The sequence below is a fragment of the Coffea arabica genome, chromosome 1c (genome assembly GCF_036785885.1).
Source record: "Coffea arabica cultivar ET-39 chromosome 1c, Coffea Arabica ET-39 HiFi, whole genome shotgun sequence".
NCBI classification, from domain to species: domain Eukaryota; kingdom Viridiplantae; phylum Streptophyta; class Magnoliopsida; order Gentianales; family Rubiaceae; genus Coffea; species Coffea arabica.
The window spans coordinates 49,235,161-49,306,301 of record NC_092310.1 but is presented as its reverse complement, the minus strand read 5'-3'; the positions used below and the strand labels follow the sequence as shown (position 1 = coordinate 49,306,301).

The window sequence follows — 71,141 nt, the reverse complement described above, 5'->3', positions numbered from 1 at the left end:
TCTTGAGTACATTTATCTGTTTGTCACAGGTGTTCTGCTTGATGATTTGCTTGTTGCTGAAGATCTAGCTGCTTCAGAAACAACAGCGGCAGCTTCACATGCCGCCGCTGCTGCAGCCGCATCTAATGTGCAGCCAGGCAGGTTGACAGGAAGGTATGTTGATGAAAGAATGAGACAGTCAGTTCCGGAAGCAGTTACTGATGGTGCTGTTGTGCTTGGAAATCCTGTTGCTCCGCCGGTGAATGGTGATATGTATACTGATATCAGTACTGAAAATGCAATGCTTCAAGGTTCTCGGTGAGTCTCCTGGTTAACATGTACTTCGATTCATACAATGTGCTTTTGCTGCTTCGTGTTGATGTTCCATATCAATTTAACTGTCCCAGGAGATTGAGTAAAGGTGTGGACTACTTGGTTGAAGCCTCTGCCGCTGAAGCTGAGGCAATTAGTGCTACATTAGCTGCTGCAAAAGCTCGATTCAATGGAGAAGTTGACAGACCTGATAGGGGGGACCGTGGGCCAGAGGCAACTCCGAGTGGGAAGCAAATATCTTCATTGATTAAACCTGATTCTGCTGCATCAAATAATTCTGCTCCTGCAGGGGTTCGGCTTCATCATCGTGCTGTCAGTATCAAGTTTTTGATTTTATGTTGAAAATTATTTCTGTTTTGCTGGTAATGAATTGTATCTTAAATTGATGGTTTTACTCTAAATGCATTTGCAGGTGGTTGTAGCTGCTGAAACAGGTGGAGCATTAGGGGGCATGGTTAGACAGCTTTCAATAGATCAATTTGAAAACGAGGGTAGACGTGTAAGTTATGGGACACCAGAAAGTGCTACAGCAGCAAGAAAACTTTTGGATCGGCAAATGTCTATCAACAGTGTGCCCAAAAAGGTACCTGATCTTTCCTTCATGTGGATAGCTGAAGTTGTCATATTTGGGAAGATAGGTGATGAATTAAAAGGATCAGAATCAATAGATTTCACTCAAGTTTTGGGTTTAAAATGGTGCAACATCTGTTTAGATGGAAGGATTTGCTTTCCTAGTAGGAATTGAGAGTACGAATTTGATTGCAGAGCAGTCATGGACTGCTTTGAAGAAAGTTGATTGGTAGAGGAACTTTTATACAAGGACAACAGGCGTCTATTGTTGGTTCATCCAAGTTGACTGTTTGCTTGATGATGTCTCTCTCTCTCTCTCTCTCTCTCTCTCTCTCTCTTGCAGGTGATTGCTCATCTATTGAAGCCTCGTGGTTGGAAGCCTCCTGTTAGACGTCAATTTTTCTTGGATTGCAATGAGATAGCTGACCTTTGTGATAGTGCTGAAAGAATATTCTCGAGTGAGCCAACTGTTTTACAACTCAAGGCTCCAATCAAGATATTTGGTGATTTACATGGACAATTCGGAGATCTTATGAGGCTCTTTGATGAGTATGGATCCCCTTCAACTGCTGGAGATATTGCGTAAGTGCATTAATGGTGTACGCTTCTTAGCATCCTGGGTATATTGTTTTATGGGGTAATATGTGGGTGATAGTTCTCATACAGCAAAATAGCATTCTTTAGCTTGCTATTTGCTGTTTTACTGATTGTATTGCACTACATGCCCACTTTTTGCCTGCAGTATAATTAACTGATTTTTCTTAATGGGTTCTCTTTTTGCCCACTTTCAACCTTCGCTTTTCAATTTTGGTGGATCCACTTAGATCTTGTTCTGAAGGCAAAGTAAAAGGTTGTGAACTGCATGCTCTCTGGCATATATTGAACATGTAAATTGCAAGGCTTAAAAAGTTAAAGTTCTCTAAAGTGCTCTTCACACAATTGTAGTCTGATACCCTGTTTCCCTCGTCCGTCATATTTAGCCATCGCTTAATAAACAAGTTGGACGTCCTTTTATAACAAGCAAAATTCATATACAAAAGAAGAATGTGTCATTGATTGCCAACACCTGCCTACTTGATGTGTGTCGGCAGTACAAATGATTGCTAAGGCTGTCACTAACAGGTTCTTTAAGGCCAAGTTTTTGTCCGAGAAATGTGAATTAGAACATGGGTTGGATGGTCTTTACTTGTTGAGAGCTGGAAGAGAGATTGTTGACTGTGTTTGGGCTAGCATCTCTTTTGCTTGATCCAACTGCTGTATGGTACAGGAGTTGAGTAGCAGTGAGTAACAAGTTTTGGTGCTGTATATTAAAGCATTATTCCATATGAGTCTGTCCTCATTAATGAAGTTGATACATACACATGCACATTTATAATAGCAGCCTCAATTACGATTTGTTAATTGGGTGCCTATGGAAGCTTGTGCATGACTCCCATTAAGATTAAAAGAGGCATTCTGTTCATTTTTCATGCATGCTTATTTAACTTGTGATCCTCATCACGGTATCTTAAATCACTGGCTCTCAACAGAAAAAATTTCGGAGTTATGTTTCTTATGTTTTGGTTAAATTTTCAACTAAGTGAATTACTGTTTTGCACTCGTAACTAACTTTATGTAAATGACTGTCAGATATATCGATTATCTCTTCTTAGGAGATTATGTTGACCGAGGCCAGCACAGCTTGGAAACCATAACTCTTCTCCTTGCTTTGAAGGTATGCAAACATGTTTGTGGATCTTATAGTTGCTTTTCAAATCATGTTTGTGAACTTGACTTTGCATGGTCTTATGTTCACTAATTGCTGTATAGGTTGAGTATCCCCACAATGTTCATTTAATTCGTGGAAATCATGAAGCTGCAGATATTAATGCACTTTTTGGCTTTCGAATCGAGTGCATTGAACGCATGGTAAGTATTGTGGGAGAGTAAAAATTGTGGTTTTTCTTCCTGAAGAGATTATCAACATTATGCTGTTTGGAGCAGGGTGAGAGAGATGGAATTTGGGCATGGCATCGGATAAACAGACTGTTCAACTGGCTTCCTCTAGCTGCATTGATTGAGAAAAAAATTATCTGTATGCATGGTGGTATTGGAAGATCAATAAATCATGTAGAACAAATTGAGAGTATTCAGCGACCAATTACAATGGAAGCAGGCTCAATTGTTCTGATGGATTTATTGTGGTTGGTGCATTTCCGTGCCGTGTGTTATATTTTGTTAACAATACCAATTTTGTAAAGTAATTACTTGATTTCCTGTTTATAGGTCCGATCCAACTGAAAATGATAGTGTAGAAGGGCTACGGCCTAATGCAAGGGGTCCTGGGCTGGTTACTTTTGGGGTCAGTGTTCTCCCTCTTTTTGTGAATTTATTTCAAGTTTATTGTCTTAGATTATCATAATCATGTTTTCTATTCCAATATCTTTTTGTTGAGCTGGAAGTGTACAAACTTGATGAAGGGACTTCCTATACTGTCGTGTTGGAATGACTTTCTCTAAGCTTCACTCTGCGCATTCTGAGGAGTGTGAAAGCCATCTATCCTGAAGAACTTGTTCAAGTATTAGGAAATAACTGAAACAGCAGCATGAAAAGTGGACTCGTGGCATTTCTAAAGCAATTTAGCATCGTACCATGGACAATAGGCAATTTATATAGTTGTGCAACTATTATAAGATGAAGGAACAAGAAGCATAGATCATATCTCAATGCTTGTTCTATTTTGGCACACTTCTTCTTGTTAAATGCTCTTGGGTGTTATGTCATTGGAACCAAATAAGGCTAATGCTATGTTCCGATATTCTAATATGAGAAATTTTATGGTTGTCATGTGCTTCATTGTAAGCAATATTTTGCTTGTTGGATTGGATAAATTAGGTTAAGAATAAGGTACCTGGCATTTATTGTTGGTCATTTCATTTCAATTCTTTTGTTTTTTTGGTTCTCCATTGAAGGGGGAACTAGATTCTTTATTAGTCTTTAGGTTGTCAATTTATGATTTTTGGCCAAATTTATCTTCTTGACAGCCTGATCGTGTGATGGAATTCTGCAATAACAATGATCTTCAACTGATAGTCAGAGCGCACGAGTGTGTGATGGATGGCTTTGAACGGTTTGCACAAGGACATTTAATTACTCTTTTCTCAGCCACAAACTACTGTGGTATGGCCTTTCTTCCTAATTGTACATTATTATGAGCGACCATATGTCACCATAGGCAGACATGCATAAATGAAAAAATAAAAGTAAACAGAGAAATGTTCTTTTAGCTCTATTGAATCATTGGAATTTGATCCTTTCAGGGACTGCAAATAATGCTGGTGCTATATTAGTTTTGGGCAGAGATCTTGTAGTCGTTCCCAAGCTGATTCATCCATTGCCACCGGCTATTACTTCACCTGAAACATCACCTGAACGTCATATAGAAGACACGTGGATGCAGGTACAATTGTTTTCTCATTTGTTTCAGATTTTGTGCTTTTACTTATGATTTTTTAGACCTATTCTAAAAGTGGTTCTCTCTGTGATCTTTCTCAATTAGGAGCTTAATGCTAACAGACCACCTACACCAACTAGAGGTCGTCCTCAAGTTGCCAGTGATCGAGGTTCTCTTGCTTGGATTTAGATATGTTGTCCCAGATTGTTTTCCTATATTCTTCCTGGCTCATGCTAACACCTGGGATTTCCAGAGATTTGTACATAGTATGATGCCATATGGAGACTGCCGCAGGATCTGTTTCCACTTGGATACGTGACGGCTTTGGAGCTTGCAAGGTATCAAACTTCCACAATATATATGGGCCTTCAGGCACGGAAATTTTGAGTCTCAAACCATGTAGCAGGCGGAGGATTGTTTCTCGAGTGACGATGATGAAAGCTGATAGGGGTTTTTTGAGAAGTTCCTCTGTACATTGATGAGTTGCGTGCTGGTAGAAGTTGACAGCGTTGGTTGGTTCTCCTGGGGTGGGAGTAGTGCTGGGTATTTTTCTTGTTAGTGCTATATATTTTTTGGTCACTGGTTTAGTTGTATTATTTTTATCACTTGCTAAAGAGGGGACTTTTAGGAGGTTCTCAAAATGTGATTGGTGAGATATACAAAATCTTGGGCGTTCATGTAACATAGAGGGTGTCGATTTGTAATTTGTGTTGCCTGTTTTGTACAATGTAACTTCTGTGTGATGATAAAAAAGCTCCTTTTTCTCCAGTTTCGACATGATGTGATGGAAGAAATAGCCCCTCGATGTTCGGTTCATTCTTATACCACCTAGTTACTTATCTCTTATTCCCCTAAACGTTTTTTTTTTTTTTTTTTATTTATTGACGATGTAAATTTTCCTTGTGTTTTTTCCCCCCTTATTTTTGGGTGAATCACTTAGTGATTGTTACAGTACGTTGCAACAAATAATACAATCTTGCAGGGGATATCGAAACCATGAACTAAGGCAGCTGTCTCGAGGAAAACACTGACTTGAGCGGCCAGTGTTAACCATTTTCCGGGTACTCTTGGAAGCAAGTACCGGACGGCTATTTTTCAACTGCAAATTAAGTTAGGAGTTATTTCATCTCAAGCTAATGGCAAACTCTCCACCATTTAAAGATAATAAACAAACAAATGCTGGAAGACCATTGAGGAAGCCCAAAAACAATTTTTTTTTTTACAGAAAACGTAAATAAATCTGCGACTTTCTCAAGAGTAACTTTTTTTTCAGTTAAACTAGATGGCTTAATTCATCCACAGTAATATAACAGATGGATTCTCCATATGCTACAACAGATTCTAGTTTCACCCAACATGCAGGAATTAGTTGCAGCAGAGTACTGCTTTCTACAGATGTGAGCTGATACAAGTCTCTCCCTAATCATCAAAAGGCTTCTCAACACCTGGGAACAATCATTAATGTGACCAAGCACATGGCGCCTAACCACGTTTAACTGGCCTTTGAACATAAGATTTGTTGGGGTCTTCTGTCTTGAGCTTTGGCGGCCGAATTTCTCCTTTCTTAACCTGCAGAGATAGACAAATAGATATCTTGATCAGTCACAAGACATAGTAACATCTCCACTTGAGAAAAGACGAGAAAAAGCAAGCTCGAAGTAAATGGTCATGCAGGAGGACATATTACCTTCTTTCCACCTTTCATAAAGTCTCTCCAACTGGAAACCTGATGGTACAAGGGAAATGACCGACATTCAAAACAATGAGAATGGATAACCAGTTCTTTTACACCTCACTAATTCTATAAGCACAAAATGGTAAGCATGAGGAAAATTAGGAGTGCCCATCAGATGGAAGACTATGCAACATACTTCTCATTACAAGGTTTAAGTAAAAGAATGAACTGAGACAGCAAAATTCATCCAAGACTGCAAAAATCTCATGCCACATTCAGGAGATAGCAGACAAGAGGAAAAACTAATATACAAATCCCCAAGATGATAAGAACCGTTGGTAACTAGTGGAATTATTAATACGTTCACCCCCAAAGAGAAGATAAATGTCATTCGTGCACACCCCTCAATCTTAATCATTTGCACAATCAATAAGAGGAAGGATACTAGGTAGAAAAACAGAAAAAAACTAACCCTCTGTTCCCTTGTCCCTTCCCACTGCTCCTCATGCTCACGCTTCCTTTTCCACATCTCTTTTGATTCCTCCTCGTCCTTCTTCAACCTTCCTTCCTCTTCTGATATCTAGATAATTAAAGCATACCAACTGAATTCAGTCAAACAGATTATGTAGCACTAAAGGAATGAATTGTACTGTAACATACGCGCATCTGCATTTTTCTCCTCCGCCATTCTTGCTCCGTTAATATCTCTTTAACCTTCAGTTTCAGCTCTTGCTGGAATTCTGGTGATTGTTCAAATTCTTGTTCATATTTTCCCTGTAGAAACATTTACGTTAGTATCTATTCTGATACATCACATACTTAACCACAGGAAAATGGACAACAACTAGTAGCTCCTGCTTTTCATGAGCCAACTGCTTTTAATGTTTCTTTATAAAACAATTAGCCACATATTTAATTTAATTTTGTCCAATACATAGAAACAAAGGAAAAAGAATTGAAGAGAGACACTCTGGAGACATAAACTGGTCCAGCAATATTCTAAATAAAGTTCCAGGTTGATCCTTGGTAGAGTCAGAACAAGTAGAAAAGAATAAGGATAACAAGACACTGTTGCTACTAAACTTACCTCATCAACTATTGACTTCAACTTAGAAGCAGTATCTTTTTTAAGTTGCTTCTTCCTCTTTGCTCTAAGTTCCTCTGCGTTGAATTAAAAAATTTTCAGTGTTACCAAAGCTTGACAAAGAACACAAGTAAAATAGGAACCTAGAATAACACCTAATCACTTTAAACACCATTTAAATCATTCAAAAAAGCTGGATTGTCCACTAAAGATCCAGAACAAAGCATAACTTGTATTTATTAAAGCATCTGTATATCACCTTGTGATGTAGAGAAATGGTCACAATCATGACATGATCTGGATTCAAGCAATAACAAAACAAAATAAAAACTAAAAAGTAGGGAGAAAATTACTTATTACAATGATCTAGTAGCACATTTCAAATTCCCCTTTTGAAAGATTAGAACCCCTTTTTCTTTGGGTTTTGGGACAAACAAATGAGTGCGAGCCATTTAGGCAATGGCTTTTTCATAAAATATCATAAAGGATAATACTGCAAGTACCTTTTGCTGCATTCACTTGGTTCAGAACATATTCCCTTTCTTGTGGCTCAAGCAGCAGCTGCTGGGCTTTTGCTAATGCTGCAGCAAATAAATTTTGTTAGTAAGCAATTCATTGGGCGAACCAAATTGCACAGCATAAAAGCAAACTCGAAAACAATTAATTTGAGCCTCCACTATATGATTGTAAAGAGAATGGAGGACTGAAGAAGATCAGTTCTCCATAAAAAAGGAGTTCTGTATTTCCACATACTAAATGCTACTCTATAAGAGGACACCAAAAGGATTAGAAAGGTGTTTGCACTGTTAACTTTCTCCAAAAGTACAATCTAGCATTATAGCAGACCAAGGTCTTAAAAAGTACTGATAATTGCATATTGCTTCAGATTAGAAAGAAAGATAAGAAGATTTCATTACCAGCGAATGCCTCCTTTGCTTGTGGATGTTTGCACTTGTCCGGGTGAACAAGTAAAGACAACTATAAGAAGGAAAAAGCATAAATCTATCAGTTCATTTCGAATACCAAGCTGTTCATATCAACAACACAAAACCCTTATTCAATCTACAAGTTATCAAGCTATCGGCAATATAAAAAAGCTTTACCTTGCGATATTGTTTTTTCACGTCATCCACAGATGAATCAAATGACAGGTTAAGATAATCAAATGGATTTAACTTGAAGCACGAAAGAATCCTGAAAAAACGTTGAAAATTGGAGATTATATATAAGCAAATAGGTCCAGGAGGGGAGAGAGAGAGAGAGAGAGAGAGAGTATAAATGACATAATATGAAATAATCTGCCTAAGAACATTGAAGAACTCATATGAAATATAATTGAGAAGGTACTATCAGCAAAAACCATCAGATTCCTTCCTTTGCTTTGATGTTTCAACTTTTTCTACTCTCTGATATTTCCACTTTCATCAACACAAACTTTTTCTTCCTCGCACCATTTTGTTCTCTAGTCGAAGAAAGAAACTTATGGATAAGCATTTAATCAACATGCATGCTAGCATTTAAATCTCTTACTCCATTATATGTACCCTGAATAAGACAGCCAAACTTGTTGTGATCAGACTTAGCTACTACACAAGGCTTTGAACCTACAAATTTGTGCAACAGTTTAACTTTACACAGTCTTACTCCTGTAGCCCAAAAAGAAAAAAAAGCATTCTTGACTCAACTCAAGTAAGCCTATTCTCACTTATAGGCTTTAGGGTTCAGCAACACGATACATGTTTTTTCCATCCAACTCATGATTCAGGCTTATGTAACACTGCAAGTTGCCATGCATTTCCTAATAGCTGATTTCAATCCCTTTATCATTCTTTCCTTTAATCTTTCTAATAACCCTACTGGAAATGGATTTTATATACATCAAAAAATCAACCCAATCAGTTATCTGCTGCTCAATAAACACCTGGGCACTTATATATTGTCGTCTCATACATCTCTTTTCTCACAATTTCAGCATCATATTTTACCAAAAATCCATATACCACACCCTTTTTTTCTTAGCAGATGTTTTAGATGGGAAAAAGAAGTGCTATCTACCGTTTAACAATCTCAACAATTATCATTTGTAGCAATACAAGAAAGAGGACTTTTCCCAAAACAAAAACCCTAAATTTATTCTCATGTTTCAAATTAAAAATTGGCCCAATTGAACAATTTAGTCATCAAAATAAATGGAAAGCCACGACATAATTTATCAAAAAACGAACTTCTAACACAACAGTTCGCATTGTTTTACACGTAATATTTTCACACAAAAAAAAACACAAATTTGCACCAAAAATTTTAACAAATTAGCAACGAAATTTACATAAATTGAAGAATAAACTTGCACTGGAAAAAAAATCACTCAAATACACATAAAAACGGAAAAAAGAAAGAAATGAACCTATTGACTTCGTTATCACGCTCAACCTCGCTAACCTCTGCGAAGAATTGCTTCAGCAGCAAATCGTCGAGGTTATTGGCGCTGTTGTCTCCCATCCCAGTAGCCCACGGATGAATGAATTTCTTACTCAACCAAACACGATCTTAAAGGTTTCCTTTGCCTTTGCTGCTAATCTTTCCTTTACAAATATGGAAATTAGTTCGGGCCACTTTTGGGCTCCAGCCCATCTGAACCAAAGTAGAAGATCATCAATCAGGTTGGGCCTCAGAATCCAATCAGTCCATGGTATTTGAGTGAATGGGCTAATGGTGTCCGATTGTTTATGTTGGCTATTGGGCCATCATAATTTTTGCTTTTATGGGATTCCGGACCTGTCCAATTCGTGCGCAGATCTACCTCATCTTTTTAAATCACACGTTTTCTCTCTTTTTTTTTTAAATACTTCAAATTATCATTTTCTTTTACCAACAATTGCCCAATTTGCTTTTTTTTTTTTGAGGAAAAAGCCCAATTTGCTTTGATACAAGCAAGACAAAAATAGGTACGTAATTTGATTGAATGCATCCTTCTGTTAATGCAGCGTAGGAGAAATTAATCGATATATTAAATTGCAATTAGACCATTAGTGGAGATATTGTAGTGTATATATTCACCGCCCACTTTCATTTCTGTGTACCACTTTTGAGGAAAAAAAATAACAAAAAAAGGACACATATTAGAGGATACTCATTTAAATCTCATAAGCACAAAGAATATTTCCAAATGTTTATATTTTCTTTTCTTCTATCCTTTTTTATTTGAAGAGAATCAAATGATTAGTATCTCTGCAAATATTACCAAAGAACAAAACGAAGCAATTTGAAAAAAAAAAAAAAAAAAGAGCCAAATGGATTTCAGTTTCAAAAGTACTAAAAGTTCATGTAGGCTATAAGAATTTCAAAAAAAAGATTGGAAAAGTTTTTAAAGTATTTTAAGGAGAGAGATGAAACTTTTACTTCTTAAATATCCATTATGCGTGTATATATGTTGTATTAGTAAAAGAATAAAAATAGCTAAAAGTTAGAAATAATTAATACACACATTTGACCGTTCAAAAAATTTGCATTTAATAAATTAGACAACACAAATGAGCAACAAAACTAAGCAAAACAGAGTAGTCATCTCTTTTAACATGATATTTGCTATGATTCTTGTGATTTTAATCAGAAAAATTTTTGAATTTTGACTTTTTTCCCCTTATTTCTCCTTTATTTTCATGAAATTATTTTACAATTGTCACAGTTTTAAGAGTTTTAAAGAAAATATTCTCATGAGCAACCTTCTTTTGGACTGTATTTTTTCTTCTACTAAAGCTCTTCTTCTCACATTGTGTGCAACTGATTTCTGGTCATTGTTAAATTTTATCAATCACAAAATAGTACCATTAGATATATCAATTGATGTATTTTTTTTAATTACAAGTCATCGTTCATCCATCAAAGAATTTTTTAACAAATATTTTCGTTAATTAGTGCTCGAATTACTTAATCGTTAGATATTAGTAAAGGAGAAAGGAGGGAAAAAGGCAAAATTTGAAAATTTATCTTTTCAAAATCAAATGAATTATACTAAACATCATGTCAAAAGAGATGACTAGTCTGTGTTGTTGAATCTTATGATCATTAGTGTAGTTTTGTTGCTTATTTGTGTTGTCTAATTTATTGAATGTGGACTTTTTGAGTGGTAAAATATGTGTATTAATTGTTTCTAACTTTTAATTATTTTCATTCTTTTACCAATACAACTTATATGCATGCATAAAGAGTATTTATGGGATAAAAGTTTCACCTCTCTTCTTAAAGTACTTTTCTAATGTTAATTTTTCTAATTGGAGTAATTTTGTTATCAAAACCTTAATCTCAAGAGAGGTTTGTATAATTTTACAAACTTCAAAAGAGGCTAATGTAATTGTCAAAAACCTTAGGAGAGGTTTCTAAAATGATCCCAAAATACTTTAACAAATGTGGAGATTGGAGACAGTAGACCTTACAAATGTGGAGAGAGTAAAAGCAGACATGTCTGCATCTGATTCTTGGTCCTAAATGAGTTGATAATTCCAAAAGAAAATTTATATAATTAATTTCCTAATTGATGTGAAAGTTCATTAAGATTGGTGTCAATTCTAGCTTTAAACTGGCATTTTCAATCCATCATATAATAAGTAATAATTAAGTAGAGAGAATTTCTAGACTTTTTGTTGTACCTTAAGTCATCTTATTCTGCTACAAAGTATCAAAATTAAAGCATATGCTTATTGTTTAAACTTTTTTAATTATTTTTTCTTTTTGCCTCTATCTCAATGCTATATATATATATATATATATATATATATATATATATATATATATATATATATATACACATACACACACACACATAACCGCGTCTTCGCTAGTTACTTATATATTCTTATGCTCCGACATCTTTTTCATAAAAGCTGTTAGAATTTTTGGGAATGGATAGCCGTCCTACTCATATTCCCTAAAGCATTTGCCAAAGTATATGTTGGAACTCGGACCTTGTGCTCTTTTTTTCTTTTTTTTTTAAAGAACTTCAAAATGACTTAAAAGTTAAAAGGGAGACTAAAAAAGGAAAAGAAAAAAACATGGCTATAAGTAACTTAATCGGAATTGAACATGATCAGTTTTATATTAGAGTTTCAAAAATTATATGAGGTGAAATAAATTGGTTATTTCTTGTTTGATTTGTCTTGTGAACTTTATTTTGCATCTACTCTTGGTTTAAGTTTTAATCTGGCTAGTTAGAAGATGGCAACGGGCTGTTTTGAAGCCGGAGAAGCTTCCCCCAACCCTCACCCTGAACTACCAAAGTTCTCCTTATCCCTGCCCTGTTTCCCACTCCCCCAACCCTCGTCCCTCCCTATTATTTCTGTGGGTGCACTCGTCCTACTCCACTATCATTATTATTATTTTTATTTTTATTTGATTTAATCTTTTCAATTTATATAAATCTAATAATATTTTTATTAATTATTCTTTTAAAATTTTAGTAAAAAAATTACATCGTTTTATTACAACAACATAATATGTTACTTATTTCATAAAATATATTTATATACCAACAATAACATAACATTTATTCCAAATTGTACATATATATACTATTTTAAAATAAAGGTGGGAGATGGGATGGACATGTGCTCTCGCGCCCCCACCCCAATCCCCACCCATTCCTAAGCTCGTGGTGCGAGCACTCGCCGTATTTAGGGTTGTCAACTGATCGGATCCAGGCCACCCCAATCCTCACCCATTCCTAAGCTCGTGGTGCGAGCACTCGCCGTATTTAGGGTTGTCAACTGATCGGATCCAGGCCGAAACTAATAAATTCGGACCTGGCATATTATACCAGTTCCGGATTCTGCTCGAATACCCGACGGGTGGAGCCTATCCGAAAAAGGGTCCATCAAAAAATCTATTTTGCAACAACACTTGTTTTTGGTGTGTTTGACTATTTGGATAATAGTCAGAGAAGTAAATTTAGGGTATTATATAAATAAATATATATATTTTAAATTATTAATCAATTTATATCCGAGTTCGGGTCAAATACGGATCAGAATACCATATTCCGTATCCGACTCATTTTTGTTTGACAAAACGGATCCGGATTCGGATCCAAGTAACGGAATTATATCCCTACCCGTATTCAGAATTATTTGACGGATCCGGTCCGGCTCTGGGTCTAGACCCAGGCAATTGACAGGCCTAGCCGTATTGCCATTCCTAGGGGATATTGAACTAACAGTAAGATCAATATCAAAGTCTCGCAACAAAAAGTTCAATGGAAAGCTAACACCGGTCATTTGTCAATTAAGTCATGTCTAAGACTATATAGCTCGTCTTTTATCAAGTCTGTTTCCAAATTCCGACCACAAGTTGTCAAAAATCAGTTGAAAGATTTGTTGCTAGACAGGCATCCGGTTGATGATCAGCCACCTTTGTGAACTTTCTGCATTTGATGTATGAATTGAACCCATAAAATCATTTTCTTTGAGTTAAATTTATAAGACTCGAGTTTCAAACCAAACAAACCGCGTCGAAATATGAGTGTCCCATACGAAGTTATGATATTAAAAACATATTCAGTTGATACATATTAATCACCAACGTAATTTCACAAGAAACTGAGAGAAATATTTGTAATCATGCGTGAACTTGGGAAAAATTCACCCATTCACTACCCATATAATCCAGCTATCTATGTGTCTTTCGCTAATATAAGTTGACTTAATTGGTAAAAATGGATTATTTTTTCACAAAAGATTGTATGTTATGCTGATACGATGATTGTGTTGATGGGCAATATATACGAATCTCGACCTATGGTTCCGAGGGCATGTTCTAACTCGTTGTGATCTTAAACTTTTTATTACATGAAAAAAAAATCTATGTGCTAGTTTGTCGACTTTTTTGTTTTACTAATTATGTGAAACAACATGTGTGGCATTATATTGAGCCCTGCTCGTATTTAAAAAAATAAAAGAAAGAAAAGATATTTATCGTCAATGTAATCTCCCCATGAAAAGACTGCTTATTGTTGGTGAAACACATAATTAAGCCAGCATGAACTGTACGGATTTCTGCTGTAATCCATTTGCCGGAAGAATAAGAATCCCCAGTCTTAATCGAAGCTAACGCTTGTACAAAATAGTGAGGCGAACGTAGGAACATATACACTATACTGCATGAATACAATTGACTTTATGAATCTAATTCCTAGCCAAAATCTCATTGGACGAGCCTTAAGTTGATTATATTCAGAAAATCTAGACTAGAAAACTTGCAGGAGCACAACAGAGGAAGAAGTGAACATGATGTACCCAAAATTAACTTCCAAAAGGACCGGATATGACCCATGCTGCAATCCCATTGGCTACAGTTGCAAAAGCTGATGTAAAAGAAGGTTATTCCATTATGATGCAGAGACAGACAAGACACACCACCAAGTCAAAGATAGTGGTAAGATTTTGTTAGATAACAGAGTAGTAGTACTACTGCGACTAAAAAAGTGTACGGGAGTAATAAAAATTTATGTAGTACTCTCACATTTTTCTTCCATAAATCCTCTAAATCCAAACAAGTAATTTCTCCCCCTTTTTCCAATAGTTTATTTTACTACACATAACTCTTTCTCAGAGTAAAAAGTACTACTAATACAAAGAAGAGGGACAAGTAGCAGATAACATTTTACGTAGAGGAATTATATAAAAAAATTAAAAAAAAAGTGGTTGATGAAGCACTGTGGTATCGATATGTGGTTGTGGATCATGAGGAGGTAGCAATGCAATTAGGCTCACAAAGTAATAGAGATCTTGCTCTTGATTCTTTGCATCCTCTGAACAAAGGAACCAAGTATTCTGCCTTGTTTCCTCTCATGAGCACAAGATTTTGCTGCTCATATCCCTTCAAGCTGCCATGACTGGCTAGAATTACCTTGTTCTGGTTGCTTTTGGGAGGCTGGCATTGTTCAGCTGTGGACATTGGCTTGATGATGCTTGCCATTGTGGGCTTCTCTTTCCAGAAGTATTCATAAGCATTGAAAGATGCAGCTGCTGTGGTTGCCGGTGGGGCTGAGATCAGTCGAGCCACCCGCGGTGGTGGTGGAACTGGAAGTGACTGAGGAAGTGGTGGAGTAGCAAACGCGTCCTCCAACTCCACCTCCACCTCCCCCAAGTTGACTGCTTTGTTGAACCTTGGAGCCCATGCTAGATTCTTTTTGTCTAGTCCCATTAGCTTTTTCATCATCAATGTTGGTTTGTGCACATCCATCAATCCACCTGGCAATCTTGAGTTTTGCTCCATCACAATCTCCACTTCTCTTCTTCCTTTTTCTTTCTCAAAAACTTTCTCATCATCATCATCATCTTCTTCTTCTACTAATACTACTACTTCCTCCTCTTCTTCTTCATCTTCTTCATGGCCTTTATCACTTGGATCATCAAATTTGGACCCCTCATTTTCTTCAATTTCTTCAAAATTGTCAAACACTTGCTCGAATTCTTGAACATCATCCTCCATTGCTTCTTCTTGTGAGGAAGGAGTACTGATGAAAGTGAGGCGAAGGCGGCCATCTTCGCGTTGAGCCTGGAAATAGTTTTGTGGAGGGACAGAAACAGCTTCAAGAACTAACCTACCATTTTCTCTGTGAGACTGCATGTGAACTGAGGCTCTATCTTCGCGAGCCAATGAAGGAAGAGGAGGAGGGAAGGACCGAGGCCCTGATTTCCTACTGGAAATAGAGTAATGATACTTTGCAATTCGCATGTCCTCGTAGGACTGCGATAGTTGTGGTTGTGGTTGTTGTTGGTCGTTATCTTTTTCCTCATCTACATCGCCTACTTCAGAAGGCGGGTACGAGGAAAAGCCATCAGAGCCAGTCTCAGAGCCAAGACTTTCTGTGCAAATTTCGAGGCTTTTTTCACTCAAAGAGCTAGCAGATCTTTTTACTAAAGGATGAACATAAGGGGGTGGAAGTTTGGATGAGTCCTCATTCTTTTGGGAAAGAATTGAGCCCCAACTCCACACATCTGGCTGCTGCTTTTTCTCTTTATTTGACTGAATTGACATCCATACGTCATCTTGTGCAGGCCTTTCTTTATTACCTTTATAATACTCCTCTTCTCCTTCTGAAGAAGAAGAAGAAGATGATGACGAATGATGATGATCAGCGGCTGAAAGTGCTAGTTTCTCAGATGATGCAATCTTCTTCATGGGGCTAGAGCTGGTGAAGCCATTTTGAGCTAACCATTTCTTTGAGGACATATCAGCTGAAAGAGTTCTTCTCAAAGAAGCTGCTGCTTTGGTTGTTTCAGAGTCTGATCCAAGAATGGACACTATACCTTGCTTCTCAATGGTGACTCTTGGTGCCTCTTCTTCAACTTTTATAGAAGATAGTAGTTGAAGGCTGCTCTTGCTGCTTACACAAGTGGACATCTTCACCGTCTGATGATGCACTACAGACTAGAGAAGATCAAAACAATTTCTTCCCTCTGCACAAAGTTGATGAAATTTCATCAGAAAAAAAGAAAAAGACAGTTCACTGCCACAAGTAGAATATCAATACTATCTAACAAATTCTCAAGTTACAAAGCAAAGCTTTCCAAAATTCTATGTTACATGCATGCATGTAGTAACAAAAGTAACAAACTAACAATAGCAATTATTGAATGAGATTATAATTAAGCTGTGTATTTGTGCGTGTCGTGAGTTTTATGGGATAAAATTAGCTACAAATTCGATATGAAATTTACCTCTCAAGCAAACAACAGCATCCAACAGAGGTCTGCTACAGGCAGAGACCACTGGGCTGCCAGTTGCAAGCCAAGGAGGAGTAAAAAGGATTATGAAGGTGATGTTTGAGGATGCTGTGGATTGGCTTTGGCTGATGGCAATTACAGGGGGTGGGGAGTGTCAGCTATTTGTAGGAGCCCAAAATGCCTTTTGGACCGTGTCATGGGTCCTACACTATGACACCATGAAAAGGCCTTTCACTTGTTTCCAATTTTTTTTTTTTTTTTTTTATCATGAATGATGAGGTAATAAAAAGAAGTTAAGAAAGCATATAGCACTTGTTACTCTTTAAGTTAACAGTAATTATGGTGATTCTCTACCAAACTTTAAGAGCTGTTCTCTTTCCATTCTGACCTCAGTTTCAAGTTTAAAGTTTAAACCGTATTTCAGCCTGAATCTTTGAAATACATGAATTCTTAAAAAGCAAAGCAGGGGCAATCGTCAAAGTGTTTCTATATGCAGAATTTCAAAAATAAGGGTACTCATGAGCATGCTGTATTGGTTTATAACATGCCATGAAATTTGAAGGAAACTGACCAGACATAAACTTAGAATCTAGAAGAGGGGGGGGGGGGGTAAGGAAGTTGTTTTCATTATCATAAACTTTTGGTTAGGCCAAATGCAATCAACCCCAGAAATCTTGGACGCCAAGAGGCAATAATAGGCTCGTTTTCACTATTGTAAGAGCTTTCTCTTTCAAACTGTTCCCCTCAGATATGTCATCCCGGAAAATTCCCCCCCCCCCCCCTCCCTACTCTTTTGGTAATAAGTTTACAGAGAATATGAAAATGATTGGAAAGTTAGGGTATTTCATGACACGTTACCTAGCAGAAAATGCACAGTTACTTCTTTTAGAGCGTAGTATGGTTTGCAAAAGATGATGACTTGTTCTATATCCATATGAACTAATAAAGACAAGATTTCTCAGTTGAAATTAAAAACTTTATGATCAGAAATAAAGTTGATGAGAGAAACTGCTTGTTTTGGAGTGAGACTAGAAAAAAATCAAGGAGTATATCCTAGAATAACATGAATATATACTTGATCAAGGCAAGAAAGAAGTCCACAAGTATGTAACATGTTGTCCTTTTTCTACAAGATAGCAAATTAAGGTCCTTTTCTGTGTGATAGTACTTAAATCCGTGGTGTTCAAGCATTTCGAATTAATAATGCTTAATTGGTTTTAATTTTGCAATTGCTGTGATATGATTCATGAAGGGCCTGGATAAAATTAATCAGCTAACAACTCATTCAAGTAGTAGCAGCAGTAAAAAAGTAATATAACCACATGGGTCAAAGGTGAAAATAATGATAATGTTTGTTATCAGAAGAGAACTAGTACTGAAAAACTTTATCAGAGCTGCTGGAGCTGGTTCACAGAAGTGGCAGTAGCAGGAGGGACAAGATATTACAACCTGTTTTTGTGGAGGAACATAATCCATAGGATTCTTCTGACACGTTTCTATGATGTGGATGGCAGAAGTACCTCAGCCATATACAACATGAGAGCTTTGGGCCAAAACAATTGAACATTTAGCAGCTCAATTCTAGATATTTATACCTAACCTTAAAAGAAAAGTGTCTCTCAACTCAAAATGGACATAAAAATAAAAAATCTAGGAAGAAAAAAATTATAGTCCACGTTCATGTTAAGAGAATTTAGGCTTCTTGAGTGCGAGATAATGGAAAATTTTACTTTACAGGGTGGCTAGGAAACCAAAAATAAATCCCTAGTGTAAAAGAACAAATCAGCAAAATTCTGAATGCATATGAAACTTTTTATTACATATAGCAGAAAAAGATTTTCCATGCATGAATAGGGCGACTTGGAAAATTTTCTGGCCATATGGGGCAGCTATGAGCAGAACACATCATTCTAGAAAATGTAAAATTAGGTAAAGCTGGGAAAGAACGATGATTGGTGGAAAATGGCTTAAGAGGGAAGCAAAGGTATCACTTTGAGAGGCCACCATGATTGGGCGGCTAGAAACCCATCATCCACAACTTCATGACAGAATCATCACCTATTTTATTTTATTAATGTATTGTACATTAATAAAATAAAATACAATAAAAACAGACACACTTTTTTCATATACAATATGGAATAATTAACGTGGAAGCATGAGATGGAGTCGCGTCTTATTATGGGGCCTTCACAGGCTCTCGTCTTCTCCCTGAAATTTTTGTCTGCCAAATACTGCTGATGATTTATACGTAGTCAGTTTTTTGGGTTACAATGAAGCCACAAGGGACTGATCATACGCTTAATTAATTCTTCCCAATTAAAAAAGGTTGGGATGTTGATAAATACAATCCAATGAAAATGTATATTTATTTATAGAAATAATAATGTTGAATGTACGTGTGCATGTATTTAGTATAGAAGACGAAGGAGAGTCCACTTGGTTGCTTTGCTACAAAATGAGGAAGGCCAAGAGAAAGCTGCAGGATGCCCCTTCACACCTGTCTGCCTACAAAGCAATGCCATCCAATCCCTCCAGTCTTATCTATTACCCTATCTACATCCAAGTTTTTCCTTTCCTTTTTTCTTTTTAAGCAAATTGGTGTTGTTAATAGAAGAGGGATGCTTAAATAAGTTGAATACAATTGTTTGGATAACTCTCTTGTATCTTTCTTGGTAGGACAGTAAATTAAGAAGGATTAGATGATTGCTTCAATGAAAATAGTCTACCAAATTTTCCTTCCCCACACCCTTCTTACCTCCAACTATGAAACCCAGAATTCGAATATTAAATCGGATAATGGAGAAAATTCTAAGAACCCTCCCTGATCGTTGTGTGAACACCAATGGTTAAATGACAACAGTCTACCTAATCATCATTAATTCATTTTTGCTATATTATAGGAGTCTCGATCCTATGATATCATATGCTGCCTGTTTTGTCTCTTTGTTTCAATAGAGTGCACTGATTGTGGTCTAGAGAAGTTGAAAAGATGAATTCTAAGTTTCTTTTATTAGAAATATTTCACTTGCCAAGATATAGAGGAAGAAGAATTTTAAGCTTGATTAGAAGCATCATAGAGTCCAATGACACATGTTGGTCTCTACTAGATGTCCCTAGCAATATACCAATGTCATACATAACTAAAGAGGAAAAGGCAAAAGCATGGCATCATTAATTCGTTAAGTAACACAAATAATGGATTAGCTTATGATAATGACAAAGATAGAATCCTAGTATGCGGAAGTCAAATAACTCTATAACTTGAGCTTTAAAAGGGGTGGAGGAGTTCCAAAGAATGTAAACTTTGATATTAAACAACTTGGAAAATGTTTAGGAATATGAGAGTATGTTCCGGTTGTCAACTTCCATGCAAAAAATTACTCACATACTTTTCCTCTTAAGTCAACTCACTTAGTGATGGGCTGAGGTTGCTTAAGACTACATAGTAAATTACTCAGCTTAAGAATAAATCATATACAAATACAGCTTTAAAGAGAAATTAAAGAAATTCTTTATCTTCCTTTTATTGATTCCATATTGACTCTTTCATCTTACAATAAGGAGCCATTATCCATGGAACAATGCATCGTTTTAGCAATCTAATTAATCTATTCTTAAGAATAAAGATGTCATTAACGTTGCATCCTATGCATCTCAAGTACTTACTTTCTTGAGGCCTAAACCTTTTGCATTAGGGATTATAAAATCGGTCGGTCATCCATAGTGCTTTGATATTTAATGTCCACTAAAAATTGTTAATAATTGTTGCACCAAAGTCAACAATTTATGACTAATGAGGCTATTCAATTAATTTGATGCAATAGTTAGTAAAATCTTCGGGGTCCGATCCTCTTTGTTGAATGCTTGATTCGCAACGGATCTTCTGTCCCACACTCTGTGCCACTCTCTGTCCCATTCTTTATTATATTGCTATCTCTCCTTCACAAATATCATGTTTTAATTCTTTTTTATTTCCTTAGTATCCAATAACTATTAATTGAGTAAAAAATAAATACAACAACTTCAAAAAACTAATATATAATAGAAAATTAATAAGGTTCAAGCACTTTTGAAATAAGGTTCAGGGTTTCGTATCCTACTTTAGTGAGACGAGGAATGAAAAAAGGTTGAACCCTTTCATATTTAAAGTTTTGGAGTACAAAATAAAAATACTAATATATAAATTCAACGTCTAAAGTGGAATTAGTCCATATAGTTATGAAAATTACATTTTGCTAGCTAGTCATGGTGGTTTTAACTTTAAGCTTGCCGGATATGAGATGCGAAGAAAAAACGGAAGGGAAAATTTTTTTGACCGTTAAATTACATCATATATTTCATTGAAGAATCTAACCAAAACCTTTTTGTCTTTGCTTGTTTACTCAAATTAATACTTTCTTCAATTTTATCTTAAAAAGTGTCTCCCGAAAGTTACCAAAAAAATGAATATCATTTTTTTAATTATTTTTCCTAAGTCAGATCATAAAGTTTGCTTCTATAGTAAAAAATTAGCTCTTCCTTCAAAAAATAAAAAATAAAAATAAAAATTAGTTCTTAAAAAATGAAAAGACAGAGTTTTTTTTTTTTTAAATTTCCTAAGAATTCTTAATGTTGGTACACAACCACGCATGAAGAGCCAAGTTTAGCAAATTGTTACGAATAAAAAAGACCCTTTGGATTTCAGCCATGGCTTCTTTTCACTTGACTGTTTTTTTTTTCTTGGTCTCTAGCTTGTTTACTTTAGATTTCAGCCATGCATCTAGTGCTTATTTTTTCCTGGATTGTTTTTACCTTTAATTATCTAGTTGACAAAGCTAAAAAGAGGCTAAAAATGATAATACTTAATCAGCGCCCTCCGGGGTGGTTAAGGTTACTGAAGATGGAACTTTAGGTCCCTGGTTCGAACCTTATTGCCAAACAAGTTGTGGAGGGTGGGTAACATCTTGTACTAATTAATTATGGTCTAACCATCTAATTAGGTAATTCAAAAGGGCATTTTTGGAGTATAATATATGTGGTCTAACTACGTCACGACAACATTTTTGGAATACTTGGAATATTCCACAAAGTAACTATCCCTACAATAGGCTTTAAACAGGTCAATATTTTTTTCCCCTCACATTGAAGGGAAAGATCTTTTTTTTTTTTTCTCACTAGCGACACATCTAGTCTAGCCTAGCCTATTCCTACTCCTAAGAGGGGGGGGGGACTTACTTTTTAAGGGAAGCGACTCTAGGGAGTGGGTCAACTGAATCGAGGGGAACCTGACGGGAATTTAACCACCATCTGACCAGACGGGTGCATCACTCACCCGCATGGATTTAGAACACTCCTCATATTGAGGCACATTGATGGGAGGCAAGGCTTGAGCCCTTGACCTCCCACCCCACTATATACAGTAGTGGCCAACTCTGATGTACCCGAATTTCATGACTTCTTTTTTTGGAAAAGCCTTTCCACAAAAAAAAAAAAAAAAAAAACTCTATTCCACCAATTCTATGGGGTAAACCACATACTTTTTAGTTCTGGTTATTTGATTTTAACCCTTGGGAGGAATCTCCACGGACAGAAATGATTATGTCACAGCCAAGAATTTCTTCTTACCATAAAATATGTAGCAGAAAAATGAGACCAAAGGTTATGGAAAGAAAGAGCATATGGTTCTGTCCACTACCACCTTTAATTTCACAACCCTTCGACACTTGCTCCGGCTGTGATTCCCACTTGCACTTAGTGAGAAATGGTATGGACTATAGCCATTCCTATCTAGGACTACTAAAGAAAGCCTAGATATGTGCTCTTTTTATTTTTATTTTTTCCTTCTAATAAAGGGTCCGTTTAATTAACGGGCATTTAGTAGACACTCGTTAAAATGAGTTTCGAGTGTTAATGTTTTAAAAAAGAAAAGTTAAATAAGATAAATATTCAGATATAGAGAGACAATAAATGTAAAATTATGCATGCATATACTAAGTTAGGTATAAATTAAATATATTAATCAGTATTTAATGGGCACCGGTTTTTTTAAAAAAGCTCCAATCAAACAGAGTGTACGTGTGTTATTATTTAATTGTTTCTGCTTTTGGTAGTTTATATGTATTTCTATAAAAAGAAACTTCATGCACAAGCTCACAAATAGGCATGTTTGCTTTGGGTTGACGAACTTTGACGACCATGACATTTTTGGACTACACTAGATAGCTAGCTATATATATATATATTTTTTTTTCTCATGTCTTTGGCTCTTTTGCAGAGCCAGAATCTTCTTCTTTTTTTTCCCTTCTTATTAAAACAATTTCTCGAAAAGGGGGAGGGCTTAGAAATTAAGAAGAAGAAAATATTGAAATAAGAAGCTTTTTATTGCGTATGATTATGCTCCAAAATTTTAAAAAATTAAGGAAATTCGCATGGACTCGATCAATTCAAATTGTTGATCATATGATACCATTTTAGCAATTATATTTCATGGTCTTTGCACAAACCCTGTTGTCTGCAACAAAGGTCCTTCTTCATTTTAATATATACAGCTTGTTAGCTCCTTTGCAGTTGGAACCTAGCGTCAGCAGAAGTCCATTTCATTTCTTTTTGAGATTGAGGACCACCAAGAAGTAGGTCGTCTCACAACAGCATGGTGTATGTTGATCCTAATTAAACGGTTTGATTTAACTTGTTTAATGCTTTCTCTTTTGATGCAAATACATTTTTTAAAGAAAGATTTCCCACTCATTAGTCCCTTTTCAGAACAAGAACAAGAACCAACAAAGGCAGGTCTGGGTTGCTTCCCCCCCCCCCCCCCCCAACTATTCATCAATCTGACCTATTTTTGTTTTCTTTAGTCTAATAATTTGGAAAAGAACCCTTTAGCATGAAGGAAGACATGTTCAAAACAAGCCAATCGTTTTATGCTGCTTTATTTGAGTCTATCCAAATAGAACTTTGTTATGTATACTTGTTATATATGCCATCATTTTCTCTTATATGGACTTCCTCAGCACTAAGAGATTGCTGGTTGATTTTCTCTACTTTGTTCTATTTTTGCTTCACAACATGCAGCATTGGAAGTTAAGCAATTTATAGGGTATGTCCAATATATATGGCTCCGTTTGGCAAGTGAGTTTTTTGAGTGTTTGTCTAAAATTTTACTGTAACTTACTATAGAAGTTTTTTAAAAAATTTTTGAAGTGTATTTTTTTTTTCGAATATTTTGAAGCGTATAATTTAAAAATTTAAAATTTTTTTTGAAATTACTGTAATTAAAATTTTTAAAAAACTTGTAGCAGATAAATTTGACAAAAAACTTGTCTGCTAAACAAGGCAAAAAACTTATCTGCTAAACAAGGCCTTTATATGGCTAGGAAAACTGAATGATAGTACATGCATATTCATACAAGAACTTTCTTTGGTTTGAAAATATAGAGAAAATTCATTGAATATATTCCAACCAAAAAAATCCATTCATTATTGCAAGAATTAATCCTTCTCCTTTTTCTTGGGTGGTGGGAATGCATAACGTTGGCCAATAGCTGCCGGAAAATATCAGATAATCACAGATAAGCACACGAACGATTACAACTGTGTGGTTCATTGGGATCACAAAAAAGAATCTACGTATCCATTAGTTCTACTTTCCCATGACCAACATATTTTATGATTGATCTGGAAGGCCTTTCTTTTTTCTTTTCTTTTCTTTTCTTTTCACACAAGCTTTAACAAAAGATTACTAATTATCATTTACATGATCCTTGAAGTTCCTTAAGAATAACAAGATAGAAGTCCCTTTTCCTAGAAATGAAGAAAAAGTGTAGAACCAAGGCCCATTTGATGTCAAATGAATGAAATATTTTGTTAATGGAAGTAGCAACAGTAGAAAAAAGAAAAGTTTGCACATCATTCAATACAAAAAGTCCCACATCATACAGATTGTGTTGAAGGCTTTTGACCAACTATTCATATTCTAACACTTAGCTTGGAAACAAAAATATCTCTGTCATCAAGCATTTTTTTGGGCCTTTGCATATTTAAATCATGTATTAAAGGAATTTCAGATAGCCATATATTATTTATTTAAGTAGTACAGTATCTTTTTCTGGGGAAAGTCATCTAGTCATATACTGTATGGATTTCAGCTGGAGACTACGCTTGAAACTTGGATGAAAATTCCAGGACGGTAGAAGGTGAGGGACAATACTTTGGCACTATGAATTTGATTCCCTTTGAGGACGACTTGAATGGCTGCATTTAGTTCCAGTGCCAGGCATGTACACAAAACGCTTTTGCTTCATCTGATAGTGGCTTGGCAAAATATTTTTAGCCAAAAATTGACACATTCATTTTGATCCCGGATTTAGTTACACACAAGAAAAGAAGTGCGTACGATGAGTTCAACTACTGCATGCTTTCGAGTGGAATGGACAAAGATTTCTGTTCGGATTGGTTATTTTTTTAAAAATAAAATTTTCAAATACAATACTACAGTAACACACGTAACTCAAAAAACAGTTAATCCAAACGGTATTTGAAAATTATCTTGGATTGATTCCTACCCTTTTTTATTAGGAAAATCTAAAATTTTTTTAATCTTTTTATCTCGCATGTATACTTAACTGAAAAGGTGTGAGACGGTAACATTTCTAGCTTTTCCTGTAACACAATGCAAGTGAAACTTTAAAGGGCTACTTATATCCTGTGGGATCGATGCTGGAAGATGTAGAAATCTCTAAAGCAACATGCAACTGCGCACATGTAATTAATTCATACACATCTTCACTGTTTGAGATTCCAATCCAAGGACGTCATCATGCAGCATAAAGAACACTTCTCCCTTAAGAAAAAATTTCTGATTTGGGCAAAATCTAATTAAAAAGAGGATGATGTTTCATAAAAGGAAAATTAATACAGAGGTGGGAAAACAAAGCAAAAGGGGAAGATATTCCTCCCCGACAATGATTACTTTATGAAACTTTTGAAGAAGGCTTTGGCACCACCTTTATTATTCCCATCGAATATGTAGAAGAAGATCTTACTATTATTACACTGATTGGATGATCTGGAGTGGCACAGAAAGAGAGAAAGTGATTGACAAAAACGTCAGAATATGTGAAGAAAAAATTCCTTTTCTCAGTTTTCTTTTACAAGATTGAGAGACCCATCTCTCGGATTGCGAATGAAATTGTCCCACGTTGCAAAATTTAGAGGATGACACGTTATCTAGTAAAGTGTCTTCCAAGAAAATTTTCTTCATGGGGGTCATGGTGAGGGAAAAAATTATTTTAAGTGCAATCAATACATTCAATTAAATTTTATGGTGTAGAAAATTAAACAAATTATACTTTAATTTATCTTTAATCCCCTTAATTTTTTTAAACATAGTGAGAGTTAATTTTAAATTAAATTTTTTGCAAGAAAAAAAAATGGTTTTTTTGGGTGTAATTTGACGTGATGCAACTAATAAATTGAATAATTTGTCAAAGGTGATGGGGTTGGATTTGTTTGTTTATCGTGGTCCAATGTCTTCAACCCTATCATCCATATTGATGGTGAGACCAGCGGTGGCTAAGAGGTTTGCCTTTTTAATCATGAGGGGTGAACCCCAATCCTGTATTGGTAACCAGCCTAGCAGAATCTTAGTATATTCTAAGCTGGTTTGATTACGTGCCTTTCTCTTACGAGCTATGTATTTCTTCCAAGCTTTTCAAGGGCCCTTCTAAGCCTTTCTTTTTAGGGTTTGAATGATCCTGTCTAAAAATTTAGATATTCGAAGCCAAATTATTCTCAAAACCTTTGGTGCATAGTGTACCAAAGACAACTTTTTCAATCATGATTCATAGTTCTTGAGGCATGCCTAACTGTGTTTGGATTGCTATTTTTAATATTATTTGTAGGAAAATATACTGTAACAATTTGATATATGTGAGATAAAAGGTAATTAGAAAACGTGTTTACAGAAAATGTAAAAAATTTTTGCCAGAAAATCACAATCCAAACAAGGCTGTGTAAGCACCCATTCTAATATATGATTTCTTTGAAATGTAACTGCTAAATCCAACCTTCTAATTTTACTTTTAGATACATGAATTGTATAACTTTTAATATAATTATGGAACAGGTCTGCAATGCAAATTCCCATCGAACTTGTGCATTTAAACACTCTCATGTGATATTTTATGGTTCATTACATAAATATTTAATGATGTGCTTTCTTTCCCCAAGAGATTCTATATGCAGCGTGTCTTAAAAATCTTGAATTTTATCCTTAGCTGTAGTTTTTGGTGTCCAGGAAGATGGCACCCTCATGGTATTATCCTTAATGGATTCTGGGAATTACTAATAAATATCAATTACCAAATTGAGTGGGGAAAAAATGTGCAAAAGCAAAAATCCACTAGTATGAATGCTATTTGAGGAACAATATATGTGTGCCAAGGAAAAAGCATAAAGCTAGAATTGATTGTGCGATACTCCCATGATAAGACTCAATGAGGATAAGGTGAAAATGGAAGAAAGATTCATTTCTATTTATCATTTTGAGGATTCAGGTCCTCCTATTCAACTCCTTCGTATGTTACAATAGATTCCATCTGCTTAGTTTATAAATCTATTTCTTCATTGGTTCGTATGTGTATAAATTAGTAGTAGTAGTAGTAGTACTATAAGTGATTTTTAAACAAGTTTTTGTGCTGTGATCCCAAAAAAGAGAAGGGTATCTGTACATTTGATTCAATATAAGCATACTTCGTTTCTTCTGTCAAAGGGAAAAACGCTATTTCATTAATGGGTTTATTTAGTATATATCAATAGTTTTATACATTAATTAGTATCGTTTTCCTTAGGTGCATGTCATATGTGTAAAAATTAAGGTTTAAATTCAAATTTATTAAATAACATGTATTCGATGGTATTAATGTATACATTATCAGTATATGCAACTTCTATTATATTAATCTATATCAGGGAAGGGTTCGATTCGATCGAGTAAAAGTTAGAGCAAGAGCCACAATTCAGGGATAGACACGTTTGCTAAAGTACTATTATTGGATTTTTAACCAGAAAATTTTATAAGAGGCTTATTTCCTTGCTGGCAAATATATAAGCCAAGAAAAAGTGGCCAGTACTTTTATGTATTTAGCCTTTCTAAGAAATGAAGATTAATATGAAGGGACGAAGAGAAAATGAAGATATATATATATATAGTGTGAATTCGTGTTCCAATTCTTCCTTCTTGTTATCGTCAATTTTTGTTGCTTCAGCAAGAAATTCTTGAAAAATTTGTTTGAAAAAAAGTCGAAGTATTCTTCATTCCTAAAATTGTAAAAAATCGAGAGTTGCTATAGAAAGCACTTCGACAGACAGTAATCAATTTATTTTGGAGTAAAACAAGTGAAAAGTAAGAAATTAAAAGTAAACAAAAAAACCTCAAAACAACTATAAATTGAACAAAACTTAAGATTCACTTTAAGTGTTCTTTTAATCAAACTCACTTTAAGTTAGAAAAAGAAAAAGAACAAATGCGACAAGACTGAAAAAGGAAGATGCTTAACCACTCGTGAAAAATGCTTGGATCATATTTGCCCAGTAACATAATTATGGGTAAATCAATTAGAGCAATTTCCCGATCAAGAACCTTCTCTGGTGTGCTGTCTTGATCGTTGGATTCCAATACGCAAATATATGCCAAAGATGGAGTGAATCTTGTGATTTGTGCGTTTTCATAGACTTCAAGTCACTGTTTTGTTACCCAAAAGAGAGGGAAAAAGAAAACAACCAAAGTTGTTTTTGTCCCCTCAATACCCAATCCATCCTTGAGGCGGAACAGCAAAGAAAGCAACACTTAGATAAATGTAGTTACTTTAATTTGGTGGGTAAAAACACAGAGAAAAACCACTTAGGAGAAAGAATTTGTGAATATTTATCTCACACACACACACACACACAGAAAACAAAAACAAAAACAAAACACAAAAAAAAAAGAGAGGAGAGGGTTTTTGAGTATCTCGACAATGCGGGATTTGTGGGCTTGGCACAATTGTATGTGGTACACCAAGCATCCCACTGTCGCAAAGTTACTGATCAACTCTCTGCTATGAGATCATCTTCATGATGATGAGTATCCAAATGAGGAGAAGACGAATACTTCATATATTTACTGATTGTTGACTGGTGTAGAATCATTGAAGGCAAGAAGAATGTGTGGCTTTTCTGACATGTTTCTTTCTTTCTTTTTCTTCTTTTGCTTTTATACCAGCAGACTACAGCGTCTGTTTGTAGAGGTTTTGGCATGGGAGCCTTATTATTAGTTTTAAAATAAATGGTACAAAGACTGTGACTTAAAGTCTTACTAGTCACTCAGAAGGAAAAAAAAAAGTTATACATAATGCTTGCATGCTATCGACATCTAGGAATCAGAAGTTCAGCATTCAAATTTCCTTACCCTCGCCTCGCTTCTTAAGTTCCGTCCTTCTCCTGTTAAAAATTTATATAAAAAAGAAAAAGAAAAAAAAGAGAACCGTTGATTAAAATCAGTATTAGTAAACAGTGCGAATGAAAGTTGGAGTTTATTGAATTTCAGGGCTATGATATTTATAAAGGAGGGAGAGAAAAAAAATGGAAACAAGAAGTAGACGATTATTTTATCACGTCATCAATTTACACTTTAGTCGCGTAGTCGTGTTTGGTACAATTTATCATTTTTCTGTAGATTTGAGATATCAAATCATTAACCATAAGATCTATGTTCAAATCTTTTTCGTAAATGGTATTCAACATTTCAACTGTGTCTTAAACTGGGATTGACTAATGCTGTGGTTGAAATGAACTCAACAGAATTAGTTCTCAATGGTGTCACCTCATAATCTAATAATCTACAACATGCGTCGGTTAGGTTGGGTCAAAATCACTCTTACGAACTGTCGAACTTCGCTCTTGATAGTTTAGCATTACGTATGATTATATACTATGCATGTTACGTTGCTGTATATATATCTGAAACCAAATTTTGCATATATATGTATATTATGTATCAAACCGTGATAGTGAATACACTGTCAGTGTATATAAGATTTACTCTTTATTTTATACTGTTTTTATTATAATTTTTGGATGATAAATTGGGAGGGTTTAATCCCATCAATTAACCATTTTAACGTAGATTCTTTCTTGAAAGTCCTCTGATTAAAATGTATATTACTTCAAGTAAACAATTTTAACATACAAAAATCACACCCTAAGGTGTTAACCTGTTTGCAACAGCATTTGATTTGCCAAAAGAGTGCCAATAAAGTAAGATCTTCCATTTCTGAAGTAGTCATTTTGAAAAGATCATATATTTCCGACTGAGTCTTACATACTCAATGTTGCAGACATCAGACAGCACTTTGAAGCCATTTTCAACGCCTAGCCTGATTCATAATCCTTCAAGACCCCAAGGGTCAATATTTGGTGTCCCCTTGTCTATTATAAAAGAAAAAGGTATTGCTGAAAAAATTGAAGCACTCGACCGAGTTATATGTACCAAAATTTTACCCTACTTGTTGATCTTTTATTCTTCAGCCTTTAGTAATGAATAATGATTTTTAACCATAGTAAAAATTCCTTTTCTTTATTGTTCGTTAACCAATCTCTCTTCCCCCTCCCCCCCCCCCGCCTTATGCCTTTCTGTAGGGTATTCATGACAATCAAGAGTAGTATTTGAATCGATTGTAAGACTTTTAATGGTGATGAGAAGCATTATTGTCTATTAAACAAATGTTTATTTAGGTTCTGCAGTGCCTATTTTCAATTCTTCACATATAAATAAAAGTACACTTTCTTTCTGCTCTATTTTAGCTATTACATTGGTCTCCCGGGAAGGAGAATGAATGTTTTGTAATCGGAAGTGAACAAATACAAAAGCCAACTAGAATTCTGAAGTACTTGAACCAAGGCATATAGTACATATAGAAGGATGGAACAAAATAAAATTTTGTTTCTATAGCTTCAATCTCTTTATTCTTTTCATTCCAATTAATAGCCATCAATTTTTTTCCCATAATTTATATAAAAATGCTTTTTATATGACATTAAGTTTTCGGAATGTTCTTCACCCGATCGAATTCTTGTTGATATTGCAAATTGCATTTGTAATCAAGTTCAAACCATGCTCAGAACTTCTATCACATGAACTGGAAGGTAGATTAATGGAAATGGCAAGAATCAAACTGTTGCTTCCTTGACAAAGAACAGAAATCCTTAAGCATTGTGTTATTCAATTCCAGTCCTGTACGTATAATTTGTTCATTTAAGGTAAGCTTCTCTTGGAGGGGAAAAGAAGGAAAAAAGATTATACTGAGACAAGTTTTTCTTTGGAAAAACAACTTCGCCTATAACACATTTTGTATTAATTGCAGTATTATTCTATCTCAATGTAAACATAACGCACAATCTGTTTGGATTGTAAGTTATTTGGGATTATTTGAGATATTTTTACTGTAGCACTTTTTGTAATGTGATGTATGTGACATAAAAAGATATTGGGAAGATAAAAAGGTATATTGGAAATTGTAAAGATGATGCGAGCAAATAAAATTGAGAAAATATGAAACAATCCAAACAAAATTCCGGGTACTAGCTAGTAGTATATGATTTCATTTCCTCTTAAATAGTGGCAATAATCACGGCAAAGTTGTAAATGGCCAACAATTATCAAGTGTTTTGCCTGCGTAGCAGACAAGGTACCAAGGGACAAGGCTAAAGTTTTGGAGTGTTAGGTGTAGCACATAAGGGACAATGACCTAACATGGTTTGATATTTGTCCAATTACTCAAAAACCATAATCAAATCCCAGCACCAATTTGCAGTACGTATCCTCCATTTTCATGAAAAAAAATTTGCATGGGATGAGACACCACTAACTTTTGACTTGTTGGGACCTTGGTTTGTTGCACCATGAGTATGTTGATTGCATGTTCACAATTTCTTGTCTTCCTGCTTTCTTTTTCTTCTGTACCAGGCTACAAAGTTCTATTGGGCTGTCAGCGTAGCTAGATATAATTATGGGACTAAAGGCATGAGATCTTCTTAGGGTTGCAAATTGCAACATTGAGATTGTTGTCCACATATTTCTTAGACAGAATCTTTGAGAATGATATGAGAGATGATGGACGAATTGGAAGGATTCCAAAGGGATAAATAAGGAATTATACCATTTGAAGTGGAGGACCGAAAAAAAAAAATAAAAGGACGTCAGTCAATCGGGACTAGTTAACACAGCTAATATTCATTCAACCTTCCATAAATATATACGTACTAACAATATTATTATCCTCTCTTGCATTTATGTACTTTTCTTATTTAATCTTACTTACCATCTCTTGTATTTATTTACTTTTTTTAATTAATTTTACATTTTAAAAAATATGATATCTAAAGTATATCTTAACGAATGCCCCCATAGATCACTCATTAGATAGACCCAAAAACAAATAATAATGAACTATCCGATTTTAACATCATAAATATATATACCATTTGAACTTGTTAGATTGCATAAATAAGGAATTGTTTCAATTGCTCTATCTCGTTGAACAATTCTTTTTTTTTTTTCTAAGAAAACAAAACATGTTTTCAAGCTTACAAATCTTTAGTGTGATGCCAAACAAATCTTTGGTAATCAATTTTACATAACTTAAATGTATTTCGAAAGATGTATACGAGTTCTAGATCCACTTTCTGAGCCTACGAGCCTAGTTTACATGCAATAGTAATTATATTTGTATTATATTGCATGACAATAATAATTATATATTAAGTTAGACGCACGAATGAGTTATAGATTGCAAGTGAACACGGCTGATAGGATATATATTTCAATTTAATTCTACATTCTCTAATCCCCTTCATATCTTTCTTAAAAATGATTAATTATGATATCACTATATGGTATTATATATTTACCCATGCTCAAACAACTAGGATTAGTGGTGTAAATTAAATTCTATACTTGGTACTTTGTCAAGTTAAAGCTAGATTTGAATTGAATGTGGTGAGATTGTTTCAACCAACTATCTGATTAACAAGTCCTTCTCGGCATCAAAAAGACGTCAATTGAGTTAAAAATTAGGCCATTGAATCTTATGGTCAAGGTAATAAAAATGCATACTAGAAAGCATAAAGCAGTACTTTATTATCATGATTGTTCAGAGAAATAATCTTATATATATTGACATTATATATACTATTGCGATTGAGTGCATGATACATTATTAAAATTTGGAATTCAAATTCAAATTTTGCATATTTGTTATATATTCAACGATGATAATGTATATAATAACAGTGTATATCAGATTAATCCTTGTTATAAACCAGAGTGATTATTTTTTTCTTGAACTTAAATTGGTTTCTTAAGACATGTAAGATTCTAAAATTACCAAATCGAGGCGGTTTTCTATTCAGAGTGATCTAAAAAAAGGTAAATTAAGCTGAACTTCGATAAAATTTGTAATTTTTACAAATATCCGTCTAGCTTGTTAAATATATACCATGGATCTCCCTCGAGATGTATTTTCTAATCGGTTCAGTATGCTTTTCAACTCCTTTACAGATCTTATAATTTCTTAGACTATTCCAAATATCACAATGGCAAAAGCACTCGTGTATATATATAATCATTTTGTGTGTCATCAAGCACGTAATCTTTGTCGAGGAGGCCTTAGTTTAGTCGCTAAGGTTGAGATATCAAAACGTAGAGATCCCAAATTCAAATCCTTTTCTTCCTTTTTACTTCTTAAATGCCACCTCTTTACTACCCGAAAAATTTAAAGGAAAAAAAAAAAAGCACTTAACCTTCAAATATAGCTCCAGGTAGTTTGACATTTCTGATTGATAATTTGGTTGCTTTTTTTTTTTGTTTTATTTTGCAATTTTCAAAAGTTTGAAATTAAATATTTGTTAATTGTTCATGAAACCAACAATTAACTGGCAAAATTCTACAATTTTGAAGATCATGTGACAGTCCAAAAGATAGATAAATATTTTTAACACTCGTGAGTGTAACTGGACAGCCTTCAAAAAATTGTGAGTCGTACTGCATACAGCCCAAAAGACAGACTTATAAGCCCGGGCTGACATTCAAGACAAAAGCAACACTAGGCCATATCGAGCTTCGAAAAAGTGATTCAACTGATACTGGGCTAAGTTGATACTGAGCTAAGTTATGATCATGTAATAGTGAGGACCCCAAGAATATGATTAAAAATATATATATATACAACTATTTTCTTTCATGGTTAAATCTAAATTTTATGATATCTATATTGCCTGCAAAACTATAAGACCAAAAAGATCAATCATTTTGGATAGAACAATATTCATTAACAAAGAATAAAAAGTATGTTTAATCCATAGATAAGAATTTTGTGTTTATGTTTGTGACGATGTCAATGTTATTGGTGAGGCCTTCTTTTAATTTAATTTTTGAAAGAAAACCTAAACAAAATTGTTCTAGAAAAACTGTAAGCTAACTTCACCAACTAAATACAAAATGGAAAAAATTTTCTCACCCTCAAAATTTTATGTTGCTTAAAGATTTCAATTCAATCAAAAACACGAGCGATGCATGTCTCACAAGAATTTGAGTCTGACGACTTTGGTGATCAAGCAGGATTGATATGTGTGGATACCTCGGCCGCTCTAGTCTAGAAGATACCTCGGCCGGTTCGGACTTTATAAGAATTCATTTCGGCGTAGCTTTCTTCTCCGGGGTTATCAACAAACCTTGAATCACTAGTGATAGATATGATTGATGTGACAATCAATCGCCTTATTGTTGAGCCCTATCATTGACAATAATGTCGTCATGTTTTATTTTATGAAATCAGACTATCAATAGATCTTATCATTGCGTTTCCAAACTCTTTTACTATAGATATGAGTCCTTTGCCCACTTGAGAGGTATTTGTCTCAATCCATCTAATATAACTCTTGACTCAAGCATGGACTTAACGCCAGACATTTCTGATTTTGCAGGTGAGCTCATTTTGCATTTAACCTCAGCTCGGCTAGCTTGACCTAGCCTACACAGTAAGATGAAAGCTCAATTCATCCTGCGTATGTGAAATGACAACGTGAATCTCCTTAAATCTAGAGATCTTAGGTTTGATAAAGGGGTTGTTACTTCCATTCTAGATCGCCAATCTATGACCTGCCGTTAACACAACAGGGCTATGCCTTATTGCACTGCAAGGTAGCGCCTATGGGGAAAAAAAAAAAAAAAAGATTAGCTAACGCATGAATACCAATCAAAATCACCAAGCAATGTGGTTGGTCACTTCGATGTCTACCAAACAAGGAATGGTCTATCAACATTATCAAGCAATAAATAATTAGTATTAATACACTATGCGACATGTCACGTGATACATTACGGGTGTGCATGATACTTTTTTTTTTTTTTTTTTATTGAGGAGTGTCCGGATCAATTCTTACGGGGCCTGACTAATTCTCTACGATTCGGGTTCGGCGCCTCAACCCGACCCAAACACGTTAAGTGCGCGGAGCCCGGCGCCTTAACCCGGCCCGAACACGTTAAGTGCGCGAAGGAATCCAACGGAGCGGAGACTCGAACTTGTGACCTCAAGATTCACTAATGAGAGACGCTGCCGCTGGATCATTCACGTGGGAGCGGGTGTGCGTGACACACCGAATACCTTTTTAGGTGTATGGTACAAGCGTGACCGTACCAACCCATCTACACAAAACATGACTATGTTGACTTTGAAATTTCTCATGTTGAAACGACTCAAATGACAACAAGGATAATGGATTTCCATGCAATTGTAAAGATGTCCTCGACAGTTTTTGACGGCTTAAAATGAGAAATTTTTAACCAATTGTGTGCCTAATTAAACCAAGATCCGCCACTGCTACACAGTGCTGCATATGCTGTGCACCAACCAAATGTTTCCAGGGCATTGAACACGCGGGATCTTCAATGTCATTTTTTCAGTGATAATTCAGTATCACTTCTATATTTATGTCAAGTATTCTATTTATTTAATTTATCATGTACTAATTATTTAAATTTCTTCTACCACCATATGATAAGTGGGATTGGTACTGAATTTGGCATCGAGTACTAGTAGTGATGCAGAGGATCCCAACTGGGGCATTGAATCCCTTGTCTAACTACACGCAAGTGGCATCACATATATTTTTAAATTGGCATAAATCTTGCACTATTGTTATTTGACGTATTAGTGCATTGGGATGGCAAATCCTAAGAAAAATCTCACAAGTTAATCGTGGGGAAAAATAAAATAAAATTCCATGGGGAGAGAGAGCCAAAGGCCTCTTTTTTCTTGGGTAATTTTTTTTTTTTTTTTTTTTAAGTTTACAGTAAGAGGGAAGATGAAGGGATGGAATAGTTAGCAACCATGACATTTTATCTAGGAGGTAAAACGTGAAATTGCAAAATACTCATTTATTAAATTACTAATGATTTATACCTTTCAACCAAATTAAATACATGGAACTGCACATAACACAAAAGTACAAAATCTTGTAATCTTGTCATTTATATATATACATATATATGTATGTATATATGTATGTATGTATATATATATATATATGTATGTATGTATAACATAAACAACAAGGACAAAACAATTGACACTCTATAGTATATGTCTTCAGGAGTTGCACATGTACGTAATTCAGTCATGCTATTGAATTCATAATATATCACACTTATGAAAATGCTCAAAATGGAGGAACCAAGACCTCCACAAAATAATGTACTATATTACTAATTAAACTAAGAGATGTCATTATGTCAATGTAGATTTGAAAATTATCAGCCGGGGGGGAGCCATAATAACCATAAAACCCAAGGTTATTGTAGTTTTATTAAAAATATATAATTAGCACGCATTAACTTGTTTAGCAATTTCCAAGATTATATGGTAAAACAAAGGTGGTAGCAATTTAATTTGTATAAAATTCAAAGTTATGATATTTTCACACCCGACAATAATTTTTTTGGTCAAATAATAATGTTTAATAGGTAAAATACGTTATAGAAATGTGAAAGAACGTATTTGGGGAGCATAAATTTGAAATTTATGTGCATGATCAATTGTCTAATGCAAAGGGTGGAGCCAATCATTACCATTAATTTCTCACTTTTTTTTTTATTTCAATAAGTTTAGAATAATTTTTTTTTAAATGATTCCATATACAATAACTTCACAAGTTTATAATAACTCTTACTTTCTTCTTTTCTAATTTTTTACCAAAATAAAAAATTTAGCCATAGTTAGCTAATAGCTAAATTGGAGTTAAAAGACGACTTATTTATTGTATAGTGCTGAAATAAGGTAGTTATCACAACATTATCAACACAATTATATTTTAAATCGTTGCTATTTTGCAGCTCTTTTTCCATTTATAACAAAAAAAAAAAAGAAAAAAGAAATGCCTATTACTATTTTTTATACACATATGCCTATTCCATATGTTTCTTCATACACTTTTCAAAACAACACTAAATTCTATCAGTATGTTGGAATTTATTAAACAAAAAGAAAAGAAAATTAAGAAAAGGAAAAGTCTAAGCTTTTTATATTCCAACAAGGAAAAACGAAATACCACCCAAGTAATTTTTGTTATTTGTTAAAAAAAAAGCGAAAAATAGTGAAAAAAAAAACACTTGGGTAGTTATGGAAATAGAACTATCTTTTGGGTAAAGGGGGAGATTTTTTTTTTTTCCTTCTAATTTTATCTACGATTTTATCGTGAGATTAAAATTCCAACCAAACCCTTTGGGACTGGCCTGCTCTAGTGTGGCTGTTTAAAAGAGACAAGAAATCAAAAAAACCATTTCTTGTTGATTTTCTCACATACAACACACACTATAAATATTAAATAATAATTAAAAAAAAAACACCTATGAGGAGGCCAGGCGGAGGAGGAGGAGGAGGGGGGCACAACTACGGCGGTGGTGATTCATCAGCTGCCTATGCAGCTGCGGGAATGGCGCCACCGCCTCACATGCATCATCATCAGCAGCAGAGCAGCAAGTCTGAGCGTCATAGTAGTAATCACAATCAATGGAGATTGGAAAGAGATGGGGCCAGACTATCCAACCCTATGTCACCCCACATGTTCCACAATGAAGGCAAGATTCCATTTTTAGCTTAATTTTTTTTTTTCAATTAGTTGTCCCATTTATTCTTTATGCTTTTTCTGACGTGGGTTTCAATTTTTTTTTTGACTCATTTGGATGAATTGGCTATTGATTCAGGTAAGATTTATGCTGCACTCGCTGGCTGTGATTTCTTTCTGGGCTTTGTGTATCTTCTGTACTTTTAATTTTGTAATTGACCTGATAGCGTTCGTTAATAAATGTTTCAGCTTTCGATAAAAATTTGTGTGTTAGTGGAAAACGTCGAAATGATGCTGTTAAAGCATTGTGGCATTGGAAGGTTATTGTCCTTTGTGATCTAGGGGCATTAGTTTTACCTGCATTAGTGAGGAGTAATTCTGAATTGTATCCTTTAGTTGGTTTAAAGACTGCATATGGTGCTAAGTTCATGCGAAAATTAGTTTATATGTTTCTTTAGCGGTGTAAAATCTATGATGCCATCTCATTTTGCAACCGAGATATCCGTTTAGTAAGTACTGATAACCACTTGTTTTGATTTAATGCCCTGGAACTGGTTGAGATAGGTTTTGGTATTGAATGTTGGTTTTGTCCCTTTTATTCAAATGCTGGTATGTTCGGGTTCCACTTCTAGATTAAGAATCGAATTAAAACAGATTATAGATAATATGAAGTGTTTAGTATCTGTGTTTTAGACAGTCTTTGACAAGGTAGTCTTTTCAGATGGCTTTGTAATCTAGCCATCTAGATGTTTCAAAGTGTATGGTGACACAAACTAGCATAGGTGTGACTGTTGGGAAACAGCAAATCTTTCAGGAATTGCTGCTCCCTGACAAAGTCTGTACCTTTAAGATCTTGGGATGGGATGATTAGTGGTCTTTGTCAATTTGAACTGTGTTTCAAAATTTAACTTGGTAAAGGGGGCCTTTTCTGCAGTACAATAGTTTTCTGTGCCCCTGAAAGGAAAATTGTTCTGGAGATATATATTTCCATAATTGGGAGCATAAATTTGCTATTTTATTGGCTTGTATGAACGAATCTGGGGCTGTTCAATTATGTGCAAGATTATGCTTTCCATTTTTTTCGAACCTTATTGATATTTTGATTGGGGATGCATCTCTGTGGGCGACTTAATTCATTATATAAAGAGTCAAACATGCATTACCAAAGATCGCTCTGAAAGTTTATAGCAACTAGGCATTGAATTATTGAAATGTCTTATTGATAAAGGTTCCTCAGTTTTAGTCAGTGAAACTACTATGCAAGGATAAATTGGTAATGCTTGAATTAGAAAGATCTCGTATGCGTGTTGTATCATATTTTGGCAGTTTTCATGCAACCCTCTCTCTCTCTCTCTCGTGCAATAGAGCTCCACAGTCACATGTTATCAAGCATTGCCTGCTATTGAGTTAACCAATGCTAAATCCTTCTTTCTGAACAAAGTGACGATTGATTGATTCAAAATGTTTAAAAGGTTAATAGGAAGGACTAGCTAGAAGGTAGCTCGATTGTTTCTACCCTAAGTGCATTACTGTTGTCGACAAATAAATGCAGCAGTTAAGTATGTGCAGATTGGATTGGGTTTTGGCATGATTTTTTTTTTCAACCAATAGGAAACGTTAAGTTGCTGATCATGTTCTGTTCAAAAGGCATGCATGTTTACATATAATGAGATGTTTGTTCCACATTGGCCGTAATCTTTACTTTTCTATTTGACCTTTGTTGAGAGTTCACGAAACTAAAGTGTATTTCTTCAGTTGGGAAAAGGCATGTTTTTATCTTTAAAGAGTCAAAGTTGAACTGGAACCTTCCAGGATCTTTGTGCAACCAACTTCTTATGTTTTGCAGACTTACCTATACATTTGCTTCATTCTACTAGTGGGATGACAAAATTTATGTGCCCTTCTGTGCTTGGATCTGATATGAATTTCTTTTACAGGTCAAGGGAACGAAGCACCTAGGTCTTACTACCAAGCCCAAAGGCCAGAGCCAAGGATGGCACCGGAGAGGCAAGGCAGCCATGATTCAAGGTCTCAACCTCGCGGAGAAGATATGAATATGGGGTATGAAGAGAATTTCATGACGCAGACTTTTGAAGGACTTGAGGAGAAATTCCTCGATGATCTCATGAAACTGAGCAAGGAGCAAATTGATGCGGAGGACGCGGAAATTGCTAGGCATCGGGAGGTTAGTTCAACTTAAAGTGTATCCTTACACCCTGTATTTGTTAAATTAAAAGATCTCCTTTGCTTTTTGATCTAAAAAGTCATTAGCCACTGAAGTTTAATTTTTATCTTATTTTCATATTTGACATTTGAAAGCACGAGCATATTGAATCCACTTCCAGAAATGAAATCCATGCATTGTTGCTATGTTCCCATGGCTTCTTTCCCTTTGCTTAGCCAATCTTTTTTCTGACCAAAACAAGCTGTATCCGTTGTTTCCAGAGAATAAATATGATCAATGCACAATATCAAGAACAGCTTGTTGCACTTCGAGCTCAACATGCCAGTCGGAGAGATGAGTTTCTTCGACGAGAATCTCATTCCAGACAACAACAATACCAGCAGGCTTCAATGGACCACTATCCTAGCAGTGGCCATGGTGATCCTCAAGGGTACAGTACGGGGACTCCTCCAGCTAGAGATCCACAGCGACTTTACAATGCTGATAATTATGATTCTCATAGAGAGCGTGCACGATTTCTTGGTAGTGGCAGGAACGATGATTTTGAGCATAGAGGTCAGTACCCTGGTGGCCGGCTATATGATACTGGTTCACGTTATTATTGAAGTGTAGCAGCTCATGATTTCTGAATCAGTGGATAGAGATGTAAGTGCAAAGCTGATGTTGCCTTGTCATCTGGTCATCTATTTCTCTAGTTGTGTGGTTTCCAGCCATTTGTATCAAGGCCAAGTGTTAATTTTTCATGCTTGTGAGACCATTTCCCAACATAGAGAAGAGAGTGCAAAGCTGATGCGGCCTTATCATTTAGCCATCTATTTCTCTAATTGTGTGGTTTCTAACTATTTGTATCAAGGCCAAATGTTAATTTTTGATGCTTGTGAGACCATTTCCCAATACACTAACCACTCTTGCTCTATAAAATGCTAGTATTTGACATATTCTTTGATGGAGTTTCCTAACCAGAATATAAGTACTAATGTGAGTAATGTTTATGAATATGATGCTTCCTAATTAGGATTGAGGTTATACTTTGATACAGCCAAATCAAGAAAACTTGCCAAAATTTCAGCCAAAAACAAAAAGAGAAAAAATGGAACTGCAAATCTTGATTATAATATTGATTATATAACGATTAAACAATTCAACTCACTAAAAGTCCTTTTTAATTGGTTATGCTCTCCAAAATGGAAAAGCATCATCATGGTGCAGGATCAAGTAATGTTTTTGAATGTTTGCATAGACAATAACATTAAATAAAATTCAACTTATTATGTGATGTTCCTCTCTTGGAAACAAAAAGGAAGAAAAAATGTAAGGTCAAAGTAACATAAATAGATTAATAGCGCAATGAGGATATTGAGGATCCATATTTAGATTGTTCTGGGACTTCATAAATAAATAAATAAATATATATATATATATATATATATATATATATATTTGCACTAAACAAATTTTTTTTATTGTCCTGCACTCTCACATTATTGGGGCAGCAGAGCATTATAAAAACATGAATGACATCCTTTACTAGCTTCTTGCTTGCTCTAGCTAGCATCCAGTATTTCCATAAAAAGTAAGAGAGAAAAAAATAATGGATAAAAAAAGTAGTTTTAAAATGGATAAAATAATTTTATTTTAAAAATTGGAGTATTATATCGACACAACCCTAGCACTGAATTACCCTTAAAATGTTGCATGCTTTTTTCAGACCGTTTTATTTTCCCACTTGAAAGAGTAAAAAGCTGTTATACACTACAGAAAAAGTTAAATACAATTGATAAGAAAGATACGTTTTTTCAACCAAATACGCCATGTAAAATACATAGACATTGTTTTATGTGTGGATGTGTGTATATATATACACACACACATAAATAGACGTCTGTGTAATATACATTACAAAGGAGTCAGGTAGATTTTATTCTATAACAAGATGAGATGTGTGGATGTGCGATATAGGAACACATAAATAGACTTATGTATAATACACACTATAGACAAGAAAGATAGATTTCATTCTGATAAGAAAATGTTAAATACAAGTAATAAGAAAAATATATAAAATACACAAAAATTATTTGTGTGTATATATATGCACACACATACGTAAAGAGACATACGTATAATATATAATATACACTACGAAGGACTAAGGTAGATTTTATTCCATAATAAGATGAGATGCCAAACCTAGTTGGGAAGTTTTCTAGTCTACAGTTGAGTAATTTACACAATCATATAGATGGATAACTTCGCTTTCAATTGTCTACTAATGATTCAATTCCTTGATTAGAAAGTATTTTTTTTTTCTTTCTCCAAAAAGCTGTATTTCACCTCCTGGTTAATGATTCATTTCCTTGATTAGAAAGCATATTTTTCTTTCTCAAAAGAGCTGTAACTTACCTTGTGCCTATCCCCATTTTTGGATACTAGGCTCAAAATGAATAAATAAAAAAAGAGGTGTTTTTATCTTATGCCCCTATCTATACGCGTTAATACTTAGTAGGGCGCAACGAATCTTCTGTCCCATATTCTGTGCCACTCTTTGTCACACTTTTTATTATATTGTTATTTCTCCTACGTAAATATCACGTTTTAGTTTTTTTTTATTTTCTTAAGATCCAATAACTATTAATTGAGTAAAATATAAATACAGTAGCTTAAAAAAAGCAATATATAATAGAAAATTAAAAAATACAGCAGAAAATTCATAAAAAATCTCATTTTTTATGCATTTTAGTTTTTTGAGTTTGTTAAAGTTTGTGTATTACTCAATTAATAGTTATTGGATCTTGAAAAAACAAAAAAGAACTAAAACGTGATGTTTATGTAGGAGAAATAGCAATATAATAAAAAATGGGACAGAGAGCGGCACAGAGTATGAGACAAAAGATCCGTTGCGTAGATAGGGATGTAATATTCAACAATAAAAAAGTTAAAATTTATCAAAAATCCTCTAAATTGCATATAATTTTCATCGGGTGGAACCAATCAAAAAATGTAGTAGAATGAACTCTGAAATTCCTTTCCATATCCTGAATATAGGTTTTCTTTCTTCATAGTATTAATGAAGTAATTCTTTTTCTTACCAGTCCTATTCTTTTCATCTACACCATGGAGTAATAAAGTATTAATGAAGTAATTCTTTTCCTCCATTTGTCATCTACACCATGCAAACCTTTCAAAATGGAAAACTCCTAGAGTTATGAATGGTCTCATATGATTACACCTTGCAATTGTTGGGTATTTCTCTTCACCTAAGGTTGCCTGCCAGGCAAACAATACTTTGTGTGTTCTTGACACTGAGTATCAAAATGTGCAAAATTAGTACTTTCTAAGAGCACAATCCTCGGTGAGTTGTTCACGTGATGCGTAAATAAGTGCTGATTAATTTTTGATACTCTCGAATTTGGCACTATATATAAAGCCTATTAGTGATAAACATGATTATAGGGAGGAAATACTGCTGAGTTAGTTGCATTACTATGCCGTCTATAGTCACTAATATTTTTATGCTTTTACTAATTACTACTAATTACTGCTACCATCCTTTTGAGTCCTCTTCACAGAAAAAAGCTCCACTTGTTTCTCTGCAAATCCGCCCTTCTCTCTCTTTTTGTCTATTCGTCTGAAGTGAAGGGGGAAAAAAACAAGAACGATGGCCATTTTGCCTGCAAATCCCATCCGCCATTTCTGACCCCGTGTTTTGCTCTCTCTTTCATCAATCCATACATTGATTGATTACATACCAGATAGACGCATTGGATTTTTTTCCTCTTTCTTTAACCAGAAAGCAGAATGGAGAGTAGTAGTAGTATCATTAATAGCTCCGATGAATCCTTGGATTGTTCTTCGCATTCTCAACAACAGCAGCAAAATCAAGAGCCGCATGAACAGCTAGAAGAACAATCCATTTCTGGACATGGTGACCAGCGAGTTTATTTAGTCCCCCTCAGGTATTTCGCACGCTCACCCACTGCTCTATTTTAATTAGATGTCCCCATCCTTTGGATCAATTCTTGAGTCTCTTGTTTGATTTTTGTTGTTTGAGAGGAACCTTTTATAGAAAATAGGTGAGAAACGTTTATGTGACGTGGGTTTCTGTTTAATGCTTGATTGGCAATGTAGTCTTGGTGGAATTGAGGTGAAGAATGAGAGGTTTATCCTAGGAAATGGAAAAAAATCAAACCTAGCAACTTGGGAGGATTTGATCAGGAACTTTGGGGCGTGTTGAATTCTAATACTAAATCAGAAAAAGGGTGCTTTACTTTCTGGTGTATTTGACTTGATTTGGTTTTGAAATTTTTTTTAATGTTGTTGATTGATTGGAGTTTTGGATTATTAAAGGTAATGTGGGAGGTTTCGTGCTCTTTTACGCATTCAAACATTTTGTTATCTATAATAGAATGTGGGGGCAGATGCTGGCAGCAAATCAACAAGCAAAGCACAAAAATTTCTTTTACCACTTTTTTTGATTTTTTTGTTTGTCTGTTTATTTGTGGCTGGTTAGTTTAGCATTTGTTAGGTTAGGGTGTTTCTTCCCATCAGGAAAGGGAAAGGAAAAAAAGAATTGTGACTGTAGATGGTGAGTAATTGGCTTAGTTTGTAAATCCTAATCAGTGGTGAGTGATTGACTGAGTTTGCAAACCCTAGAACCAATGAGGTATTAAAGTACTATTTTGGGGTTGAACTGCTCTATATGTGTGTCTATATTGTTAGGTAGTTAGTGGTAGTAATGCTTTCATGTTCTGGTTCTGTGTTTAAGTGATTGAGTGTGGTTGCATGTTATAGGTGGTGGAAGGAAACGCGTGACTCTTCATTGTCGAATGAAAAGAAGGGAATCTTGTACACTGCATCGCCTATGCCATCATATGGAGGGCCAATGAAGCTATTCAACAATTTTTTCAGTTCTGATCTTTCATTTAACCTGAGAAAAGAGGATCATTCATTGTCACATAATCGTGGGAATGATGAAGTTGGGGTATCAGGTCGTGATTATGCTTTGGTCTCCAGTGAAATGTGGCTTCAGGCACTCAAATGGTTGGTATTGTTTCTATGTTAGTCTTACTTTATGTTCTTTTAACTCTCCAATTGTTTTCCAACATGTTGGGGGCTGAGGCACAGTTTGCATACCTTGGCATACACTTGTGAAACGAAAGCAAATATAACATCGTTAATTGTTGGCTGAGCCCACCATTGTTTACATCATTCTATGTTAGTGGTGAGCTAAGAGAGTGATGGATGATTCTGCTTACTCGAGTTCTTTAACATGCCTGTGGCCATTGAACCGTTTCTTAGATTTTGGCATACTGCTTGAGGGATATATCTGATGTTGCCAAGCTGAAACTTTTGCTTCATGTCATGCATCAACTGCGTTAATCATAATGTTCTGACTAGCTTTACTTATCCTCTTCTGCCTTACTTTTTTGGGACACTTAGATTATATGACAGATCCCCAACTTGTAATGAAGTTTGGTTACTCTTACTACTTAATTCTTAAAACTTTTTGTTGAGTTCCATCTTTGTTTTCATGGCCTTTTGAATGTAATATGTCAAATTTAGTTCGTGTGGTATTCCTTATGCGCTGTGAATGAGAATCTTTTATTTAAAGAATAAGCATTTACCTTGAGATTGTGCTTACCAGATATTTGTGTTGGTTCTCAATTTTGTACATGTTTGAATACCATGCAGTTTTCAGTCTCTTATGTGTTGATTGTTTTGTCTCAATCCAGGCACAGTGACTCTAAAATTGCATCAAAGGACGGCAAAAGTTCTGCTGAAGAAGATATGTCAGATGTGTATCCTTTACAGCTCAGGCTAGTTGTTCTGCGTGAGGCTGACTCATTTGGCGTCAAGATAAGTAAAAAGGTTAGTAGCTGATTTGCTAGTTTCATATTATGGATGTTGTTCAGTGACTTGTGGATTTGAAGAGTGTTACCACATCCATGGTGCTATATTTTGTCTTTGTTATTCAACCATGAGTGGCCAGCTTGTGCTTTGTGTTTTACTAGTTGTTGCACTGGTAAAAGTTTTAATAAAACTAGAGATTTGGGGAATCTTTGGTTTTCCCTCAATAAAGCAAATGGGCTTGATGGTGTATGCAATGTATTTTTGTTCACATATCAAATTGAGTCATAAAATATTGCGTCTCATGATAATGTACGGTTGGAGAGTTGGTCAGTTAGAGTTGAAAGTTTTACCATATAAGAAAGCTAAGCATGTTGTAGGTTGTCTAATTTCCTAGCTGGTACATTCTCTTCATTGATGTGCCAAACAAGGAAATTGTTCTCGATTACATTGTTGTTATGCTACCACCTGAAATGTTAGTTGTCATTCATGTCTTGTTTGGTGGTTCAAACTGCTTAATTTATGCTTAATGCTTAATGAATGATAGTAAATATGGGCAACAGTTAATGTAGAATTGTAGGTTAAATAATGATAACCAGTTGCCACATCGACTGTTAGTGGTCTGCTGGCACTTAATTGCTATCACAAGGGTGGTTTCAGGGTTGGCTGTTGGCTGCTTGTCCCCCCCCCTCCCCCTCTTCTCTCTCTCTCTCTGCATTTCTTAGAGAATTGAGCTGGGATTGAAGGCTTGCGTGTATTTTCAAAACAGTCTTACATTATCAGTTACAAGTAATCTTTGAGAAATTAAAAGAACAGTGCTTTCTTTAGTGTTTAATGTGCCTTGGATTTACCATGCAAGACTAAGTCACAGTGACTTATTGCCACAGTCTTGTGCATGAGTTTTTATCCCTATCTGTGTTTCATAGACTAATAAACAAGGCATGCCAGAATGTGTATTTAGTGAAGGAAATTCTTTACTAAACAGAAAGGTCATTGCTATATTCTTGTGATGGTCCTTGATTTACAGTTTGGTCTTGTGGATGAATGTAGAAACATTTGCATGTATAATCATGACAAGCAGATATAGGTTGTAAATTAAATTAAGATAAGAAAGTGACTAAGTGGGTTTCTAAGAGTTTAACAGATTGATCCTTTTCTTTGAACTTCTTCTTCTGATGACACTCGAATCCAGATATAGTTGACCTTCTTTCTACTGTGTTGGATCATCTTAGAAGTTTCAAACAAGGTTGACTAGGCTCCGCAAAGAGATGTCTGAATTGTTAAATAGTTTGGAATTATGGAGAGACTGAAGAAGAGTGAATAGCAAAGTGGGTTTGGACCCCTGTTATGAGACCATATATAAAAGAAAGAGAGGAGAGGATGGGAAAAATAGAAATTGTAGCAGAGAGCACTTATCTCCACTTATGATACCTTGAAATTTCTTAAACTGAGACTGCAATGAAGGTTTGTTTTGTCTTTTGAGAACTTCCTATGAAGCCAACCAAGATTTAAGAAACTGTTTTATTTTCCCTTATGAAACTGAAAAGTTTTTGTTAACAAAATTATATGTTGTTTCCTCAACATTTTTATGAAAATTTTAAACTTGGCTCGCTAGTATGCATATTTTGTTCCCAGCTATTAGCTTGTCATTGCACTGTAGTTGTGGAGATAAGCTAGAGCTTCAGTTTTGAATGAGATGTTTGTTATGGGGTAATGAACAGTGGTCTGTCTTATCTGCATAAGGTTTAGAGATGATGTATATCTGTGGTCTGCATGTGTCAGGGAGAGAGATAGAGAGAGAAAATCCTTTTATAAAGTTTTCTAGTTCCATTTATTTTAAGATTTTTCTTATTTAAATGTAATTGTTCTAAATTTCATATGTTTTATTCTACTTTCTTATTTTGCTTTCAGGAAAATACTTTGGAGTGCTTTAGGAGGGCCTGCAAGATTTTCTCTGTTGAGACTGAGCTAGTGAGCATTATGGTGGAATTTAGTTTTATGCTGAATGTAGTTGCTTCTTGTGGGATTTGACATGTCTTCTTTGGTGCAGTTAAGGATTTGGGACTTTTCTGGCGAGATGCTTATTTTTTTCTTGAGCGAGAAGATTAAGATGCTAAAGGACAGTCAGCGACAGTCAGAGCAAGATGTGCGTAACTCCTGGATATTTTATGGCCTTGTTTTACACTTCTTTGCATTTTCATACCACCCCAAACTAGGAAATTCCAAACCTGACTCAGTTATACTACTGTTTTGACTAATGAACCTCATAATTGGGTCTTTTCTCCTTTGCTTCTGTTTTTGAAGCTGCTTCAAGAAAGTGATTTTTGAAAAGCTTCTCAAAGATTCCAAGGGTTGTTTCAAAAATTCAAAAGGCCAGAGTGTTTCAAAGTACTTTGAAGTCTAATTCTTGTAATCAACTTATTCATCTTATACAAAGCTAAAAGCAGAAGTCAAAATCAGATCTTAGCAGCTCAAAAGAGCTTTTAGCTTAAGCTATAGCAACTCGCAGCAGAGAACAGAGGGGATGGCATTGTCTAGCTATTAAGTTGCCTAAAATATTAAGCACCAGGAAATCTAAGCTTTGCATTTTAGTTTTTTGGTAGCAATCCTTCTCTCAATAAGCAGTAATAATGAGTTGAATAGCGATATTCTCAGGAAGCATCCTTTGCAGACATCTTTGTTGTATTCACTTTTTAAGCATTTTTCTTATTCTCTGCATTACTGATGCCACTGCCACGCTGAAGACATGCTGTGTTAATGTGCTGTTTCTTATCAAAGCTTAACTGATGCAGCAGATAAGCCTGGAATTTCTTTTCCAGTGCTTTTTTTTTTTCAATTGAGATGGATGTCGTTAGAAGGCATATTTTTCCTTGTTTTGGTGTCGTTTACAAGTTCTTTTATTTCAGAGTATTAATGAGGTTTGTCTAATATGCAAATTTTGAGGGACATGTTAGTTACGTTTTAGGAACTGATCTGTGAATCCTAAAGAATGGAAAAGGGGATATCCTTTAAGTCACTGATAGAAAGCGAATAAAAGGAACTTGTTCTAATTTGCGCTATATTACAAGGGATGTGGAGAAAGTTACTCCTGTCTAAGAACATTTGCTGCGTATCAGTGCATCAGGTTATTTGGTCATCCTAGTCATCTGAACAGAAGTTCAAGTTAATTTTTTTTTCGTATAAGTAATGGGCATTATAATGTTGCACGTACGGTGGTGATTTGGGGTTGCATGGATGATTTTTTTGTTTATAAAGTTACCGTATATACCATAGACTGAGGAAAGATACCTAATATTGTATTAGCTATATACTTGTAAGCCGACCACACTTCTCTTTTTTCTGGATCACAATGGATCTGAGGAAAGTTTCAAGTGTTAGTGAATGTAGTGATATGCATTTTTTTTTGGAGTAATCTGTGGAAGGATTAAATTCATAAATGGAAAATATAAGGAAGAACTGACTCTAGCAACTTAAGGCTTGGTCATCTGAATTACTTCTTTTAACTTGAGAAAGGATCAGCCTAGTATCCTATGTACTGAATCTCCTCAATTACTAAAAGTTACTTTCTTGTAGTTACTTTTTTTTTGCCTATTTTGTGATTGCAACTTTATTATGCTTGGTGGATCTAATCAACGTATTTTATATGTTAGGAGAACTGTCATAGGTTGTTGAGCTCTAGTTTAGGCATTGGTACTTGCTCGTTGATCACCGTTTCTCAACTTTTAGTTGGTTTTAATGGATACAGTTTTTTATGTAGTTATATTTCTAAATTACTATTACTTAGTGCTCTCTCTCTCTCTCTCTCTGTTTGACTGTGGTTTTCGTACATTTCCTCATCTAATTTTCCTGTACAGATGCTACTGGAGTTGCAAGTTTATGGGTTATCTGATCCTGTTAGAAATCGAGGAGTGAAACGAGATGATATGACAATGCAACATTCTAATGGTGGTTCACTTATGACGAATGGTTGTACAGGAAATTTGTCGTCTAATCACTTGCAGAGCAACTCTAATATGTCAGTTGGCAGCTCATGTGAAGTTGGTACTTTGGGCTTAACAGGGTTGCAAAACCTAGGCAATACATGTTTCATGAATAGTGCCATCCAGTGCCTAGCTCACACTCCAAAGATGGTTGATTACTTCCTTGGAGATTTCAGGAGTGAAATAAATCACGATAACCCATTGGGCATGAATGTATGTTATTGTTCTTGACTTTCTCATGCCATCACTAACTTTGTACATATTCACTTATTTCTCATGGCATCAGTAAACTTTGCTTTTTTGAGCATTGGTGTCAATTATGATATTGTCGTACTTTGGCTGGAAGGTCATAGTTTTAATACACAGAACAGCGTCTCTGCTTGAAGAGGCAAGGCTATGTGCACCTAGCCCTTCATGGGCCTCAAAAGATGCGAGCCTCAAGCATCATTAACCTTCTTGCAATTCCTTTTTTTTTCCCCCTAGTTGGCATTTTCTTTCATGCTGGATTTTCCATTACAGTATTGGCCTTGCTTGTCAACTACTACCGAGCATGAACTCAATTTTATAGAATGTTTTTATTGGGCAGGGTGAGATTGCCTCTGCATTTGGAGATTTATTGAAGAAATTGTGGGCCCCTGGGGCAGCTCCAGTGGCACCGAGAATATTCAAATCAAAACTTGCACATTTTGCTCCTCAATTCAGTGGTTTTAATCAGCATGACTCCCAAGTTTGTATACTTATATTTGTCCTTTCACTTTTAATCTTCATCTCTTGTTAATGTTCTCTCCCACTTCTTCCCTTTTCCTCTCTCTCTCTCTCTCTCTTGACATATTTGGTAACAAGATACATGTGATAGACAGGGCATCGTTTAGATTTATTGTGTCAAGAGCTTTCTTGAGGAAACCTCTTCTTATTGACTACAGGAACTCCTTTCATTTCTTTTGGATGGACTTCATGAAGATTTGAATCGAGTGAAGTGCAAACCGTATGCTGAGGTTAAAGATGGAGATGACAGGCCTGATGAAGAAGTTGCTGATGAATACTGGAGGAATCATTTGGCTCGCAATGACTCTATCATTGTTGATGTCTGCCAAGTTAGTATTTTTCACATAGGGTTCCTCTGCCTCATTTTTTGTATGATATGCTACCTTGTGTTTGGTACTGGCTTATTGTGGTCTTTTAATCTTTGTTATAGTTAGTTGTCTACTCTTCATCTGTCATGAAGCCAACATAAAATAAGGCTAGTATGAGCTGTCTCAGTTCAGTAGTTCATACTATTCGGGCATTGGTCAGAACTGGTGTTTCTCTTTTGGAGGAGTTTAAAGTGGTCGGTGAACCTAATTATGATGATATCTCAGACTTAGGATGCTAAAAGTATTATGTTCTCAACATTCGGAGGAGGTCATTTGAGAATAACTTTGTCAAGGTGGTGGAATGTACAAATTTATGTTTAGAAATTCTGTTTGCTTGGATCAATTGTGATCCTTTATGGGACACATATATCTAATCTCTGTTGCTGCTCCTCAATTTTTCTTTCATTTCAAGGATGGGTATTGAATATTTCTTGTATCTACCTGGACTTTTGGTACTCTTTTGGACTTAAAACAAGTGAAAATCTTCATAGGCTATTGTACATTGCTTGTATTGGCTGTGAGAAATTCTTAAGCTTTGTTGATTAAAGCTTATGAATTATGACATTGCAGGGTCAGTACAGGTCCACTTTAGTGTGTCCTATTTGCAGAAAGGTCTCTGTTACATTTGACCCATTCATGTACTTGTCACTGCCTCTGCCATCAACATCAATGCGGACAATGACAATAACAGTTATGAGAACAGATGATAGTCCAAAGCCAACCACATATACTATCACTGTTCCCAAAACTGGAAAACTTGAGGATCTTATTCAGGCATTGAGCAATGCATGTTCTTTAGGTGCTCATGAAAGCCTATTGGTGGCTGAGGTATAGTTCTGCAAAATTCTTTGAGATTAATATTTCTCCTATTTGATAATTCGTATCCAGTTAATGCTCTTCTTTCATCTTGATCTCCTAATGATAATTTAGTTATGTACAGATATTCAACAATCGCATCATACGTTTTCTAGAGGAGTCAGCTAATTCACTATCGTTAATCAGAGATGAGGATCGACTGATTGCTTATCAAATGACAAAAGAAATTGATGAAGCACCATTAGTTGTTTTTACTCACCAGCAGATGGAAGAGTAAGTTATGTTGCTTCTGAATTTGAATAAAATTTTTTGTATGTTGTTGCATTTGAGTGGACGATTCATGCAGAGTTATGTGAATGTTCTGCAGTTGGACTATGCACCAGAGTATAACTTGGCATTTTGTTTTATCTTTTTCTATCACTTTTAAGAAAAGGTTATCTGATCCTGAGCACAGACTTTTAGTAGTTAGAGATATCTATATCTATACTATATATAAAGCCTGAGGAGGTTTATGCATTGCAGTTTACTTGTTTTAATCTTTTTTGAACTACCATTTTATCCTTTCATTAAGGGGTTAAATGGTTCAACCATATCAAAGAAAAATATCTTTGTTTTATTAGGCATTTTAAATTATGTTAGTAACTACCCATAATTTTAGGTTTTTAACAAAAAATATTCATGTATATTTTCTATTGGTAAAATTCTCTAGAAATTCTTTTTTTGAAGCTTAAAATCAATTTCTATGATATACTGTTTAGAAATAAATATAATTTTTATTCTATGCACACAGATAGAGTGTGCCTTGACAACTAGTGACCATTGCAATTGAAGTTTCTCTGGGAACCATAAGCCATGAGTTTCTATGTAGGATTAATTGAAAATTGTATCTACATAACTTCTTTATCTCTGCTTTCTTGTTTTTGTGCTCTATTCCAACTTTGTAAAAGTTATTATTTTGTCAGGCAATATGTCTATGGGAAGCCAACAATGGTTTGGAAGGCATTTGGAATTCCTTTGGTAGCAAGAAGTAAAGTTACTAATGGATCTGACGTTAGGAATCTTTATATGAAATTACTGCTTCCTTTCTCAATACCAAAAGAAAATTCTGTTAACCATTGCAATGAGACAACAAATACTGAAAGTGAAGAAATTAAGGAAATTGAGGATGCACTTAGTCCTGATTCAAATACATGTACTCAGAATGGTGATCTACTAGATGGTGAAGCACAGTTTGACTGTGATTTTGAGTTTTACTTAGCAGATGAGCAGGGAAATGTCAGAGGTCCCCAAATAGCAATGGATGAGCCGGTGAATGCTAAGGCTATGACTGGACTGTTAAGTGTAATTGTACATTGGGCAGATAAGATGGTTGAAGAGTACAGCCAACAACTGAATTGCTCATTACCTGAAGTTTTCAAGTCAGGGTACTTAATGAAGAGACCGCAGGAATCTGTTTCTTTGTACAAATGCCTTGAAGCATTCCTGAAGGAGGAGCCTCTGGGACCTGAAGATATGTGGTTAGTGTGCTAAGCATCATCTTCTAAACATTTTTTCCGTGCTTGTTATCATCTTGCATGGCCATTGGTAATTAATTTTTGTGTCAATGCTTTGTCTAAGCGTAACACACAAGAGGTGTGTGATTTCTTACCACAGTGGACATATCAATTTTTAGGAAGCCATGATCAATTGAAAGTGGAACACAATTACAATGACAAACTATTTTGGATTGTAATTATACTTTATTTTTTTGTAATTGGGACGGCTTGAACTCAAGAACTCTCAATTAACTCCCTTCGAACCACCCAACCCATCCCTCCCCCCCGGTTGTACTTGTACTTCAAAAGCCAAATAGCTGTTCTCGTTTCAAAGAAGTCATTTTCTCATTTATAAATCCTCCACTATTTGTGGTGCTTCTGAAGTCTTTGTTCCTTATTTGTTTGACTTGGCTTGTTAATCCCCTGTAACCAGCCATTTTTCCAAAGGTACAAGCACTTTACTTGCCTGCATGTTAAACATTTCCCCCTTGTTTCCTTTCTTACCTTTACCTTTTAATGCAGTCAATTTAGATGCATGTTGTTTGGATAAACAATTGACATATTGCTTGTTATCAGATTTCACCTTTCTTCATGCAATAGGTCTTATTCTTCTTTATCTTCAGCCTATGTCATAAACTCCTCCTTTTTCTTGCAAAATTATCCATACTACAGTATCTTACGTGCTGCACATTATTCACGGAATCAGGTACTGCCCTGTCTGCAAGAAGCATTGCCAAGCCAGCAAGAAGTTAGATCTTTGGCGACTTCCTGAGGTTCTAGTCATACATTTAAAAAGATTCTCATACAGCCGGTTTCTTAAAAACAAATTGGAGACATATGTTGACTTCCCTGTCCGCGATCTTGATTTGTCTGCTTATATCGCTTACAAGAGTGGGGAATCTTGTAATCGCTATGTGCTGTATGCTATTAGTAATCACTATGGAAGCATGGGAGGCGGTCATTACACTGCATTTGTCCATGTAAGTGGCTCTTCACTTTGACATAACTTTTAGTTCGGTGTGCTCTCTTTGGGTTTTCTTGTTTTTCCATTTTCTCTTTGTTGTTCCAGTGGAAGTTTGGAGAATTTAAAAAGAGAGTTTTCTGATTGGTACAACTTTGGAATGTATAGAGCTAAAATATGTGCTCTCAATGATGGTGCCTGGGATACTATATTTAGTATTTACTCTGCCTTTTCTTCGCTCGGCAACTCAATAATACTAACATCATTATTCTCATGTAGCATGGTGGCGGTCGGTGGTTTGACTTTGATGACAGCCATGTATTTCCTATCAACGAGGACAAGATTAAATCTTCAGCTGCTTATGTTCTTTTCTACAGAAGAGTGGAAGATGAAAATAATTAGATGACAGTTAACTAACTATTGAAGCCTGACGAATCATTTTATTGGTTTGTCCCTGTTTTTAAGGGTAGAATTCTTTCATCCTTGGCATTGTTTAGTTGTAGTTAGTAGCCTTGAGGAATAGACTAGAAAGAATGGCTTTGATTTAGTGAAATACCAAGGACAATTTACATAGTGACAACTGACCTGAGAGATATAAGCTAGGAAGCTTATTTTTACAGCTATAGTCTTCTGAGATAGACGAAGATCTGTTTCTTTTGTTTTTAGAGCAGAAACAGGAAGAAGTATGTGAAAAATTGCTTTCTGCATCTTCTACAGTGTAACTTTTGTAGAACTTTTTAGACAACTGATGAGTTGATGTGTAGTAGAGGAAATTATACAAATTAAAATTTGCAGTGTTCTGGTCTGATATGCTTATCAGTTGGTTTTTGCTCTTTCTTAACTTCGGTGTTCAGTTATCCCTTTCTTATTAGAATTAATTGCGCCCGTGAATTTTTTGGGGGTTTGAACTTTGCCCCCCATAACTTGTTAAATTGGCACTTTATTTCTTGTTTTGTGTTTCTTGATCAAAACACCCTCAAAATTATAGAAACTTTATTCTTTGTTCTGATATATTTAGTGTTACTTCGAATCCCCTTCTCCATAAGATGTTTCAATGATCTGGAATGTGATAGAAACAGAGAAATTCATCCTAATCTGTAAGAGATTGGGGCCTGACCACCCATGTTCAACATACACGAGTAGAATATGGATTCAATTTCATAAAATGAAAAAAATGAAGGATATAATAGAAACCAATTGTTACCAAATATTTTAAATCTGGATGCATGCATGAATGATAGGCTTAGAGGGTGTAGGTTAATTTGTTTATTTGCACGTTGTAACACAATGCGGGAAGGATTAATTTCATTTTGCACCCTTGAACTTGTATCATTTTTTCTTTCACTTTGTACTCTAAACTTCAATTTTGAACGCTTTACGCCCTAAACTCTCAATCTTGGACGTTTTGCACTCTAAACTCTTAAATTTGTCTTATTTAAATCTAATCAATGGCGATTTTAGCAAAATTAATAGCATAGAAGATCTAACAAAACAATAAAAATGTGCCGAAAGTGGTCAAAAAATGTCAAAGTATCGTAGTGAAAAAAAAACAATACATTGGCATTAATAATTTTAGTGAGTGAGACCATATAAACTAATAATAATGTATTGAAAGTGAGAAAGTCGAAAAAAGCTAAGGAATCGCAGTTAAAATAAAACACTACATATCATTATTTTTCACCATTCTTTGTCTTGTTAATTTTGCGAATGTAATTATTGATTGGACTTAAATGGAACAAATATGAGAGTTTAGGATGCAAAGTATCCAAAATTAAGAGTTTAAGGTGAAAAAATTTTCAAAATTGAAGTTTAAAATGTAAAGTAACAATGTGGTACAAGTTTAGAGGTGCAAAGTGGAGTTAGTCCCTGCTAGAAGCATGCAAAAAATTAGGCTTGTTTGGATGTGGTTATTTTAAAAATTTTTTTCCTACTATTATCTAAAGTCCTTTTCTAATCACATTTTATCTTACATATATCCCATTACAAAAGTGTTATATTAAATACCATTAAAAACTTCTCAAATAATCTTCTACAAATAGGTTTATCATTTTGTAAACCTTAATAGTATGTAAAAGACTGCAAATGAGCCGACTTGAGTCAATTTTTTGCCTAATTGATTCGAGTTCGAGTCTAATTGATTTCAAAAATAAAATAAAAAATAATTATCATATTTTTAAAAATAGATAAAATAAATATTTCATTCTAATGGATAATAAAAGTATTGAGGACATAAATATAATTTCATAACAAATAATGAAAAAATAAAAATATATAAACTTGAGCTGGTGCGATGAGCCAACGAGCCAAGTATAGAGATGCTCGGCTCAACTCTGAGCAACTCGCTAAATCAGTTCGAGCTCGGCTCAAATTTAATGTTAACCAAATTTGAGTCGAGTTTTGATCAAACCGACTGAATGTATTTAAAGTACTAATACATAGATATTTCTAAAAGAGGCCTTTGGGAGTGCTATATTTTTGTTATAACAATACTTTCAGATGATAAAAGTGCTTTTGAAATGTTTGGTGAATATTGTCCTATAAATTTAGTAACAGAGTTTTTGGTGTTAAAAAAATACTTTTAGTAAAAGTTCAAATTTTGTGTTTTTAAAATAAAAATAAAACACAAAATTTAATTATTTTATTCTAATTATGAACTCAATACTGAGATAAATACATTTAAAATTTCAATACAAAAAGTGAAGTATGCATCCAAACAACATACTCAAACACTTGTGTTTTTGTTAAAAATTCTATTAGGTGAACTATTTTTTAATGAGCCACACCACAACTTCAAACCGCTCTAACACACACTGCGCAAGTTCATATTTTCATATTTGCTTGTTCATGCTTTCTCTGCAATTAATATCCCCTACAAACCATGAGTTTGTTCAATTGAGGCAATTATAGTGAATCATAAGATCAATCTCACCATCGCAATGAAGTCTTCTTGCCTGGAGTGGACCACATTGATCCTTACCCAGTGTGCATAACATGTGCAGCTGACCCTCCCAAGTTCTGTAATCAGTACAGTAGCAGGACCACTTCAACCTATGATGTACTACATTCTTCTCCACCCCAACCTCCTCCTCAAGAAAACAGGAAAAACCATGGTGATGGAGGTGCACAACCATGCTTGATTGGCTTTGTGGGCAAAGATGAACAAGAAAGAAAGAATTACTAACATGAAGCTTTGATTTGAATTTGGAAGTGAGTTTTGCATTGCCTCTAATTACTATGTAATTGTTTTATTATCTAAACGAAATAGTTTGAATTTTGAAGTGCAAAATGCTTTGTCTTTTTACCCTAAAAAAGACATAAACATTTACTCGATTTTTCCTTATACACACAAGTTTCATCAGTGTAAAAAGATAAGAAACACGAAACCAAAAATTTAACAAAAAAGGGGGGGGGGGTGGTAACTGGTAAGATGAGAAAAAGAGAAAACAAAAAGATATGCCATATCATGATCCTTTCTAAGCCATGAAAAATCTATTCCAAATTCCCAGTTGAGAAAAGAAAAAGTAGCTTGGAAATCTAAAGGATATCTACAGGTTGAAGTTGGCAGCCCTGGCCTACAATTTCCCTTTCATCTGAAGTGCTTTGCTGTGTGGGTGGCATCTAACTTTGTGCAGCCAGATTTGCCTTGCATGTGATATGACAACTAAGCCAGACATTTTAAAGGTAAAGTGAAGCAAGTATTAGCAGCAGCACCTTTTACACTAACTCATACTTCACTATATCACAAAACCCCAACAACATGATTTGACATTACAGATTCTACAACCTCAGCCCCATCCCAACAAACAAAAGGACAGGCAATTCTTTAAATATTCAATGAGAAAGTAATCCTAGGCCATGGTTGAGGGATTTTGCAGTTGCCAATGGCAATTCCAGGATCAGGTTTGCAGTTTAGATCAAATCATCTTAATTCGGATTGTTCATTTAATTAAATTTTTTAAAAATGTTATTTGAAAATTGACGATTCATACACACGTCACATCGTGTTAATTTGACTTCGCCATTAATTATTTTCTACCGTTACTCTCGCAGTTGTACAAAGACCACTCTAATAACACGCTTTCCGTGTTTAAAAGTAAAGTCACGTCTATATTTTTATTTTTTTTCTAAGCAAGGGTAGGGTGAGAGGGAGAAAAAGAAAATTAAACCTAAAAATTTCTGATTTTCTACACATCCATGTCTACGTACTAATTAGGTTGTACTATTTTAATTTTCTAGATTGATTCTCTTATGAACCAATTTTTCAATATCTGATACATGCTCTTTTATGTATAAGTGGTTATTATGTGATGGATCAGAAATGACAAATGATATTATTACAACTCAACTTTCAAGAGCAATTCTTTTGATAATGGCAAGATTATGCATTTCAAGTCCAGATGCAATACGAACTTGAGAAGGGAAAAATTTTACCATTTCTTCAAAAGTTACTGTAACACAAAAATTTGAGATCTGACGTTAATATGAAACAGTAAAACAAATATATTATCGTCCGATTTATGTTATTCGAAGGAAGTATCAAACCGCATGTTCTATTTCCCTAGTGACAATATTGTACCAGGTAATGGTTTCTTCTTTTTCTTTTTGATTTTAATTGGTTTGATTAAGAAAAATCAAAAGGTATTTGATGCTCTATTTGTGTCAAGCCAAAGTTTCAACCCACTTGACCTATTTTTTTACGCTGTGTGTTACTTAATTATATTCATTATAATTGCGTAGTCGAAACATGTGAATTTATGACACCCAATATCTCTTATAAACCAAGATTATGGATTCTTAAACCAAGTTCCAAGAGTTCCAAATACAATATTCAAGCAACTTCTTAAGCGCCTAATAAATAAATAAAAAAAAAAGAAATACGGTTATGGCATAAAATTTTCCGAGTGAAGTTCGGAGACAATATAAAATTGCCACTTTCATGTCTAATTTTAAGTCATAAACTTTCATAATTATTTAGCGAACACTTTCATCTTTTCCTTGGCCCCCCTCCCCTCCCCACCCCAATTTAAGGCGGGGACACTTTTCAGTGTACTTAATTTACACCTAATGTACACGCTCGTTTGCGCCTTTATATTAATTTAGACATTTATCTAATTTAATTTCATGTTAGACAAAAAATAATAATAATAACAACTAGAACCACTAGACATACCGTAGCCAAATCCTAAACTTAATGCATCATCCGTTTTCTCCTAGAGGTTGCCATCTCCGGTGTCTGATGGATATATTTTTTACTGTTTCGATATCCAGATCCAAACAAGGCCATGTACATTTCGCAGCATGCAGTAAATAATTTAGAGAATGTTCGTATATCTGTGCCACGATCTACACCAACTCATGTGCACAGAAATCATCGTTTTCTGCAACTTCAAAGGACAAATGGGTCTCAGTCTTACATTTTCTCAACTTTTTCTGCTCAAAAAACAATTCTTTTTTTTTTTTTTTTGCCTTAAAGGTTTGTAAGACTTTGAATTCAATGTTGTGGCATGAAATTTTGGTGTTAGGTCTGAGTTTCTCGATTCTGATATTAATGTGGTCTGATCAGTGAATGCGACAGATGAACCCTTGAACTGTATCTATCAAAGCATCAAACGTCACATGCAGATACTATAGTATGTGATACTGGTGCAAATAACCCCATCCAAGATCGGCCCACCAGTTTTTTTTTTTCTTGGTTTTGATTAGGAAGCATGATAAATAAGGCAAAACCAAAACCCTTTAAAATAGGGTACGGTGACAAGTGACAACCTACCTCGTCTTGGGACAGAAATCTGGAGGGACCTCTCTTATGGATGTTTCAATTTATTCATCTATTTCTGGCTATAATGAAACAAGTTAGTAATGTTATCGTGGCAACCTACCCAAAAAAAAAAATCAAAGTTTAGTATTAAGTAAAGAAAAGGGTAAGAGGGGTGATGTACCAGGTTGGAATTTACCCTAGTTTCTTCTATGAGATTGTGCAGTCGTGTTCTAATGATTGCATTGATATATATTAAGATTAATTTTGTACACACTGAAAGTATATATATATACAATCAAATTTGGATTATATACAATCAAATTTGGATGTATGATGACTAAATTTAATTTAAATTTGAAATCCGATATGTGTGTGCATTCAAATACGATAGTGTATATACTGTCAATATATTAATAAAATTCGCACATATCATATTACGTAAAAATATACAATAATCCTTGACATGAATAGTACTTCGTTATACGCTTGAAATGTGTATACCATGTCATATAAAAAGTACAGTATGTATGTAAACTCATACTAAATTTTGTAAGAATTAGTTAACATCCAGGGCAATACACTGAACCATAACCAAACCTGTCCCAAGTGCGGTTACCAAAGTGTTAGCTAGTCACCTTTATAAAAATGACATGGTACGTACTGACAGAAAAGAGTGATTTATTTTAGCTAATTAAGATGGAAAACATAAAATTAGTGGGTTAAGGCAATTTCTCTAAACAACTCATGATCAGAGACAAAAGGCAACGAATTATTTTTAGGCAATCAATAGTCCATAAGTGAACCTTACTCATGTGAGAGGATTAAGCTTATGTTCCTTTTAAGGTATAAATCTTGATATTCTTTCTATTTTGCCTTTGTATATAGAACATCTCAAGTACTATGATTGATTTGAAATTCTAATTTATAAACTATTCCTGTATCTGAGAATAACCGATGGAAAGGGTAGGGCACTTTGTAGTACCTTAGATAAGATATCCATATTCACTATTCAGGAAACCAATATAAAAAGTTTAAGATATAATTTCTCAAGAGCAAAAAATTTGGGGTCAATATGCATTTTAGGACTGATTTTATTGCTAACAACAATATACAAAATTGCTCCCAAAAAAAAATGCTTTGTACAAAAATGTTTGCTTGTGACTAAAGCTAGTAGTTGCTCTTAGTACAGTTAATTGTGAATTTAATTGGCTGTGATATTTTTGATCAAATGTATAATAAGTTGTATGGCATCATAACATGAATCAGCTACGCAGACTCATATGATGTCAATGTTCACAATCGGAAAATTTTCCAGCAATAAATCAATCTTGGATAATACATGATTATGATATGACATTGAGCCCTAATATGCTGCTAAACTAATCAAGAGGGGCAATATGGATCATATCACATTGTAATGGAGTTCAATTTGGCAGTGAAGGCAACTTCATTTATTACAGAAAATATATAAGTAATTACATTGAATATATGCATATATAAGATCTCAAACATATATAGACTACATATATAAGTCGCTTGTTTAGCTACATATGAAATTCACTTCCCTTCTTACGTAGGATCATACTTGAAAAGATAGTACAAGGATACTAAGGTATGTGTGAAGTTCTTCCCATTTGTCGGAAGAATTTTTCACAATACTCAGTATAGAGTAACGTGAGGGGAAAAAAGGAAGCCAAAAAAAAAACAACAACACTGATCACTTAGCATCCTCGATCGTCTGTTTTCTCCTTTGTAGGATGATATAATATGAAGCTTAGTAGAACCCACGAGATTTTTGAGCCCCTTGATCTCCTGCATCTGGATGGTCCAACTTATTGGCTTGTTTGTTGCCATCAACCTTGAGTCCAAAGTGGATATGAGGAAAATGTGCCCACTGCAATACGGAAAATATCATTTTTCTTCATCAGAGTCCCTACCATGAATGCCCTTTTTTCATGGGCAGAGAAAGAAATCTGTCATCCAACAGCTTGCTTTGGTTGATTTGTTATCATGTTTTTTTCATTTAGAACAGGGAAGAAGAACCTAGGCTTCTTTTGAAAGTCAGCACAAGAGTTTAATGGCCAAAAAAAATAAAAAAGTTGCAAGTAATTCAAGATGTCTTGAAGTTGGCCATCTCAAATTTCTGTACCTTTTGACCTTGAATTCAATGTTTATAAACATAATAACCACGGAAGATAGGGAAACCTATGTGGTTTTTACATCTACTCATGCAATAAAAGAGGTGATATCAATTAGTAGATGAGATACAAGCAAGATTGATGAGAGTGTACTTGAGAATATAAACATGCATGCACTTATTATTATTGCTCCCTCATCCCATTTTATATATCATAGTCAACTTTATACACAGTTTTAAAAGAGAAAAAAAGATTTGATCAAGGCACATCAGCTATCAAAGAATGTCATTCCATTATTGCCTTCACTTAAACTTTAAAATTTTGTTAGTTGAGTTTGGAATTTTTTTTTTTTTAAAAAGCACAACTATCTAAGAACAAAGATATATACTTTGCAGCATGATTTATTAAGAGAAATGACTTAAATATTTATTTCTATTTATTAAGCGAAAAGTTGAATTTCATTTATTTCTATTTTAAACCGGGACAAATATTTTAGAACAAACCAAAATAGAAACCAAGACGTATAAAATAGGATGGAGACAGTATATTTAACATAAGATGGTTCTATAGATGTAAGAAATGTTAAATGTTTTAAAGAAAATTTAAGGTGGTGCACAAGTGAGGGGAACTAGACCTTGGTCTTGGTTTCAGTAATTAGGTTTAATTAGTTTGTTGAAAATTCAAGTTTTTCTGTGAATGGGTAAGATAATCCTAGTCTCTCATACTCCTAGACAGTAATTAGAGACACACTTTCCACACGAAAGATGACTAATTAAACATCAAACCAGCATCATTAGTTAATTAAATTTGAAGCTAAAGATATTGTGTTCTTAAATTGCTGGACCTAATCACAACAAGCCAGATGATTCTGTATACATGTTCTAGCCATCTGACATGATGAAATTTTAATACAAATAATGGTTTCAAATATGCAAACTATAGAGTTTTATTGCCATGTCAACTCCAAATATGCTAAGGAATTTATAACCTACATTTATATTGACATCTAATTCTGTGCATCCATCATAGGAATTATTAGTGCTACTTCATCATTACTGAATTGCATCGATCTCTTGTCAACTTATTTAGTACTTCATCTTAGTTTTTTTTTAAATTATTACAATAGTTTAAAATCCCCACCAGAGAGCCAGTGCTACAATTGAACAGAATATCACTACTTTCAATTTAATGTTTACCACATACTTGGATAATGTGCAAATAGACTAGAGAACTTAATGTGTAGATCAAAACTGTGCAACCAAAGTCTGTATTCAAACTTCGAAGAGTATAGTGTTTTGTTTTAGACAGCTGAAATGTTGTTCTTGCCCATGTTTTATCAAAACTATGAAGCTTTTGAAGAGAAAAGAAAAAAAAATTAAGGGGCCAAAAGAAGAAAATTAAGGTATTTAGGCACTTCTGTTGAAAAAAATTTGCCAACAGCTTCTCTTACTCAAAAAAAAAAAAAAATTTTTTTTTTGACAAAAGACATTTAGAATTCTGTTGCAACATCTAGTAATATCATAAGTAATTGAACAAGAACAATTTAGAGTAATTTTTTAAAAACTTTTCCCTCATCTGGTGATATGCATTGGTACAATATGGGGGCAGTAACAGGAATCATTGATTCATTTTTTTTTTTTTTTGCAATTTTATCCAAAAAAAATTGTCTTGAAAAAGGAAATGGTTGTTTGTGCTTCTGAAACAACAAATGCATGTTTCATTATGTTATCAAACAATAGATATGGCTACCTTTATAAATATCTAACCTTAACAGTATTGTTCTGGGTAAACACATGTATATATAAGTGTGTTTTTAGTAAAGTTTTTGTAACTTAATCAATGAGATTAAATTTTTGCTTTGTAATAAAGTATTAAGTCTCCCAAAATTATTATAGTCCAGTGTTGGAATACCACAGGATTTATAAAAGAAAAACTCTTTACGTGGCATGATACTTATTGACCAACCATTGGTATACTAAAATTTCACTTACTAATGAAAACTTGAGCATTTTACGTTTTGTTAAATGTTTATACTAGGGACAAAATATTCCATCTTCTACCAAAGAAATGTAATTTAGTGTGGACAAGAAAACATAATGATCTAGATAGTTAATTCTTTGCACCAAGTATGATAGAAGCATAACCAAATCCGGTTAATAAAAGTTGACTATTTCTGACACCTATAATCTATGTATTATTACATCTAAACCAAAATTTTGCTCCTTGTTTATATAATTGGAATGGTCTACAAATAAAAAGTGATCATTGGAGCTCAATTTCCTTCCTAAGATAGACCATTTCTTATCTGTTTGTTGTATATAAAAGGTCTATAAAATAGCTTCTTATCCTGAAATGCTAAGCTTTTGTCATAATAATACCATCTAGCAGTAGATTTCATGGATATCGTTCGATACAATGTTATTTGTTGGTGCAAGTAGTCACTCTTTTTTCTTCGTTTTTAGGTAGTGCAAGTCTCTTTTACTTGTGCCAAATGTAGACTTCTTCTCTTCATATAGCTACAAATTTTTTGTCTCTCATATGTATGTTAATTATGTAAATTTTCCCCAGAAGACTCTAATTACCCTACCCTAACCATGGGCGGAACTACGCGATGGCGAAGCAAAACATTAGAAATATTTCAAGTTGTATACCTAAGTGTTAGTTGAAGTAGAGTTTGCCCCCCTCAAAGGAAATTTTCTGGTTTCATCTATGCCCTAATCATTAGGCTGACCCTAATGATGTTATAGAATTATGACCAATATCAATTAATTAAACTCCAAATGAAAATAAATAAAATCTTGTGATGCAGTTGGAGTTATCATAAGCACATCACATTCAAACAATTCTACAACTACTACTATTTTGACACTTACTACAAGTGTTCTTGTGCCAAGTCAAAATATTAATAAAAGTACCTAGTAGTAGCCAAACAACTTCGTAAGAGGCAGCAAGATCTTATATAATTCGACCCAATGCAATGCAACATTTTGTTAAAAATTTACTAATTTCTTGCACATTGTAATTTACTAAGAAGATGATCACCCTCTTTCGAGACATGATTTTCCTCGTAATTTTAATGCTAAAACAACACTTAATTGCAGCCCACTCATAGCAGTGGCACACATCAGTTAGTTTCTGACCAGACTCTCATTATATAGTCAATAATATCTTGGTAATACTTACATTTTTTGCTGCAGTGCTAAAAGCTTCCCGGTGGCTAATTTCAGGATTGCTGGCCTTTATCCTTTGTATCTCTTCCCTGTTAAAAAAAAATGGAGGAAATCAAGTCTGTTTTTCTTTTCTTTTTCTTATCTCCTGTTTCAAATTTCTTGCACTTGAACAACTATTAATAACAATGATTCTCATCATAAGACCATATATTTTCTTAGCTAATGAACTTTTTAATTCTTGCTGAAATTCTTGAATTAATACAAGATGTTTCTAATAAATTTGCATCAAACTTACTTGATAAATCTGTTATATGCAGAAGGAACCCTTTGTCTTTTCTCTGGGGCTGCATAATGCATGGGAGAAACAGTCGCAGTTAGACTAATTTGACTAGAACGAAATGTTCAAATAAATGAATTGGTCTACTAGTGCATATAAATTTGCATCCTGAATATTGTTCTTACACTGAAAATAACTAAGAACATGTGCCTGATTTCCTTTGTTTTGTACTAATTAATGATCAACTGGTGGAAAAGTAGATTAAAAGTTATGGTTAAGAGCATAAACGTGAAAATGATAGGACAACACTCCAATATTAAAGGGATCAATTTGTAACGATTTTCAAGATGTGATTCCTCCAAGGTGGAGTGAAGCAATTTCCTCATTATAAAGCTGTTCAAGTCTCTTGAAACACACTAGTGTCCATGGGTACAAAGGATGAAAAGCGTCCTATATATATGGTCAATGCCCAGTATGTCAACACATAACAGACAACAGGAGAGAGTGAATTAATATTGATGATCATGCAGGTAACTCTTGAGTTCTACTATTAAATGCAAATAACTTTGTGTGAGTTTTTTGAAATTCAGAATTCACCATTTCCCTTACATGAATTCAAAACATCATTTGAGGTGAAAAACAAAATGGAACATTTGTCATTGGGTCTGGTTTACTGTGTCATTAACCCTAAAAAGTGGTTATATGGACAAAGTAGAATTTTCTTGCACAAAGGACAAGGTATACATTTGATAGTGTGAATATTTATGTATTTCTTGCTTGGTAATGCCCATGTCCGTATTATATATGTCATCTAAATCCAAAATAAATTCGATCACATTCTCCGGTTAGAACCCCAAAAAATTCTGGTGGCACAAGAGTACCATCCCTATGTGACAAAGCTGGCATTAAAATCACTGCCTGGTGACTGAATGCTCAGAGAAATAAAGAGGTAAGTCTGATATAAAAAGTGCTTATGGCAAATTCTGAAAGATGCCAATCTCACTAGTGAGTTGGATTGAAGTGATATGTCACAATCGTAGCAGTTCATTAGTGAAGCAGAAATTCAGGTGACCTTTTCAGCCCTATCCTATATTCATTCATCTAAATTCACTTGATGACAAATGACAAGTGGCATTCACAATGAGATTTGTAATTGTAGGATTTTTTTTTTTTTTGAAGTAAATTTCTTTAATGCCAAAATAGTACTTATTCAACTTTCACCTAGCTAGTATCCATTTTTGAAACTATGACACAAGATGAAAATTTGATGTGCACTGCCAGGAGTAAGAATGAATATTAATATGGACTCTTTTTTAACAGATATTTCAGTTGGTGCAAAATTTTTCTTTGGTTTCTTTTGTATTTTTTGGTTTTAAGTGGTAAAGTGCTCAGATGTTTTGTGGGTTGAGAAGGGAGAGAGAAAGCTTACGACGAATGGGAGTGATTCTTGGCTGATCATGCTCAGCAGAGTCGAATGGAGTAAACTTGTTGCATTTAGAAGAAGAGCCACTTTCTTTAGTAGCATCTTCATTGTTGATCTGTTGTTTCTGCAACTTCTTTCAACCAAAACAAGACATTGGCATTAGTTTTGTTTTTACTCAACACAAATGCCATATAATACAAGCTGCCTGAACCTAAAATGTAGTAAAATATGACCCCATAAAATTGGTCCAAACTTTTTCTTGAACATTTTTAACTTGGCCTAAAATAAAAAAAAACAAGAATTCAAAGCAGGAAACATATAATAAGAAAAAAGTTGGAATATTCGAATTTGGAAAAGAAAGTTAAAAAGAGAGGGAAAAAAAAGGAAGCTCATTACCCACATTTCAAGAACAAATACCCCTCGACACAGCCCAAATGAAATAAGACATCTCTGAGCAAGATGCAGAAAACTTGACTGAAGTGATAAAACCAGCGTCATGTTTTTTTTGGGGGTAATAAAACCAGCATCACTTAATAGTGAACTTCTGTTTGGGCAGATTAGCAAAAGGAATTACAACATGTGGGAAGAATCTTGAACATGAGAATCAAGTCAAAGGAATCATTATATATTGCAAGTTTAAGGTACCTTAGACACTGAATCTTATGCATTCTCCTCTATTAGTAATATAATAGTACTGTATATCAAGCAATGCAACATACTCTTAGGTTTGTTAAAAAATACCACAGTCTCGTTGAACTTGCTAGGAGACAAACTAGAGCCTGAATTCTATACTAGTACTAGATAATCAGCTAAAAAATACCTGGAGGTCTTGGGTGGGAAGAGTCTGAGGCAACGCTCCCACATTAACCGACAGCAAATTTGCACAATGCCCGCATCTCACTGTAACAATGGCGAACATACTGCTGCATGGAACACTAACCTACCAACACACATAGCAGTTTGTAGAGAAAATTAAGTTAGACCCCTAAAACAATGTAACCATTTCTATTCTTTTTTTTTTCGTGAAAAAACCTCCGAATTTCTTCTGTTTTTCTCTTAAGATTCATGTTTTCCCAAAAGGGTTTGGCCCTTTTGGTTTCATTTCTCAAAATTCATGCTGATTAATGTACAAGAAGGGAAGAAATAGTAAAAAATAAAAGAAGAGAGAGATAAGGAAAATTTGATTAGATCTTTCTTGAAGGATAAAAGTAGAGGAAGAAGAAGAAGAAGATAAATATTTTTAGTCTTCTTTTTTTTTTCCCCCCTCTCTCTCTCTTTCGGCAGCATGGTTTAGCTTCTGCTCTGATATTTCTTTCTTCATTTGCTGCTTTATGGAGGAGAATGGAGATGGGTAAAATTCGATGGTGTTGCTTTCAGAATGTGAAAAACGAGGTGGAGTGGCTACTTCTTGGCTTGAAGCTAGCTGTTATCATTGATCAGTACTGATCATTTATGATGATCACGGATGATAATCAGACATTCAAGAAGAGGCCTCTCATGACTCTCATTACAGTCACATTGTAATAAGTACGCTGCTTATGTTTAAAGAGCTTCACAATGTCCATTCCTCCCGTTCCCCTTTTCTTTCGGTGCTCCTGACTTTTTCTGACACTTGCTGACAGAGAAAGAGAGAGGCCAGCAACGAAAATGACATGACTTGCAATGAAAAAGAGAGATATCAGATCAAGTGTTTTTTTTTTCTTGGCTGTTTGACTGTTTCTCAATTTGTGAAGTGGGCTAATAATAACTTCAATTGATTCCAATTTCTTGAAATATCTGCCTTTGATTCATCGTTTTGTGGTCTTGCTCACCATATATAAGACCACATATATATGCTCCTAAAGGGGCTTCAACAAAAGAGATATCTTATGATGAAATGGCAGTTCAAAAAGGGAAGGAAAAAAAGCAGTTGTAAATTGCAGCCATGATTTTCTTTTGGCAGCTCTCTTCTCATATTCTTGGCTAAAGAAAGCTAGCCAACAGTAATGAAGATCTTCCACAGTAAAGAAAATAGCCCACAACTAGGTAATGATCTGCAACAAATGATCATTTATGCTTCAGTGGGCACAGAAGAAGCCATCCATCCATCTCCCCCACCACCTCAAAGAAAACAACACTCACATAGGAAGTGAAGAAGGTAAGATACCATTATTTCTTTGTTTATCTGAAAATCATCCTTGTTTCTTGGCTTTTTTTAAAAAAATAAGAAAGAAATCCAGAAATTAGTGATCTAGTACAATTATCAATGAGTGGTGACTGCAGAAGTATGAACATGAAAATGCTTAGAAGACAAGGTGAGTAATAAATTGGAGAACTAAATGATCGATGGCAAGGTAACAGTGGCATCAAATTTAATACACAGGCAAAGACATGAAGTTGGCATACTGTTGAAAGGTAGGAAGGAAAGATCGATTGATGTAGGTAGAACTTATGACGCCAAGAAAGAAGAACCCTAAAAACTTATCTGCAGCTAGCCCTTATGTCAAATACATTTGAGGGAAAATTAGATTCCTTTTGGTTAAAGACATAGGACTTGCTACTTATGTAATAGATCATTAAATTTCTGAACTTGAAAGAGTTAAAACTCGAATGAAAGCTGCTTCTTTTTTCCAGCAACAGCTTCATGTTTTGAAGCTGCAAACTGAACTGAATACACAAAACCTCCTTGTGAGTATGAAATATATAAGCTTTTTGAGGAAAAACCAAATCATGAGATGCCATAAAATATCACTTTTGCCGGGAAAAAAAGTTGGCAAAATGAATTCAACTGACTCCGTCATTTGCGTTTCTGGTAATGGAATCCATTTAGCTTGTTTGCGTTTCTTAAATTTGTGCAATATAGTTTTGAAAACTTTTTTTGGAGTAAATGTGTTCTCTTGCTACATGTTTCTTGATTTCTACTTACCATCACCCGTAAAAGCTCAAGGACCGGCAATGATCAGAGACGGTTACACGTGGATTGATTCAAACTACAAGCACTAGAAGAAGTTTAATCTACAAGATTGTGAATTAGGCCACGGTTAATTCTTGTAACATGGCAGCCTTGACTATTGAGCTAGCATATGCAAAGCTAGAGAAATACAGAAAGAAATAAAAAACAGTATACATATTATACCGCTAGAATAGTGTTGCAGAAATTGCAGTGCACATAGCAAACTCGTTCAGATGTGATATCCATTGACATTTTGGCCGAGATTCGCGGATCGCCGGACAAAGAAAACCCTCTTTTTCACAAAAGAAGATGAAGCAGCAGGCTGTATTTGGTAGCAAGCTATATATGTAGCTATATGCAGATCAGGAAGGAATTGTGTGCATCAGAAATTTTTAGCACAAAGACAAACAGAAGAAGGAGGAGGAGAAGGAGTTAGGAAAAGCCAATTCAGTGGGAAAGAAGAAAAGGAGGAGAGGGAAAGATAGAAATGAGGGGGTGAGATAAATATGGGGTATGTAAGTGCAAAACAAATAAGTGTACAAAACTCAAAGATGAGGATGGGACTGATCTGGTGGGTAATGGGGCAAAGGGAGGGAGTGAAGTGGGAGTACGGATGTAAGAAGTGGCATTAAGACTTTTTTGTTGTTTGTGTCAAGAACACAAAAAAACCCAGAAACCAATAGAAAAAGTGGTGTATATATCTAAGACATGAAAAAAAAAAAGGAAAAAAAATTAAAGGGTTTTTTGGAGAAAGGTGGAATGTGGATTTTAGAGTGAGTGAATTTGTTAAACCAAAAAAAAAAGACAAAAAAAATAGCGTATATATCCAAGACATTAAATAAAAAAAAAAAAAAGGGGGAGACAGATTTCAAAGGGTTTTTGGAGAAAGGTGGAATGTGGGGAAGTGAGTGTATATGTAGAGAAAGGTGCAATGTGGATTTTGGAGGAAGTCATGAATGTATAATTTAAATTTTTAAAAAAAAAAAGAAAAAAGAAAAAACCAAAAGTAGTGTATATATATACATATAAGGTATAAAAAAGAAGAAAAGAAA

At 34.7% G+C, this 71,141-nt stretch overlaps 6 protein-coding genes across 13 annotated transcripts in view; 3 read left to right on the top strand and 3 right to left on the bottom strand.

Annotated features, from left to right (window-relative positions):
• Positions 1–5,083, top strand: part of LOC113725967 (serine/threonine-protein phosphatase BSL3) — an 11,332-nt gene extending 6,249 nt beyond the window's left edge. The window contains exons 11-22 of one of the 2 annotated variants that reach the window (XM_072075040.1): positions 30–297; positions 387–624; positions 725–895; positions 1,226–1,464; positions 2,512–2,596; positions 2,692–2,790; positions 2,866–3,065; positions 3,148–3,223; positions 3,906–4,041; positions 4,182–4,321; positions 4,421–4,484; positions 4,569–5,083. In XM_072075040.1, coding sequence (XP_071931141.1) covers positions 30–297; positions 387–624; positions 725–895; positions 1,226–1,464; positions 2,512–2,596; positions 2,692–2,790; positions 2,866–3,065; positions 3,148–3,223; positions 3,906–4,041; positions 4,182–4,321; positions 4,421–4,484; positions 4,569–4,582 — 1,730 coding nt within the window. In that variant the 3' untranslated portion in view covers positions 4,583–5,083. Of the gene's footprint in view, positions 1–29; positions 298–386; positions 625–724; positions 896–1,225; positions 1,465–2,511; positions 2,597–2,691; positions 2,791–2,865; positions 3,066–3,147; positions 3,224–3,905; positions 4,042–4,181; positions 4,322–4,420 lie in introns of both variants that reach the window. The other variant, XM_027249423.2, reaches the window with a different exon arrangement.
• Positions 5,084–5,562: 479 nt separating this feature from the next.
• Positions 5,563–9,640, bottom strand: LOC113741746 (uncharacterized). The gene is made up of 9 exons (XM_072075056.1): positions 9,479–9,640; positions 8,178–8,268; positions 7,992–8,052; positions 7,578–7,655; positions 7,078–7,151; positions 6,651–6,764; positions 6,463–6,570; positions 6,003–6,041; positions 5,563–5,884 (listed from the first exon to the last, which is right to left on the bottom strand). Exons 1-9 carry the CDS (start codon positions 9,571–9,573, stop codon positions 5,798–5,800), a joined length of 747 nt encoding a protein of 248 aa, XP_071931157.1. The 5' UTR covers positions 9,574–9,640; the 3' UTR covers positions 5,563–5,797.
• Positions 9,641–14,426: 4,786 nt separating this feature from the next.
• LOC113741739 (uncharacterized) lies at positions 14,427–16,938 on the bottom strand. The gene is made up of 2 exons (XM_072075031.1): positions 16,788–16,938; positions 14,427–16,526 (listed from the first exon to the last, which is right to left on the bottom strand). The coding sequence occupies exon 2, from the start codon at positions 16,468–16,470 to the stop codon at positions 14,803–14,805; it is 1,668 nt and encodes a 555-aa protein (XP_071931132.1). The 5' UTR covers positions 16,471–16,526; positions 16,788–16,938; the 3' UTR covers positions 14,427–14,802.
• Positions 16,939–37,601: 20,663 nt separating this feature from the next.
• Positions 37,602–41,055, top strand: LOC113725955 (uncharacterized). The gene is made up of 3 exons (XM_027249419.2): positions 37,602–37,947; positions 39,872–40,119; positions 40,380–41,055. The coding sequence occupies exons 1-3, from the start codon at positions 37,719–37,721 to the stop codon at positions 40,722–40,724; spliced, it is 822 nt and encodes a 273-aa protein (XP_027105220.2). The 5' UTR covers positions 37,602–37,718; the 3' UTR covers positions 40,725–41,055.
• Positions 41,056–43,454: 2,399 nt separating this feature from the next.
• LOC113741730 (ubiquitin carboxyl-terminal hydrolase 8-like) lies at positions 43,455–55,232 on the top strand. The gene is made up of 13 exons (XM_072075027.1): positions 43,455–44,075; positions 44,911–45,159; positions 45,852–45,987; positions 47,878–47,937; positions 48,017–48,112; positions 49,821–50,159; positions 50,533–50,673; positions 50,870–51,040; positions 51,650–51,907; positions 52,020–52,168; positions 52,858–53,412; positions 54,137–54,410; positions 54,671–55,232. The coding sequence occupies exons 1-13, from the start codon at positions 43,918–43,920 to the stop codon at positions 54,791–54,793; spliced, it is 2,709 nt and encodes a 902-aa protein (XP_071931128.1). The 5' UTR covers positions 43,455–43,917; the 3' UTR covers positions 54,794–55,232.
• Positions 55,233–61,577: 6,345 nt separating this feature from the next.
• Positions 61,578–70,905, bottom strand: LOC113725939 (putative axial regulator YABBY 2). Of its 7 annotated transcripts, none has more exons than XM_072075022.1 (7): positions 70,273–70,900; positions 70,063–70,151; positions 67,978–68,097; positions 67,164–67,281; positions 65,753–65,801; positions 65,471–65,546; positions 61,578–62,043 (listed from the first exon to the last, which is right to left on the bottom strand). In XM_072075022.1, the coding sequence occupies exons 2-7, from the start codon at positions 70,063–70,065 to the stop codon at positions 61,924–61,926; spliced, it is 486 nt and encodes a 161-aa protein (XP_071931123.1). In that variant the 5' UTR covers positions 70,066–70,151; positions 70,273–70,900; the 3' UTR covers positions 61,578–61,923. The 7 variants fall into 7 exon arrangements, with proteins under 7 accessions (XP_071931123.1, XP_071931121.1, XP_071931117.1 ...); XM_072075020.1 differs by having other exon boundaries at positions 67,164–67,287; positions 70,273–70,889; XM_072075016.1 differs by having other exon boundaries at positions 67,164–67,290; positions 70,273–70,876.
• Positions 70,906–71,141: the final 236 nt, after the last annotated feature.

Bases quoted from the DNA above. Each gene is read 5' to 3' on its own strand.
- LOC113741746 (XM_072075056.1), bottom strand. From the start codon at position 9,573: ATGGGAGACAACAGCGCCAATAACCTCGACGATTTGCTGCTGAAGCAA. The intron at 7,656-7,991 runs GTAATGAAATCT...TATTTGCTGCAG, and splicing joins AGCAAAGGAGGCATTCGCTG to CATTAGCAAAAGCCCAGCAG. The intron at 6,042-6,462 runs GTTAGTTTTTTT...TTGTACCATCAG, and splicing joins AAGGGACAAGGGAACAGAGG to GTTTCCAGTTGGAGAGACTT.
- LOC113725939 (XM_027249393.2), bottom strand. From the start codon at position 70,341: ATGTCAATGGATATCACATCTGAACGAGTTTGCTATGTGCACTGCAAT. The intron at 65,802-67,163 runs GTAAGCTTTCTC...TGCATTATGCAG, and splicing joins AAGAATCACTCCCATTCGTC to CCCCAGAGAAAAGACAAAGG. The intron at 65,547-65,752 runs GTAAGTTTGATG...TTTTTTTAACAG, and splicing joins GCATATAACAGATTTATCAA to GGAAGAGATACAAAGGATAA.
- LOC113741739 (XM_072075031.1), bottom strand. From the start codon at position 16,470: ATGTCCACTTGTGTAAGCAGCAAGAGCAGCCTTCAACTACTATCTTCT.
- LOC113741730 (XM_072075027.1), top strand. From the start codon at position 43,918: ATGGAGAGTAGTAGTAGTATCATTAATAGCTCCGATGAATCCTTGGAT. The intron at 47,938-48,016 runs GTGAGCATTATG...TCTTTGGTGCAG, and splicing joins TCTCTGTTGAGACTGAGCTA to TTAAGGATTTGGGACTTTTC. The intron at 52,169-52,857 runs GTAAGTTATGTT...TTATTTTGTCAG, and splicing joins ACTCACCAGCAGATGGAAGA to GCAATATGTCTATGGGAAGC.
- LOC113725955 (XM_027249419.2), top strand. From the start codon at position 37,719: ATGAGGAGGCCAGGCGGAGGAGGAGGAGGAGGGGGGCACAACTACGGC. The intron at 37,948-39,871 runs GCAAGATTCCAT...TTTCTTTTACAG, and splicing joins CCACATGTTCCACAATGAAG to GTCAAGGGAACGAAGCACCT. The intron at 40,120-40,379 runs GTTAGTTCAACT...CGTTGTTTCCAG, and splicing joins AAATTGCTAGGCATCGGGAG to AGAATAAATATGATCAATGC.